The 71,064-nt window shown below is 50.1% G+C and overlaps 1 protein-coding gene across 1 annotated transcript; it reads left to right on the forward strand.

Moving 5' to 3' along the window:
• Positions 1-4,023: 4,023 nt before the first annotated feature.
• On the forward strand, positions 4,024-28,442 carry ADAMTS15 (ADAM metallopeptidase with thrombospondin type 1 motif 15). Its single transcript, XM_070399256.1, has 8 exons — positions 4,024-4,980; positions 16,085-16,217; positions 16,711-16,878; positions 17,115-17,398; positions 22,021-22,198; positions 23,367-23,548; positions 23,656-23,831; positions 25,768-28,442. Exons 1-8 carry the CDS (start codon positions 4,024-4,026, stop codon positions 26,540-26,542), a joined length of 2,853 nt encoding a protein of 950 aa, XP_070255357.1. The 3' UTR covers positions 26,543-28,442.
• Positions 28,443-71,064: the final 42,622 nt, after the last annotated feature.

Genomic DNA, 71,064 nt, shown 5'->3' on the forward strand with positions numbered 1-71,064 from the left:
TGTCACAGAGGTGAGGGAAGTTAATGATAATGGGGAGCAGTGCGTTAGGCATTCCAAACTCTCCTAGGGGATAGAGCCAATCCCCATTGTAGAGATGAAATGTCTGGCCCAAAGTTTCACAGCCTGTGAGTGACCAAGCCGAGAGTAGAACTGAGCCTAGGCAGTCAATCAGTATGAATGAAGAGCTCCAACTTGCCAAGCTCTGTGCCAGGCCCCGGGGGATGTAACAGTGAGACAGATAAGGCCCCTCTCTCATTCTAGCTGGGGCAGGAGGGAAGACAGGCAACAAAACAGTAAAGATTCAAGTGAACAAAACAGGTGTACATAGAAGTAAATGCTACTGAGGAAATACAACATGGAATCCCGATCATGATCTGGCTTCTTCCGTTGGGTGGCCTAGGAAGGCTGGCTGAGGAGGTGGCACTTGGCTGAGACCTGAAGGACAGGAAGTGATCAGCCCAGTTGTCAAAGGGCATAAAAGGCCCAGCGGAGGAGTTTAGATTTCATGGCATGAGCTGGGCCTCAATCTCTCCTTTGGGGAAGGAGTTGCTTTTTATTTTTCAAAGATCATGGAGGACAGGGAGAAACAGGAGGATGGCGATTATAGAGTCCAAATATGGACGAAGGGCTGCCAATGTATCATGGGAAGTCCATGAGCAAAGCGGGGAGAGGCCATTCCCATTAGCTTTTCTCCTTCCCATTAGGAATACCAGAGAACGTGGGAGGGCGATGATGGTGGCCATCTTGGGGGGCTGAGTAAGGCTTGGTGGTAATAAGAATAAAAAATGAAAATATTAACAGCACTCTTAGATAACATTTATGAAACTTTTAAAAATGTATTAAGAATATTATCATAAGTAAAATCCTTTTATTCTTAATGTTTATTGCATGTAATATTATTATATGTAAGATCATTTTTTTTGAATAGTTGGTGTTTATTGCATGTAAGATGATCATATTTAAAATAGTTTTTCTTGAAATATTAAGGTTTATTGCATGTAACATTATTATATTTAAAATCGTTTTTCTTGACATAAAAAAAAAACCTGAAAAAAAAATGTATTAAGCACTTCTGCCCTAGCCAGTTTGGCTCAGTGGATAGAGTGTCTGTCTGTGGACTGAAGGGTCCCGGATTCGATTCTAATTAAGGGCTGCAGGCCCAGTCAATGTGTCTCTCTCACATTGATGTTTCTCTCTCTCTCTCTCTCTCTCTCTCTCTCTCACCCTTCTTTCTATAGAGAGGAGTAGTATTATTATCCTAACTTTAACAATGAAAAAGCTGAGGCTTTGAAGAGTAGAGTAACTTATCTGAAATTGCACAACTGAAATCGATGGAGCCAGGATGCACATCGGGGTCCTCCGAGCCTGGGCTCTTAATCCTCATGCTATATTGCCTTCTGCAGCCTCCAACAGTCCTGTAGTGTTGGATCTGGAAGTGAGCTTAGATTTTACGTAGACCAGAATTCTAATGCAGTCTTGTGACTGACAGCCTCTGACCTCGGATGATCCCTCTTCTTTGGACAGGTGAGAAAATCAAGCCAGAGAGCCAGATCAGTGATGCAAATGGAGTACCGACGCTGAGTTCTCCTGACTTCTACTCTAGTGCTCTCCATACTGGACTTCAGCAGATGCCTAGATCCTCAGTTCCTGGTTAGGAAGCCCTGGCAAAGCGATTGAGTAGAAGGGCAGCTTCCCAAGAGGGAGAAGACAAGTGTTAAATAAGAGAGTGTGCATAAAACTCTTGGTGCAGTGCTGAGCACCGAGGAAGTGCTCAATGCACGCCAGTGCCGTTGAGAAAGTCCACTCATGGGGTTTCTGTGCTCAGGGTTGAGACAATCGGCTGTGATCAGGGAAGAGGAACCTTGACTGACATGCTGCAGCCCTCGCCAAACCCCGCTGATCACAGTGAAAGTCAAATGTCTTTGGAAACCTTGTAACCCACCTTATAACGGCTGGGTATAGGAAAACAATTGCTTGCCCTATACAAGTGGCTTACGACTGCCCTTGGTTGTCTGAGCGTCTCTGTAATTATAGTCCCTCTTTAAACACCCAAACACACAAGGCCTTTGTAGACTTGAACTCCCTCCCTCTCACACACAATCCTCCCGTAGGCGCACTCTCCCTTTCATTTACAGAGCATAATCACCCCGTCTTACTCATTCACATAATGAATTTCAGCCCCGTGAATCTCCATGGAAGAGGGGCCCCTGGAGACCAATGGGCATCTGGGCAGCTTCCTGTTCCGAGGCCCCAGGGAAATCTTGGAAGAGTGGGTCCTTTATGGGGAGAAGATAATGGGTAGAAAGTGCTCTTCACTGATGGACCAGTCCCAGCGCTCTCTTCCTTTCAGCATTAGAATTGTTTACTTGAACAGCCACTTCTCTAAGAAAATTTCAAAATTCTTCCGCACACCTCGTTGTTAGGCCTCAGAATCCTGTCTTCTCCTCTTCTAAACTCAACTCAGAGCCTTTTGGTTCTGTGATGATGTTCTAGGTATCAGGAGAGATATCTAGAAGAAAGAAGTTGCCAGAAGAAAGAAGTTGATGTTACTGAGAGACACGGAGGAGGTCAAGGACCAGCGCTTGATGCAGGGCTCTTAGGACCCCCCCCCCCCCCCCACTAGTCGGGAGCTCATGGCTTGATGGTCTGTCTTTCATGCCAGTGCCCTGCGTGGTACTTAGTCGAGGATCACATGAAATAAACTCCTGGGAGAAGTACCCCCTGGGTTTTCTACTGTATACTAGTCCCTCAGTCCCTCCTTGGCAGGAAGGCCACCTTTCTCCACATCCCCACCAGGCACTGGTGTGCTCGTCATTGCTGCACAAGGGCTCCACTCTCTTCCCTAAGCCCCGAGGGGATAGCATTCGCCTATTTCTGTGGTGTAAATACTTCCACCAGGATCTCCTCCAAGAGCAGCACACCGTTCAGCATTGCCACCCTCTTCCCGCCTCCTTCTGCTCTCTGGAAGCTGTGGGCTGTCCTGGAGGGTTGGTGGTTCAGAGCCCAATAGTCGATTAGGGAGTGACGAGGTTTGTTTTTAAACATAATTTATAATTGTAAGTTTATAGAATTTAACTTTTTAATAACGGCGGTGTTTAACAGCTGACTGGCAAACGGCCTGACAATTTAACGATCTGCACCAACCCAGCCAGCACACCACGGCCCCCTGGGCAGACGGTGGGCGTAGGTGGCCCTGGGTTCCAGAAGGGCTCTCCATGTTCCTGGGAAGTTGCCCTTCTGGCATTAGGACATTCACAGGGATCATTCTTGGTTCTGGTTCTTTCAGGGGACAGTGTCATGAAGAACCAGCAGGGATGTTGCAACAGGAGGGGCTGGGATGGGGGGGGGGGGCAGTGGTGGGTCTTCATCCCCAACTCGTCAACCCAACTGCCTTGAGAGTGGCAGTGGGCAGATGTCCGTTGGGTCCGCAGTAACCGATGTGTCGGGCGTGTCGGCCACCAGGGCATAACTTGAGGGCAAAAAACGCGAACTGAGATTCCTGTTTCTCGGCCAGCCCACGCCTCCTGCCTCAGCTCAACGCCACTCCCTCCCCGCCTAGTGGCTCTCGGCTCTGGAGGCGGGACCGAGTTCTTCGATGGCCCCCGGAGGCTCCCAGCTGCAAGCTTTGGGAGGCTGGGAGGCCAGAGAGGGAGGGGCGCCGACTGGGCAGTCCAAAGAGAAGGGAGCCTTTAATAGGCTCGCCCAGCGCTACGAGTGGCTGCAGTTGGGAGAAGCGGCGCGGCACCTCCCTCTAGTTCTCGGCTGCAAATCTTCGCCTTGCACTTGACAGCGGTTGCACTTAAGTTCTGCGGCGCGCTTTGCTAGGGAAGGCACAGGTAGGAGGCGCGGGCTGCAGGGCGCTCGCTCACCGCTCGCCGCTCGGGGAGCAGTCGCCCTCCCTTCGCTCTCCTTCCCGGGAGCTGCGGGCTGCCCGGAGCGTCGGCGGTGCCGGTGCGGGCTGCACCGAGATCGCGCCGGCGGCTGCTCCTGCTCCGAGAGCGGGGCTGTGCGCTGCCCGCCGCCATGCTTCTGCTGGGCATCCTCACCCTGGCTCTCGCCGGGGCACCCGCGGGCGGTGCAGAGCCGGAGCGGGAGGTGGTGGTGCCCATCCTACTGGACCCGGACATCAACGGCCGCCAGTACTACCGGCGGGGCCCCGAGGACCCCGGGGCTCAGGGGCTCATTTTTCAGATCACGGCGTTTCAGGAGGACTTTTACCTCCACCTGACACCGGATGCCCAGTTCCTGGCGCCCGCCTTCGCCACTGAGCATCTGGGGGTCCCGCTCCAGGGGCTCCCCGCGAACTCCCCGGACCTGCGACGTTGCTTTTACTCGGGGGACGTGAACGCCGAGCCGGATTCGTTCGCGGCCTTGAGCCTGTGCGGGGGGCTGCGCGGAGCCTTCGGTTACCGAGGCGTGGAGTATGTCATTAGCCCGCTGCCCAACGCCAGCGCGCCCGCGGCGCAGCGCAACCGCCAGGGCGCACACCTCCTCCAGCGCCGCGGCGCCCCTGGCGGGCCTCCCGGAGACCCCACCTCTCGCTGCGGGGTGGCTTCAGGCTGGAACCCCGCCATCCTGCGGGCTCTGGACCCTTACAAGCCTCGGCGGACCGGCTTAGGGGAGAGTCGCAGCAGGCGCAGGTCTGGGCGCGCCAAGCGCTTCGTGTCCATCCCGCGCTACGTGGAGACCCTGGTGGTGGCGGACGAGTCCATGGTCAAGTTCCACGGCGAGGACTTGGAGCACTACCTGCTGACGCTGCTGGCCACCGCGGCGCGCCTCTACCGCCATCCCAGCATCCTCAACCCCATCAGCATCGTGGTGGTCAAGGTGCTGCTCCTTGGAGACCGCGACGCGGGGCCCAAGGTCACAGGCAACGCGGCCTTGACGCTGCGCAACTTCTGTGCCTGGCAGAAGAAGCTGAACAAAGTGAGCGACAAGCACCCCGAGTATTGGGACACCGCCATCCTCTTCACCAGGCAGGTAAGTTCATCTGTCACCTCTCTGGACCCACGCGGCTTCATTTCCATCAGGTCACTGCCCTTAGCTCTCCAGATGCGCTTTGTGCTGTGCTATGCCCCTCCCCGCTCCCCCAAGTTCAAATTTCGTTGCTCTCCTCCAACTCCCACTTTGGATCTTACAGGGAGAGCCCGCTCCTAGGCTCAGCGAACTCTGGCTCACGGGCATCTGGGTGCACGTGGGTGGTCAGAAGGTGTCGGCCTGGCGTGGCCAATCAGCGCCTCCTGGATCAGGTGCCAAGGGGCCGGAGCCCAGGAAGTTGCCGCCCAGGAGCCGCAGTTTGTCTCCGAGGCAGATAGGAGGCATTGGAGAGGGCGGGTGGGGAAAAGTCCGCCCTATTCTATGAAGGCATCTAAGTTGCTTCAGACACCCAGGTTCCCTCCCTCTGCTGGTAGAACGAACTGGCAGGTGATCCAAATGGCCCGGTGAGGCACCTGGCTACATTCCTCACGGGTGACATGTTCAGTTTGTCCTCTCTGTTCTGGGCCTGGAAAACTTGGATGTGGAATATTTTGTAGGTTCCAGTGAAAGGACAGACTCAAGTACTGGGACCATTCCCTCCGTCACTGCTGCCTCCTCTATACCCTCTTGTGCTGGGCCTGCCCTCTGTTTGAGGGGCTTCCAGTATGTTCGGAGCAGGCCATCTATGTAGGGAACCCTGTTTGGAGCTTGAGGTTTCACTTGGAGCTGAGTTGGGAAGATCTCTTTCAATTTTCCCATGTCCTTGTTGATGGAGGGTGACCCTTGGCCCCGATGTATGCCGGGGAACAGAGCAGGCAAGGTTGCTCCTGACCTCGAATCATTGAAACCGCCTGCTACTGCCCGGGACCGCAGCGTTCTGGCTTCTGCCCCTGGCCTTGTGGCAGGGTGTGAGCTCAGGGAAGGGCACTGGGGACCTAGCTACAGGGTTGGAAAGAGACTGAATATTGGGATTACAAAGGAGATCAGAAAAGCAGCTGTGCCCTTGCTATGGGTCTGGGAAAGTGTAGATTTGTAGATGCTGGAGTGATTGGGTACTGTGAAGTTTCTGGACTCTTAAAATTTGATAGATGCTGGGAGGAAAAGGGGCATTCAGATGACCCGTTCCCTCTGCTTTTGGGGTCTGTGACTTGAATCGGTGCCATACCACAGCGTCCTGGGGAGGGCACAGAATGAATGGTTACCCGTGGGGCTCTGAATGTCCACGGTTTCCGAATGGCCCCTCGAAGCTGGACTGGCGCACTTGGGGCTGGAGGTGGAGTCCTCTACACTAACCCATTTGGCACAGCTAGTCCCTTCCCGCAGTTGAACTTCCTCCTTTCCCAGCCTTCTCCTCCCACCACCTGGTTTCTCTAGGGAGGTCTTTGGCCTGAGTCTGTTTCCTTGCGCTCATTCTTCCAATTGAGGTCTATGGAGCTGCCACTGCCCAGCCCTCACAAGCACCGCCTGAGTCATGGGGAAACGACAGAGGAGGTGGCTTTGACCTCTGCGCGCAGGCCAACTCGGCAGGCAGATTGCCGGGGAAGCAAGCAAAGGCCGAGAACAGGATAGCTTAATGGGCAAAGCAGCTGCGGCTCCTCTGCTGCCTGGGATGCCCTGTGGAGGGAGGTCCCTCGCTGGCTCGAAAGCACCAGACCTCGATCTCCGCTGCCCAGGGGCCAGGCGACTTTTGGAACCAGCCCTGGGAAGAGGACTTCTGCCGGGACCACGGGCCAGGCCGTCAGAAGGACCCCACTCGTGACGAAGAAGCCGGCTTCTTCAAGCAGCACGCCAGCTTCTGTGTGTCAGCGTGTGAGCTAGCCCCCCGGGGACTATGTTGACAACGCATAATGGGTCCAAGATGTATGACTGCTTGGGTCAGAGATGGTGACGAACAAGATGTGACTTTCAGAGGCTCTCTTCATCTCCCTTGTCCAGAGGGCAGAGCCAGGCCGTGGGGAGGCCGAGTGGGCAGGTCCGTCCTCCACGCATGTGCTCTGCGCCTTAGAGTAAACGCCGCTCCCTCACCGCCTGGCCAGCACAGGCTGCAGAGCCCGCTGCATTCCCGGAGCCTGAGGAACTGCTCATTCCTGAACTCCCCCGGGAAGGTACAGTATGCGATGAGAACATGCGCGCACAGCTGCGCTTTCCAGATGTGGTCTCCGGGAACCCGGGGGAGTCGCCTGCTACCCTCCGACACAGGAGGGACTTCTGTTTTGCTTCGTGAGGGTCAGCCGTGATCCTTTACGTCAGATGTCTGAGCTGCTCTGCCTAAACCTGGCTTGTAATGGCGGCGTAATCAATGCATTTCAAACTAAAATTCGAATGATAGATACTCTACGCATGTAGCTTGTTTGGATAGGAGTTTTTAGAAATGCACTTATTTTGTAAATCAGCTTTTGTTTATAAGGGCTCTGGAGAGGAGGGACACCTTTAGAGTCGCCTATTGCTTGATTCTCCCAGAGAAATGGGAAAACCGGCTGGTGACTTTCTCTAACTGATCGCACACTCTAGTTGTCATTTCCAGAGAGAGAGAGAGAGAGAGAGAGGTTAGGAAGGGGCTGGGCTTGGTCCCTTGGAGCTTCAGGTGCCAGGAGTACTTGCAAGGAGAGCAATTAGAATGACAGGACCTGCAGCACTGGAGCCCCCCCCCCCCCCCCCCCCCCCCCCCCCCCCCGCCCCCTTTGGACCGCCCATCGAGCGGCTGAGTATGACAACAAGCCTGGGCGGGGCTGTGGGAGATGCTGCCTCCTTGGCAGGCAGTGGGAGGGGCGTGGGGTGTTGAAATCAAAACACTGGGAAGACAAGACCCAGGGAGTCTCCTGTGCACAAAAGGAGAAAGGAATGGATCACCCGACAAGTATTTTGACAATCTGAGGAGTTTGCTTAATGATTCAGAGAAAGTTCATGTTCCTGGAGAAAGTGCACATCTGATTTTCTGAGGGGATCAGCTTGCAGCCTCATAACAGCAGGGTGAGGTCAGCGCAGGATCCGAACCAGGGCCGTGCGGAAGCCGAGCCAGGCTTTCTGGGTGGACGCTGACTTCCGAGGAGGGACGTTTCTGAGGCTTCCTGTTGCTCCGGCGGCCGGAGCCAGCTAGTCCATGCGAGACCCTCTTCTCTCTCCAAGCCCAGCGCTTCCGCTGTTTGGGTAACTGTGATAGACTCGCTTCTATTCATGTATTCCTACATTCTTCTAATACTCACCGAGCATCTGTTACTCCCAGGAACTATCCTGGGCCGTGGAGATAGAGATATTGGTAAGAGGTGGACTCTGGCCCCCAGGAATTGACTGCGAGTCAGGGATCCCAACAAGGAAACAGCTCATTACCATACGGTATGGTACAGTGTCCCACTGGGAGGCTTGGGGCTCCTCTGCTGGAAGTCAAGTCATTGGGGGGTCATTCTTCTTAAACTAGAGCCGGTGAAGCACTCAGAGGGACAGGCCTCAGGAAAGGCACTGAGCATTGGCTCACAGTCTGAAGGGTCCCTGGTTTGATTCCCATCAAGGGCACACACCTGGGTTGCAGGCTCGATCCCCAGCCCTGGTCAGGGCACATGCAGGAGGCAACCAATTGATGCTTCTCTCTCTCTCTCTCTCTCTCTCTCTCTTACCCCCCCTCCTTTCCATTCTCTCTAAAAATCAATAGAAAAATATCCTAGGATGAGGATAAAAAAAAAAAAAAGACATTGAGGCTGGGAGCTGGTGGTGATGGGGAAGGAAGCTTGTTGGACCTCATAAGTGACCTCCCCTCCATTCAACCATCTGTTTTGCAATTTGTGACATTTCTTCCTTTGGACTGACTATGTTTTTTTACTTTTTTTTTTTTTTTTTTAGGATTTATGATTTGTGGTTTCTCTGCCTTCTCAGCCCTTCATTTACTTTGCTTTTTCTGTTGTGCTTGGTACCACTTTATCCCATGCCCTGTCCTCTCCTCTCTGTGTTTTCTTCTATGCTCTTCTCTTCCACTTTTAGGATTATTGCGGTGGCTCTTTGTCATCATTCTCCCCTCCTTTATTCTCTTCATTCACACTCTCACCTTTCTGCCTCTCCCCAGCCACAGCTCAGCACTTATCTTCTTTCTTTTTTCTAATATTTTTATTGATATTTTACAGAGAGGAAGGGAGAGGGATAGAGAGTTAGAAACATCGATGAGAGAGAAACATCGACCAGCTGCCTCCTGCACACCTCCTACTGGGGATGTGCCTGCAACCAAGGTATATGCCCTTGACCGGTATCAAACCTGGGACCCTTCAGTCCGCAGGCCGACGCTCTATCCACTGAGCCAAACCGGTTTGGGCAGCACTTATCTTCTTATTTGGGCCTTGGGTACCTCCATGTCTTGTGGGGAGATCTATGCATCTCTAGACTATGCAGAGTGGAACAGCATTCTGGAACCTCATTTGAAATAGAAGCTGGTTATTTCTATAATAAACTAGTTGCGATATGGCAGTGAAATTTAGTGCTCAGATAAAAAAAATGAAATGTGGCTCAGTGGTTGCGTATCGCGACCCATGAATCAGGAGGAAAAGGTTCAATTCCCTGTCCGGCCACATATGCGGGTTTCAGCCTTGATCCCCAGTAGGGGGCATGCAGGAGGCAGCCGGTCAGTGATTCTCTCTTATCATTGATGTTTCTATCTCTCTCTCCCTCTCCCTTCCTCTCTCTGAAATCAGTAAAAAACATATTAAAAAAATAAAATGTTAAAAAACAAAACGATAATATGCATTTTACATGTATCTCCCAATACAATCAAAAGAATCGTAATTTTGTCAGGATCTTTTCCCAAGTCAGGACGTGGAAGATATTAACACAGAAGGGCACCTGCAGATTTGTTTTTTAATAACTTTGTAAATATCACTAAATGGAAACTTAACACCTTTCCTTCTGGGAGGGAGAAGGTGGGGGGAGGGAGGCATGGAATAGGATTGCTCCCTGTCTTTCGGGGTGATTCCCCTTCTCCCTCCTTTTCTCACTTACACCAAGTCAGTCGGCCAATGGTAGAGTGCACGGGAATCTTTTTTTGTTCTTTTAAAAAACAACACTAGTTTAGTCAGGAAAGCAAGTGAGGTTTTCTCCCTCCTTAGCTCTTGCTCTTCTCCTTCCTTTGAGCCTCCCTGTGGTGGTATCACTGTCAGCACTTACCCTCTCCTCACCTTGACACCTGCCTTCTGTTCTCGGCACGATGGGAAGAACATAGGCTTGAGCCAGGCAAGCTGCGTTGGAATCTTGACACTTTCTCTTTAAGCAACAGACATGGAATGAATCAACTCTTTGATCCATAGAATGGGGACCAGGATGACCATGAAGGGACCTAACGTAATGGCTGTTGCCAGGATAAGCTACCAAGTGTTCCTGAGTAGGCACCCAGGTACTGGCAGCTGTTGTCACCACTACCTCACTTAGGACAGTCCTCCCCCGTTGTCCACGGTTTCAGCTACTGGCTGTCAACGGAGGTCTGAAAATATTACACCAGAAATAAACATACTTCTTTGTCTTAATCCTCACCTGAGAATATTTTTCCCATTGATTTTTTTAGAAAGAGTGGAAGAGAGAGGGAAAGACAGAGAGAAATATCGATGTGAGAGGAACACGTCGATTGGTTGCCTCCTGCACATGCCCCGACCAGGGCCCGGGCTGGGAAGGAGCCTGCAACCCAATGAGGTACGTGCCCTTGACCGGAATCGAACCTGGGACCCTTCTATCCACAGTTCCGACGCTCGATCCACTGAGCCAAACCAGCTAGGGCAACATATGTTTTAAATTGAACGCTGTTAGTCGCTTAGCAGCCCTCTGGGTTATCATCAGATTGATTATTGTGGTATCGAAGTGCTTGTATTCAAGTCAGCATGATTGTACCGAATAATGGCTCCAAATGCCGGCAGTTCCGGTACACCAATGAGAAGCTTTAAAGTTCTTCCTTTAAGTGCAGAGATGAGTGCAAAATATCAAAATAAGATATTATGAGAGAGAGAGAGAGAGACCACAATTCACATAACTTTTATTACAGTATATTGTTAAAATTGTTCTATTTCATTGCTCATTTCTTACTGTGCCTAAGTGATAAATTAAACTCTATCATAGGTGTGTATGTCTAGGAAGAAACATCGCACAGATAGAGTTCAGTACTAGTCATGGTTCCAGGCATCCACTGGGGGTCTTGGAACGTATGCCCCGTGGATGGAGGGCGAACTGTATACGTTTGCCGTTGCTGAATGATCACCTACAGGTCCTTTGCCAGAACTTCCATCTGGGACAGGCCTGATGTAAAGCATTCTGTCCCGTGGCCCTTGCAGGTTTCCTTGACACCCGTCTGATGACATTCCTGTTCTGGTGTGGGAACGGCGGGCTCCAGCATTTGCCACTCCCCCGGATCTGTCAGCTCCTGTAAGGCGGGACCGCTCTACCTCTGCTGGGCCCCTGCACACGCCGTTGTTTAGTATGTGTCCACGGAAGGAAGGCGCCGACACAGTGTCAGGGCTGCGCGTGGCTACAGGGCTTGGTAGTTCACCTCCCTGCCTGGGGCTCATTAATCCAACGTTGTCTTAGGCTGTCAGGCTGCAGGCCTGGGAGAGGGAGTTTAGGCTCCTCTGGCATTTCATCTGGGCTCTTTGCCATCAGGCTTTTCCCTGGAGAAAGGAGGGGCCCCGGGAGGAGCCAGCAGGCAGGGTACACGGCAGGGATGGGGTCAGTGTGTCAGTGCAGGTGTGGGGCACGGAGCCAAGGCCTGCTCATCCAGGGGGATGGTGCAGACACCGCGCTATGAGCAGTCTCCAAAGCTAATCCTGCCGCTTTCCCCTCGGAGATAGGCCTCTCCCCACTCCCAGATCAGCTGCTCTGGGGCTGGGGTGGAGAGTCTTGCCCTCTTGAGGTTCCCCAGCACGTTCATGCTTGGGGTGCACGCGCACCGGAAGCAGTGCAGGTTCGTGGGAATTGCTCCGTTCTGAGGCTGCGCTGCCTGGATTTCAACCCTCCTCTGTCCCTCCCTCCCAGCCCAATCTTGGGCTCACTGACCCTGGCCTGGTTGTTTATCTTCTCTGGATCTCATTGTAAAATGGAACCTCATAGTGGCATCTCCCTTCTAAAGCTGTTGTGAGGATTCGATGAGCTACCACAGGTAAGACTCCTCACGCAGCGTCCCACACATAGTAGCGACTCAAGAAACGTTAGCCACTGTCATTGCATTTGGTGTGTGCCCCCACATGAACGGATGATTTCTAGAGAAAGTTCGGTCTTCTTGCAGGCTTTGGGTCTTCTTCTTCCTCACTGAGGGAGTTCTTGGGGTTTTGATGGCCTCAGTCTCTTTCTATAATACCATCTGTATATTCCAGTGATGCCCAATCTGCATATAGAAGTTATAGGGCAAGTTTTCTCTTTACCAGGCAGCCGTAGTCACATCGGCCTAGCATTGAATTGCTAGATGAAAAAAAATTTCTTTTTATTGATTTCAGAGTGTAAGGGAGAGATAGAAACATCAGTGATGAGAGAGAATCATTGATGGGCTGCCTCCTGCATGCCCTCCACTGGGGATCAAACCTCCAGCCTGGGCATGTGCCCCGACCGGGAATGGAACCGACAACCTTTCGGTGCACGGGACGACGCTCAACCAACTGAGCCACACCGGCCAGGGCCAAGGTGTTCTTCTTCTTTATTTATTTTCAAATCGTGGCTCCAATCTTGAATGATTTTTATAGAAGGGGACAGTTAGGCAAGAATAATCCAAGAGGACTAGGTTCTTGGCCAAGATGACTCTTGGATCACCTGGAACAAGCAGCTGCAGCTACGTGGAGAAATGACGGATGATCAGAAACAGTGAGGCAGGTAGGACCTGGGCTGAGCAGTGAGCACATTCTCGAGACGGGAAGAGCCAGAGCAGTTTTCATTTATGGAGACGAGAGCCTGCGCTGAAGAGGTTAACGCAGTCTGAGTGCATCTGAGTTCACTCCGGAGGGTGGAGGCATTCGATGCCACCAATGAGGCCCCACTGGCCCCGCACACTGCCTGCAGGCGCTCACGGCACTGTGGCCCAGCGAGTCACCGAGTCACCGGGGGAAGAGGGACAAGCAGAGCCTCTGACCCCAAACAGCTGCATCTTGCTGCAGTGAAGGAACTGGCTACCCTAGGACAGTTGCTCTCAGCTACACCCTGACCCTCAGGACATTTGCCGGCTCTCTCCTTGTTCCTCTTGTTTGATCCAGGGAAACTGGGATTTCTTAATGGAAAGAACAGGTTGCTCCTGGCCAGGAACGGCCTGCAGCTGCTTGTCTTTGCTCCACAGAGAGTCCACCCTCCCTGAGAGGAAGGAGGCTTCTGGCCGGGCCACTGAGCCCCAGGGGCTGCCTAGACTCAGGCTGAGCTCCCCACCTGCTCTAGTCATTTCTGTGAGCAGAGGGGGTCAGGACCCTGAACTTGCACCTGAGTGACCTTCACTTTCTGTGAGTTTGTTTTACTCTAACCCCGCATGGGTCAGTAGACAAGATGATCCTCCTTGTTTTCCATTCTGAAGGTAGACCAGTCTCTGTGTGCCTTTACAGCCCAGAAGGCCAGATGGGGCTGAGCATCTGGGATCGGGGAGGGAGCAGAGGTGCAAGGCCATGGTACAGTCTTGGTTCAAGGTGACAATGGGCCCCTCCCCAGCATTGTAAGCCGAGGCCCTGAGGAGAGCAGTGACTTGCCCAACACGTCACACATGTACTTGGGGCTGGGACCAGGACCAGAATCTAGGCCTCACAGTCCTGTGTCCTCTCTCTCACATTGGCCACCAGGGAGTGTTCGTGGTGCCCCAGGGCCAAGTAACATGCTTGTCCTACAGGCTCTGACCATCAGGTTAGACTTTTCCGGGGCTACCACCTTAGGGGATCCTGCACTCTAGTGTCCACGGACATATGGGCCCCATCGCCCAACCGCCTTCGTTGTGCCCCAGCATGAACCTTCGTTCCCCTCTCCTCACGGTGGGCCCTTAGCTGCATCACAAGCAGACCCATAGGACTCACTGCTATTCCCCAGCAGTCAGGTTCCCTAAACTGCTGCTCAGGTGCACTTCTCTCCTTCCCCCCAAGCTTTGGCAGCGGTTGTCTTTAGGTTTCAGAATCCTGGGGAAGGAGACCTTTCTGAGTTTTGGAGAGGGAAGGGTAGTTGGAAAAGAAGGGAGTTTGAAGTTCGTCCGTGGGGCTCCCCAAAGTGGAGGGAGGGCCACACATCAGCACAAGACAGCAGCTCGAGGGTGCCCAGGTGTTTCGCCTGTCCTTGACCGTGGGCTCAGTCTGATCACCCTGGCGGTTCTCTGGCCGGATAACCTCGCTCATGAGGAGGTGTGACTCTCACCTGACCATGGGAAGCCAAGTTCCACTGCTCAGGTGGTAAACTTCTGAGGGCTTCGGATTAAATTTTGCTGATCTTCTGAACTACGACCCCCTTTCTTCCTCTGCCCCCTGACCTCACTAACTGGGTTGCCCACCTTTTCCCCAAGTCAGCACGCACTTGCATATGCACGCACACAGCCCTTAAGAGAAGGAAGCCAACGTGTGTGTGTGTGTGTGTGTGTGTGTGTTTCTGTAAACACCTGGGCTCCCAGAGGAGAACATGCACAGCTCTTTCTCTGGAGGGTTCACACAGGAGGCACCAGGCAGTCGGCTGTGAAGTCTGGAAATAGGGCTGACTGTTACCGACCTCAAGGGCACATTTTTGCCCGAGATGCGAAACTCTCCAAGCTTCAGCTTCCTGTCTGCAGAAGGTGACAGTAGTATTTATTCCAGTGGGATGTGGTGACGATTCAGCAGGGTCACGTGTGAGAAGTGCACGCAGAGTGTCAGCATTTGATAAATCATCACCTCGATGATCTATGATCATGATTCTCAGCTTCCGCCTTTGACAAATAGTCATATCATATACCTGCCTCCTAAGACTGTTGTGGGGATGTAATAGTTTCCTGTCAGCTGTAAAGTGCCCTCCACAAGAAAGGCAAAGATGGAGAGAGGAGAAAGCCAGCATCACTGGTCAATAGTGTCTTCTCAAGAGGAGCAGAATGGCCTGGCCAGTGTGGGTTAGTGGTTGAGAGTCAACCTATGAACCAGGAGGTCAGGGTTCAATTCTTGGTCAGGGCACATGCCTGGGTTACGGACTTCATCCCCAGTAGGAGGCATGCAGGAGGCAGCCAATCAATGATTCTCTTTCATCATTGATGTTTCTTTCTCTCTCTCCCTCTTTCTCTGAAATCAATAAATATATATATAAAAGAGGAGTACAATGTGTGCAAGTGCCTTATTCTAGCTCCAGGTCCTGGGCTTTGCAGTATCTAGATGCATCGCTGGCCCATATTGTTTAATAGGTTCTTTGAGGTAGCCACCCAGGACTTCCATATCCCTGGAAGTGCCTCCTGTCAGGGGTGCTGCTAGAAGCCCTACTTCCGGTTGCAAGTTACCTTTCAGTACAAAAAGAGGGACCTTCCTGCTTAGGTCACAATCCACTTAATTCGTTTTCCTTCCTAGCAGCCATTGGGCCCACGGTCCCCCTGAGCTTCCATAGCAAGTGAGCTGTGTCTGGACAGAGGCTTGGGCCCACCTCACTCTGCCTCCTCCCAACCCAAGGAGGCCGGGTGGCAGGCATGGGTGGGCCCTTGGCCAGTGACCCTTTGGCTGAGAGTCTGAGCTTAATTCATGGTTGTCCAAAAGCAGCCACTCAGCCAAGACCAAGGCTGCACAGAGCTGACTGAATGGACACTGTGCTTGCCTTCCACCCACGCCTGCCTCCGTTAGGCACAAGCAGAGACTCGCCCAGCTGTGGGAGTCACCATTTTCTGGTCCGGAAGGCCGACTCTATATAAAGCAGTGGCCCTGTAGTTTAATTCGGTACCTCCTCATTTCCTCCCACAGGACCTCCCAGCAGAGGACTTATGAGCCACAGAGCTGTCTTCCGAGGCCTCCTCCCTCAGCCTGGGTCAATCCCATGAATAGCCAGCCCCACAGCCCCCTGGGAAAGGGCCTGGCTGAAAAGGTGCTACACCCGGTTAGGCTTGGAATGGGAGCGAGCTGGAATGCTCTTTCTCCTCTCAGGTCTGCCTGTTACTACTGTCTCTAACCTCTGGCTGGCTTCTGCTTCCCTTGCTCGGCAGGACCTGTGTGGAGCCACCACCTGTGACACGCTGGGCATGGCTGACGTGGGCACCATGTGCGACCCCAAGAGAAGCTGTTCTGTGATCGAGGACGATGGGCTCCCGTCAGCCTTCACCACTGCCCACGAGCTGGGTGAGGCTGGAGGGGGCTCTCGGGTGGGGTGGGAGAGCTCCCTTCAGGGGTCTCTCTGGGTTCCCTGGGTGCTTGGCAGGGAGACACATGGGCATATCTGTGTTTCCTCATGGCCCAAAGCCTTAGGGATCCTCTCTCAGGGCTGGCGTCTTCCCTAGCAATGGCTTTGTTTGATTGTCTCTGCTTGCCCCAGCTCAGTTGGCCAGTGATATTGTCCGAGAACATCAGCCATCAGCATGTCTCATCAACCAGGCACTAAGGGGAGAGTATGTTCAATACACTGCTGTCCTCACTGAGCCCGCAGCCTCCTGGATGGGACAGAGGACACAGAAACATGTTGTTGGGGACATCTGCTAAGCAATCCATCAATACATAAAAATGACCAGCCTGATTGACCCGGCTCTCTAGCTTCCCCAACTGGTCCTCCTCCCCCCGCCGCTCCCCATTGCCTCCTAACTACACAGCCACTGAGCCTTCTTGCCTCACCCCACAGGCCATGTGTTCAACATGCCCCATGACAACGTGAAAGTGTGTGAGGAGGTGTTCGGGAAACTCCGGGCCAACCACATGATGTCCCCAACGCTCATCCAGATCGACCGTGCCAACCCCTGGTCAGCCTGCAGCGCTGCCATCATCACCGACTTCCTGGACAGTGGGCACGGTAAGCCAGGGCGACCGAGCAGGAGTGTCCGTCTGCCACTGTTGGCGGTGCCCGCCACCTCTCTGGACCTGTCCTCTGTGATCCAACGTGTGCATGACCTTGAAGAGGTGGGCTCTGAAGAGGGTCTGCCCATTCCATTGCCCCTTGCTCCATTCTCTCCCTACCCTTCAGATACTGGTTAGCCAAGCCCCGCCTTCCCCAGCTCATCCCTCATGCATGCCCTTGGCTCTCTGCAGGGGACTGCCTCCTGGACCAGCCCAGCAAGCCCATCGCCCTGCCCGAGGACCTGCCAGGAGCCAGCTACACCCTGAGCCAGCAGTGCGAGCTGGCCTTCGGTGTGGGCTCCAAGCCCTGTCCCTACATGCAGTACTGCACCAAACTGTGGTGCACCGGCAAGGCCAAGGGGCAGATGGTGTGCCAGACCCGCCACTTCCCCTGGGCAGATGGCACCAGCTGCGGCGAGGGCAAGTTCTGCCTCAAGGGGACCTGCGTGGAGAGACACAACCTCAATAAGTACAGGGTGAGCGTGCTGGAGGGGAGTAGACCCTGGTGGTCTCATCCCAGCTTTGCTATGGGACCATAACTGTGTCGCCTTGCCGTGCTGTGCCTCGATTTCCCTGTCTGTGGTTCTGTTACCTTCTTGACTCTAAGACTGGAGAGAAAAGATATGGTAGGTCTTAGGCAGGTAGGCAAAGCCCTTCACCCGAAGCGAGGGGTCCCCGTGCCGAGCTCTTCACCTCATCTGACCTGGCAGCTCTGGACCAAAGCTGAACACTTGCTATTTGGGTTGCTCATTCTTTGGTTCCTTCCTTCCTTTCTTCCCTCATCAGCTCTCTCTGAGTGTGTTCCGTGTTCAGGGAGCTGTGGGCCAGAGGTGAGCAAGGCTCCGAGCTGAAAGGAAGCCGACCCCTGGGCAAGCCTCCATATTTGCTGCACCCTGAGCCAAGCATCAGTTTCTGCTGTGGTTGATGGTCTTTGAGGCCAAACCACAATGGGAGAAACTTTATTTTTCCTGATAAGCAGGAATAGCGATCAAACCAGAACACATTCAAAACCCCAGATATTCTCTGAATATAGTAAACACTTTCTCCAGGTCCTGGGTTGGGACAGTGAAGGGATTTGTACATTCCCAGGCAGGAATAAGAAATCCCTCTGCTCCCTCGATCCTGGGGAGGATCATCGCCTCCCCACCCTGGCCGGGCTGCAGGAGGGCTTGGCTTGGGGTTGTGTGTACACCGAAGCAATATAATGAAAAAGCACTCACCAAGCACGTTAGCAATTGCCCTGAGATGGGTGTGGTACGGAATTATGTAAAATCTTTTTCTGTGTTCTGGGAATATATACTTAATTAAACTTTAGCCATTTATTAGGCAACAACCCCTTATGTTCGGGGGACTGTGTGTAAGACACAGTGGTGGCCAGGAAAACAAATAAAAATGGGCCACGTCTCACAGGCCGGTGGGGAAGCTGGTAATGGAACTGTGACACAAGACACAGGGAGGTGTGAGTTACGTGTTAAGGCAGAAGCATGAAAGTGTGTCATGGGAGATCGGGATGAGGGTTTGATGATCATGAGAGGGGTCTGAAAAAACTTGGATGAGGGGGTCAGATTTGAAGAGAGCCTTGAGGGATGAGTAGGGCGAGAGAGAGCAGAGATGAGTGACGTCAGGGAGGCGGGGCCAACTGGAGCATTGGGTGGATGAGGGCTCTATCAGAATCAGCTTTGGGCAGATGGTTTGGGGCTGGATTGCATTTGTCTTGACCACGAGGCTGATGCTTTTAGACTAGAAGGTCCTGGCCAGCTCCTGCTCCTGAGGATGAGATGAGTCAGGAGGATAAGGAAGATAACTTCTTAAGGATATTAGATATAGGAAGTGTGATCTGAGAGGCACCATCTTTTCCCCATGCTTTCTGGAATTCTCAGCCCATCAGCCAAAAAATCCACTACATCAGTGGTTCTCAACCTTGGCTGCCCATTAGAATCACCTGGGAATCTTTTTAAAATCCTGATTTCTGGGCCTCATCCTCCGGAAATTCTGTTTCTTTGTTGCTAATGTTGTGGCCCCACCCCATAACAAAGAAACAGAATTTCCGGAGGATGAGGCCCAGACATCAGGATTTTAAAAAGATTCCCAGGAGATTCTAATGTGCAGCCGAGGTTGAGAACCACTGCACTACATCCTCAACCTCTTTTCTGAACAGTCTCTTCACCTGTTTCAACTGAAGCCTAGCCCTCCACCTGGGACACTGTTACTCCTTTTCTCCCAAGACCTCCTCACTCCTCCCGCTAACTTCTTAGGTGATTCATCTCAACCACTGGCTGGAAACACTATATTTCTGTGTCAGAGACTCCCACATTGATGCCTCCTGCACAGACCTGCCTCCTGAACTACAGACCTGAATGCCCCACCCAATCTTGACATCTCCGCGTGGGGAACTCATACACAGTATAGACATAACATCAGGGAAGCCGCGTTCCCCATCAGCTCCCCTAAACCTGCCTTGGGGACTCCATCTCCCCGTTGCTCACACCAACACCGTTTTCCTCTCACTTCACATCCAATACCTCAGCCGTTCCTGTGGACTCTATTTCCAAAATGGAGCCGGAGCCAGCCGTTGCTCAGCACCTCACCTGCTGTAACCCCGGTCCAAGCCTCCGTCACGTCTTCCTTAGGGTTATTGTGGTTGCTCCCTGACTGACCTTCTTACAGGTTGTTTCCACCAGAGCAGCCAGAGGGAGCCTTTAAGTGTGAGCCAGGTCATGCCCCTCCCGGCTTTACTCGCCTCTTAGAACGAATGAGCCCCGACTCTCTTCCTCTCCTGCTTCTCTCGCTCTTTGACCCTGGAGCACTCTGGGTACCTGCCTCCTCCAGGTCTTCGTATTTGCTCCCTCTGCGTGGAGTGGCCTTTCCCTAACCCCTGCACAGCTCATTCCTGTATTTCCCTTTAGGCCTCTGCAAAAATGTCACCTCAGTAGTGAGGCCTCTGAGACCCCTTATAATACAGAGCACCTCAAATCTCCGAGGCCCTTCCCATCTCTCTTTCTCCCACCTGCTTTGAACCCCATCTGACACTATGCGCAGACAGGCTTTTTATGTTCTGGTGTTTTGTTTTGTTTTTTTAATTGATTTCAGAGAGGAAGGGAGAGGGAGAGAGATAGAAACATCAATGATGAGAGAGAATCATGGATGGGCTGCCTCCTGCACACCCACACTGGGGATCGAGCCTGCAACCCGGGCATGTGATCTAACCACGAATGGAACCATGACCTCTTGGTTCCTAGATTGACACTCAACCACTGAGCCATGCTGGCCGGGCAGCACAGGCTTATTGTATTGTTCACCTTGCCCTGCTTGGATGCAGTCGCTTTGAGGGCAAGGATTTGGAGCCAGGCAGGTCGTAGGAACCCAATGGATATTTGGTGAATGAACGAATGATGGCACATGAGAGGAGCACGATGAATGTTTCCTGTAGAAACCAGTGGGAAGAAGTGGTGCCAGGTGAAAAACCGTAGCATCGTCTCAGAAGTCATGGAACCAATGCTAAATAACTGCAGAAAAACTAGAGACGGCCCTAGCCGGTTTGGCTCACTGGATAGAGCATTGCCCTGCAGACTGAAGGGTCCCAGATTCAATTCCGGTGAAGGGCACATGCCCAGGTTGTGGGCTTGATCCCCAGTAGGGGGCTTGCAGGAGGCAGCTGGTCAATTATTCGCTCTCATCATTGATATTTCTATCTCTCTCTCCCTCTCTGAAATCAATTAAAAAATATATATATATATGATGGCAAGGCCTAGCCACAGACTATTTCAGTCTTTATTTTTTTAAAAATATATTTTTAATGATTTCAGAGAGGAAGGAAGAGGGAGAGAGAGAGATAGAAACATCCATGATGAGAGAGAATCATGGTGGATCGGCTGCTTCCTACAAGTCCCCCACTGGGGATTGAGCCCACAACCTGAGCATGTGCCCATGACCGGAATCGAACCTGGGACCTTTCAGTTCACAGGCCGATGCTCTATCCACTGAGCCAAACCAGCTAGGGCTGTTTCAGTCTTTAGAGGTTGTTGTTGATTGGGAGCGGCTTCCCTGGTGCAATGAGACCCACATTGCCAGCTCAGAGCAGGGAGGAGGGAGAAAGAGTAGACGCAGAGGACTGTCTTAGAAATAAAAGGCTGGAATGAGGTGGGGCTCCCGCTTGAGGAGAAAGCAGGCCCCAGGGAAAGTGTTTTTTACAGGATGGAACCGCCACATTGACACAATGAAGCCAGAACTCTCTGACAGAAGGACAGATACGCTAAATCTATGAATATAAATTAAAGTTCTTCTGTTGCATGCGGCCAGTTCCCCATGAGCTCCATGTGGATTAGTGGTTTTAGGATGATGTGTGACAGCGTTTTAATCCCAGGCTTGTTTCTCAGGGCTGATTCCTTTATTGCCCAACTGATGTGCGCTTGGGGGATACAAACTCACTTTACTGTCATCATAAGGAAAACATCCCGAAGGCCATAAATTTTCTATCCCCTCTCCACCCTCTTAAAAAATAAGACAACACTGCATAATTCAGCCCAGAGCCAAGTCGAGTTGTAAGATTGCTTCATAGTCTCTTATGTGTATCTCCTCTTAACACAAACATCAGAGCTGCTAATAGTGAAACTTCAAATTCAGCCCCCAAGTGAGGTTAAGATCAGTCTGGTTTTGTGAAAAGTCCGCATTAGTAAACACGTACAGATAAAAAATATCCAGACATCTGTGGTTTACTGGCAACAGCTGCGGACTGGCCATACCTTAGATTTAGAGACATAAATACGCTAAGAATAGGTAAGGAAACACTCTGAACTCCTGCACGATGACAAGCACAGTGCCAGGAATATTCATACACGTTGCATCATTTAAATCTTCTGTGTGACCACACGCCTGCATATCATGGGCCCTGTTTTTGCTGATGAAGGACCTGAGAGTTGGAAGTTTTTCCGACTTGCTCTTGACCACCACTGTGGTGAGGGCAGAGGAGGCTGTAGAATTGGGCTTCATTCGGAGGGAGGGGATTGGGGAGGCTGTACCACTGTTGCTCTCTTGTGGGCTCAGGGTGTGGGTGTGGCACCCTGACACCTGCAGGGGCATAACAGACTCTTCCTCACAGGTGGACGGCTCCTGGGCCAAATGGGAGCCCTACGGCCCCTGTTCTCGCACCTGTGGCGGGGGAGTGCAGCTGGCCAGGAGGCAGTGCAGCAACCCCACCCCGGCCAATGGGGGCAAGTACTGCGAGGGAGTGAGGGTGAAGTACCGATCCTGCAACCTGGAGCCCTGCCCCAGCTCAGGTGAGGAGGGAGGGCAGCGGTGGCCTGGGTCTGGGGGAGGCAGGCCAGGCTGGAGGTCACAGTCCCCACTTGGGGTCATTCGTGGCCACAGAGTTACTGTGGTCAAGAGTGTCTGCCTTAGGCCAGAGCCTGGGAATGCACAGGTGCACATTCCTTTTGGGATAACTTCTCTGTCTACTCCCTTGGCAAGAGGCTTAGACTGGGAGGCTACATGGCCCAAGGGGCTGAGACGTCAGCAGAAATTCATTATCCAGGGAACCATGACCTTGGGTGGGAATAAAAATGACATCTTTATTTTTATTAACCTTTTTAATTTAAAATTTAGAACTTTCTTCTATTAGAAATTTAGTATTTTTACTAACCTTTCTATCCAATGTAGTGGTAGCAGTACCTATGACGTTGTCACCAATAGAAATCATGGCTATTTCACATTACCTTTTAGTTGTCATGGATTTCTCAAGATGCCATTTGTGCTTGTCACTACTTCAAAATTACAGGGGTTATAGACTCATTATGGAGTCTTGTTATTTACTGTGTAATAACAAAGAAGCACACAGATCACAATATGTTTCAAAGTATGTTGGTCATTGCATATCGATGTAATTAGTATTCCATGTAATTTATTTTATTAGTATTCTATGTAATTTAATAACATTCTGAAAATAGTTTCAGTAGCCTGCTGTAGGGCTGGTTCTATGGCACAGAGCAGGGGTCCTCAAACTTTTTAAACAGGGGGCCAGTTCACTGTCCCTCAGACTGTTGAAGGGCCAGACTATAGTTAAAAAAAAACTATGAACAAATTCCTATGCACACTGCACATACCTTATTTTGAAGTAAAAAAACAAAACGGGAACAAATACAATATTTGTATTTGCATGTGGCCCATGGGCCGTAGTTTGAGGACCCGAGGCACAGAGGGTTAGAATACCTGATACAATGGCTTTAAGGCCAGAGGAAGGTGGGAAGGTGGCCCAGAGCCTGGGAGATGCCTTATCATCAGTGTCCTGCATCCCTGGGCCCAGCCTCCTTTAGTCCTCTGAGATGGGGTGGCTTCACGGCTGGGGAATCACTCAGCTGAGGGTGGGGAAGAGCCCCAGGAGGGCTCTCTACTTCGCTCCCACCTTGGCCCCTCCCTTTAGCTTTCTGCACCTGCTTGCTCCCTCCCCAGCCTCTGGCAAGAGCTTCCGGGAGGAACAGTGCGAGGCCTTCAATGGCTACAACCACAGCACCAACCGGCTCACCCTCACCGTGTCGTGGGTGCCCAAGTACTCAGGGGTGTCTCCCCAGGACAAGTGCAAGCTCATCTGCCGAGCCAACGGCACCGGCTACTTCTACGTGCTGGCACCCAAGGTGAGCGCCCTGGAGGCCAAGAGGTCAGAGAAGGTTCAAGGCCTTCGGGGAAGCCTCCAGTTGACCTGTCCTTCTCTCCATTCCTCCCCCTCCTGGGGGCGCTGCAGGTGGTGGACGGTACGCTGTGTACCCCAGACTCGACCTCGGTCTGCGTCCAGGGCAAGTGCATCAAGGCTGGCTGCGACGGGAACCTGGGCTCCAAGAAGAAGTTTGACAAATGCGGGGTGTGCGGGGGAGACAATAAGAGCTGCAAGAAGGTGACAGGACTCTTCACCAAGCCCATGTGAGTGCTGGGCCCTGGAGGGCGTGGCCAGGGAGCAGGGGAGAGGAGGAGTGAGTGGCATAGCGCCCAGGCATGGGAAGCTTGAGTTCGATTGGGGGAAATGTTAGATCTGGCCAGTTTCCTTGCTGTGGAGACCACTCACACTCTTCTATGAGTATGACATTCATTCATTCATTCATTCATTCAGCAAGCAAGGATGACTGCAAAGATGCATGCTCAAGGAGGACCCCCCTCAGCAGGAGATGCTGCCCAGGGGGATGGCAGAGAGTTGTTAGGGTCTGTCTAGAGCCCTAGGGTAGGACTGACCTGGGTTCACATTTCAGTCCCCAGTATTCCGGATGACTTAGGGCAAGTGACACAGTCTCTAGAATAACATATCTCTTCCCTGATGAAGTGGGCATGTCCCGAATGTATTTCATGTAGTGCTGGTGGGAGAATGAAGGGAGTTCATCCAAGTCAGATGCTTAGCATAGTACTTGGTGCTTAATGTTCATGACGATGATAGCAAAACGCAACTATATTGGAGGCCAAATGGGACAGCCTCCTCATGCCCGAGGCCCTGGCCTTGGGGACTGGATGGAGGTGGGAATGGCAGTTAACTGTAGAGACAGGCAGTGTGAGAGGCTGGGACTCAGCCTCTTCTATCCCCAACTTCGGAGTCTGGGGCTCCCTGGCCTGAGCTTTCTGAGGTCCAGCACCTTCCCTTTTATTTTCCAGAGGAATGTGCTCCTTCAAAAGTCCTGACCCATGTTCTGGGAGCAGCTGGGGCAGGCAGAGCCACTGGGGCCTCATTTGTGGGGCAGGTATGGGTGGCCAGGAGCCTCGGCCTCCCCAGGACACACAGGGCCTCTGCTGAGCCGTAGGTGGGCAACTTCTCTGGCAACCTGGACACTGCAGGCTGAGGGTGTCCTAGGCTGCCTTTCAGAGGGATCTGCAGCAGGAGGCCCAGTGAGGAAGTACTGGTTACATGACAGGGGTTCCTTTCACAGACTGTGGGAGCTAGAAGGAACCGTTGCAGTCTTCTAGTTGGACCTACTCATTGTGTCGGAGAGGACACTGGAACCCAGAGAGACTGACTTTAAAGCCACCAGGGAGTTGGTGTCCCAGCCAAGGCTTAATCTGGGTCCCACACTCCAGGGCCAGTGTGTACCGCTGCACTGAGGCCCAGCCTGGGACTCAGGGACTTATCGCCTCTCCCTCCCTGCTCCCTCCTCACTGGGTGCTTCCTCTGCTGTGGGTGCAGTAGCTAATTTCATCCTCATTACAATGCCACATGCTATGTGTGACTATGGTCTGTGGGTGCGGAAACTGAGAAGCTAAGGAACTTATGTAAGGACAACTGTGAAGTGTGTGGTAGGGATCTCTCTGACCCCAACACTCCCGGTCTTACTCATATGCTGGAATTCACCAAAATATCATTGTATTGAAGAAGAAAGACCATCAGGCGATGCAGCCAGCATACTTAGTTTTAAATGACCTGAAGACAATCTCCCTTCCATCTTGCAGCTCGTGTGTGTCTCCAGGGTCCCTGAGCTGTGGCTGAGGCAGCCTGGTTGGTCTTGGTTCTTTGCCATCTTCATGACCTACCCCAGGCCTTGTTGTTGTTCTATAGAACTTACAAATAATATATATATTTTATTGATTTTAGAGAGGAAGGTAGAAGAAGAGAGAGAGTGAAACATCAATGATGAGAGAGAATCATTGATCACCTGCCTCCTTGCATGCCCCACACTGGGGATCGAGCCCACAACCTGGGCATGTGCCCTGACTGGGAATCGAACCGTGACCTCCTGGTTCATGTGTCTATGCTCAACCACTGAGCCACACCGGCTGGGCCCACCCCAGGTTTCGTGACAGGGGAATCTTTATGACGTTAGCGGGATCCAGGTCTTTACCCCCAGGCATCTGTCTAATGCGCAACCCTCTCCTGCCGCAGGCACGGCTATAATTTCGTGGTGGCCATTCCCGCCGGCGCCTCGAGCATTGACATCCGCCAGCGCGGCTACAGGGGGCTGATTGGCGATGAGAACTACCTGGCCCTGAAGAACAGCCAAGGCAAGTACCTGCTCAATGGGCACTTCGTGGTGTCACCCATGGAGCGGGACCTGGTGGTGAAGGGCAGCGTGCTGCGCTACAGTGGCACGGGCATGGCCGTGGAGAGCCTGCAGGCCTCCCGGCCCATCCTGGAGCCCCTGACCGTGGAGGTCCTCTCTGTGGGGAAGATGACGCCGCCCCGGGTCCGCTATTCCTTCTATCTGCCCAAAGAGCCCCGGGAGGACAAGTCCTCCCACTCCAAGGACCCCCGAGGTCCCCCCGTGCTCCACAACAGCGTCCTCAGCCTCTCCAATCAAGTGGAGCAGCCGGATGACAGGCCCGCTGCGCGCTGGGTGGCGGGCAGCTGGGGGCCGTGCTCCGTGACCTGTGGCGGGGGCCTGCAGAGGCGGGCGGTGGTCTGCCGGGGCGCCCCCGGGCAGCGCGCAGCATCTGCCTGCAACGCCAACCATCGGCCGGCGGAGACGCGAGCCTGTGGGGACCCCTGCCCGACCTGGGAGCTCGGGGCCTGGTCGCCCTGCTCCAAGAGCTGTGGCCGCGGCTTTAAGAGGCGTCCACTCAAGTGTGTGGGCCGCGGAGGGCGGCTGCTGGCCCGGGACCAGTGCAACCTGCGCCGGAAGCCCCAGGAACTGGACTTCTGCATCCTGAGGCCGTGCTGAGTGGGATCTACGGTGCTGCCGGTGTTCTGGCCAGCGGGAGCTGTGGGCAGGGGGCCCATGCCACGATGTCACCACATCCAGGGACAAGGATCATGGGTGGGAGCGAGCGGTTTCCTCCTACGCCCGGGCCTGGGCGGGGAGCTAAGTCACTAACACACAGTCTACCTCACACCTGGTTCCTCCAGGGCCCAGTCTCGGGAGAGGCTGAGAGGTGCGGGTGCTGGGCAAGAAGGTGCTGGGGCCCAGTTTCCAAGAGACCTGGGGGGTGGCCACTCCCAGGCAGACTTCAGGGACCTGGGCCCCCGTCGGGGAGGCCACAGGCTGCCGGAAGGGCCATGGCCCAGCAGCTGGCACCCTCAGGTGGCCCCGGGGGCACTGAGCCGGCTCTGAACAAGGTGCTTTTAGCCCACTTTCCTTTTCTGACCGACAGACTGAACCATGCACATGGGCTGGGGGTGAGCAGGCGTGGAGGGAGAGGGAGGTGAGGTGTGCCTGCACTCTTCTTGAGAAGGGCTGGATGGGGGAGTCCTGAGGTTCCTCATCTTCCTTCTACTCTGGGCCCCCCTTTAAAGAGACACCTCTTCTCCTGTGTCACCCAGGCCTCCAGCGGGAGGGCTGTCCCACCAGTGTCCTCCGAGGCTCGGCGGAAAGGGATAGAACGTTGATAGGGAGCCTGTCGTCTTCACGAGGGATCCGACCATTTAAAAAAAATGCTGGAACGTATAAGGGGAGATGGATTCTGTGGCTGAAACAGGGGGTTTGGGGAGAGATCTCGAGGGCTCTGCGGTCCCTGCGGCTGGGCTGAGCCTGGGGGAATGTCACCCTAGGGTGGGAGGAGGAGGCCCGGGTTCTGATGGCTTCCTCCTCCAGGGAGGCAGGTGTCAATCAGGCTGATGCCTTCGGCTCTGCGTCGCCTTCCCAGTGGTCAGGGTCCTGGGCCTACTAAGAGGGCGTGGGGTGTGCCCAGGAGGGCTGGTGCTGAAACTCCACATGCCTGCAGGTTGGTCCTCATCCGGACAGCTCCATGCAGTCTGGCTTGGGCATGTCACGTGGCATCCCGGGCTGTGGTTTCTGCAGTTGGAAAATGGGATTCACTAGTTGCTACCTCAGGCTGTACTCTCGGGGAACCCCGCCTTGGCCCTCCCCCGGGGCAGCAGTGATGTCCTGGTGCTTCCAGAAGACCTGGCCGCGTCCTCTGTAGACTGAGCTGTCCAGGCACAAAGATGCGCTCGGGTGCATGGTTCTCTGCTGTCCACAGCCTGGCCACTCACTGCGGCTCCAAATACACAGACAGGTGCCCTCTCTCAGGTGCCCTGGCCGCAGGGGACACCAAGAATCGATCACCTGACCCAGGGGCCTAGATAACCGCCAGTGGGAGCGGCTGGCGAGCTGTCTACCTTGGAGACATGTTAGGGGAGTGGAAAGCAGGGCGCTCCTACAGCTCCAAGTGGGGAGATGTTTTGGGGTCGGATCCTTTGGCCAAGTAGGGTCTTTATGAGGCCTCGGCTGCCCCAGGATGCACACGGAAGGTTCTATTTCTGAGCGTAGGTAAGAGTCCTGGACTTCAGCGAGGTGACATCAGGGCAGGTGTGTTCATTTCGTTTCTCCTCTTATTCAGAATCCGCAAACCAGCAGGGCAGCCAGGCGGGCCTCTGGGATGGTGTTCTCATCCCAGTCTAAGGCTGGCTGAGCCCTGGCGCAGAGCCCCCTGGAGCAGAGGGCGTGCTGAGCTTGGAGGCAGGGCTGCTGTCTCCCTGGGAGACCAAGGGAGGAGGGTTCCTTGTCCCGCAGGAGTGAGCACCAGCGGCTGCAGGGCTAAGAGGAGCCCAGGGTGCCAGGCTGGACACAGACCTGCCGACCGACAGCAGCACTGCGCCCTGTGCCTGGTGCACCCATCCTCGGCGAGGAGAGGGGGTCGTGGGGGCCGTGGGGGATGGGTAGGGGAAGGGGTGTCGGGGGAACGGAGCTGCCGTCGGTGGGGTACTTGGCCCTTCACAGAGCAGCTTTCTGAGTCATGCCAAGGAGGGATAACCAGTCTATTTCTGACACAGGCTGCGTCACGCTGTCCTTGTCTGCAGTGATGTTTTTCTCTTTCCTTTTTTTTTTCCTTTGCAAAAGAAGTATGACCAAGACAACTTGGGAGGTTGGTCCTGACTTTGACCATTTCACGAATCCAACCGTGCTCTCCAAGGCCAAGCACAGTTGAGCCTCAAGGCACGGGCATCTAGGGATGGGATAAAAAGCTAAGGTGGTGTCTCATGTCCAGTGGGAGGAGAGGAGCATTCTGGGGGCTCCAGCAACTTCTGTTGCGGGGTGTGGCCCAGGAAGGACCTGGGCTCAGGAGCCCTCTGCCCCCTCTGCCCACCGTGTGCACTGATTGGAGGAGTTTGAGCGCATGGCCTGGCCCTGCTGCGGGGTGGGGTGGGCACTGGTGCAGAGATGCGCGTGTTTCCGGCCTGGAAGGCACCGTCATCATGGAGCCCCCTCTGTGTCTGGTTCCTTTGCATTCCGTGTTCTGCAGGGAATGGGAGACCGGGTACCGCCGGGCTGTGTATACTGTGTATACAGGGGGCTGGCTGCTGCGGGGACAACAGCCTTCTCCTAATAAAGTTGTAAGTATTTAAACCTGTGTCCTGCCTCGGTGACTTCATCTCGTCTACAAACACGCTGCCCAAATCTACTGAGCACCCACCATGTGCAGCCACGGAGCTGGGGGCTGTGGTGTAGCGGTGAGTGGGCAGGCACAGTCCCATCCCATGCAGCTGGCTGAGGAGGCAGAGCAAACGAGGCAGCACAGTGGCGGGTGTGGTGGGTGCCAAGGAGAGAGGAACCGACGCACAGAAGAACTGAGGTCTGGGTGTGTGGGGTGTGTGGGGTGTGTGGGGTGTGACCCGGGAAAGCCTGGCTGGGACACAGCCCTGCTGAAGGGGCAGGAGCCGTCCACCATCCAGCAGAGGAGCAGCAGGCTGGCGCCTGGGACCAGCAGGAGCAGGAAGGCCGCTGGGGCCACCTGGACCCCTCGAGTGAGGGGCGAGGCACAGGAGGGGCCAGAGGGTCTACCGTGCAGGGGTTCTGGGTACCTGCCTTAGGAGGAAACCCCAAGTTTCATTCTGCTGGGAGAATGTTTCTCGCTTCCCAGTTCTGTTTTGGTTGGACAGTGTTAGCAACCAAAGGGGAGGGGTGGGATGCGTTTTGAATAACATCCAACTGCGAGTCCAGAGACTTGTGTTGGTGTCAGATCTGAGGTCCTCTCCGGGAATCCCGCTTCCTGTCTGCGAGGTGAGAGGGTAGGGTTACTATTTAATGTTCCTTCAGGGTGTTTTGGCCTCAGCAGTCTGGGTTTCTAGGCACAGTTGTGGCTGAATCTTTGGGAGACGATTGTCGGGTGTCCGCTGCGGGTCAGAGAGGAAAGGGCCCCTCCCCGGGCCTCTCCGGCGGGGCCTCAGGGAGAATGGCTTCTCGGAGCCCATTGTGCACGGAGAGGGGTCGGGGAAGGGTCCAGAGTGGGGCCTGGACACGCTTCAGCCCTTGATAAAGGTTCTGGAGAGGGAGGCCTGAGCCCGAGGAGCCCAGGTGACCCCATGGGCTGGGGGAAGCGCGGAAGGCTCTGCAGGGGCTCACGCGAGTGTCTAAGCTCCAAGTCAGCAATTGTAAGACCTTCATAAATTTACACAAAATGCTGCCACGTCCCCGGGCTTGTTATTTTTGTCACCCCTTCTGTTTCCCATGACAGCCATTGCCAATAATGGAAATGTCCCCATGGGCAGGGATAGGGGTAAAGGAAGACTTTCCCTACTTATAACATGAAATGTGTGCCCCCCCCCCCCCCGGCACCCCGCACCTACCCATCTCCCAGCTCTCTGATGCCAGCGGGTGTCCTAGAATTATTTCTGCCACTAACTAGCTGGAGTCAGCATCAGACGCCACAGGTTCAAGGGCACAGTCCCACCAGGCGCCTCACTGCAGACACCAGTCTCAAGTCGTGGTCCCCAGGACGCCCAGGCTTCGGATGCACTTAGCTACAGAGTGAGGGTTTCCACAGTCCCCCCTCGGGGCTGGTGAGTGGCTGGGATGGCTCACAGAACCCAGGGAAACACTCACTTATGTTTCGTGGTTTATGATAAAGGCTGTGATAAAGGGCACGGGTAAGCAGCCACGGGAAGAGGTCTGTGGGGCGAAGACCCGGGGGTTCTGAGTGCAGGAGCCCTGTCCCCGTGGGGCTGGGGCATCACCTCCCTGCACCCGTGTGTTCCCCAGGCCAAAGCTCTCCACACCTGTAGTTTAGGGATTCGCACGAGGTTTCCTCAGTCGGCACGGGGGATTGTTACCTCAATCTCCAGTCCCGTCACCGCCCTGGTGGGTGAAAATTCTAGGTTTGCAATCACGGCTTGGTCTTTCTGGTGATTGGCTCCCAGCCGGGGGCCACCCAGGAGGCCACCAAGAGTCACCTCAGGACAACAAAAGACACTTCTATCGCCCAGGAAATCCCAAGGGTTTGAAGAGTTCTGCATCAGGAAGGAGCAGGCAGAGATCAATATATATAATCTCTATCTCCATCTCCATCTCCATCTCCATCTCCATTTCCATCTCTATATCCATATCTATATAATCTATATCTATCTATATATTTCTTTTTTAAAAAATATTTTATTTATTTATTATTATTTTTTAAATTTATTGTCTAAAGTTTTACATATGTCTCCTTTTCCCTGATTGGACCCCCTCCTCCCCCAGCCATTCCCACCCTGGGCAAGCCCCCACCGGCCCAGTGTCTGTGTCCATTGGTTATGCCAATATGCATGCAACAAAAATAGATCCAGAGACAAATGGCAGGGGAGGTGGGAGTGGGGGGGAGGTTAGAGAGCAACCAAAGGACTTGTATGCATGCATATTAGCAAATAAGTATTTGTATTGATTTCAGCGATGAAGGGAGAGGGAGAAAGAGATAGAAACATCAATGATGAGAGAGAATCATTGATGGGCTGCCTCTTGCACGCCCCACACTGGGGATTGAGCCCACAACCCGGGCATGTGCCCCGACCGGGAATCGAACCGTGACCTCTTGGTTCATGGGTTGACGTTCAACCACTGAGCTACACCAGCCAGACTATATAGTATTTCTTTTCTTTTTTTTTTATAAATATATTTTATTGATTTTTTACAGAGAGGAAGGGAGAGGGATAGAGAGTTAGAAACATTGATAAGAGAGAAACATTGATCAGCTGCCTCTTGCACACCCCCTACTGGGGATGTGCCCGCAACCCAGGTACATGCCCTTGACCGGAATCGAACCTGGGACCTTTCAGTCTGCAGGCCGATGCTCTATCCACTGAGCCAAACCGGTTACGGCTATAGTATTTCTTATTATGTTGCAGCAAATAATGGAGAAAGGAGAGGAGGCTGGGTCCCGCCTCTAGAAGCTCCAGGTAGGGTAGGGGGGTAGCGACTGACACTGGAGCCGCCTGGAGCAGACAGCCTGGTTGTCCTTTGAAGCTTTCCGCACGGGGAAGGAGCCCTTTCCTAACCTCCTGGCCTTTGAAGAGAGGCAGCAACAGTTTGCTTTGTAATTCATCCTCCGGAGAGGAATGCGTTTTTGTCCCAGAAGAGAAAAAGCCTCAATAATGGTTAAAAGGTCTTGACCCTCTGGGCCCCGCTTCCCTGCCCAGCGAGCCCTGGCTGGCCCCCAGCAGGCTGAGCTGGCAGGGCCCATGGCAGCGTGTGTGACCCAGAAAGTCTTTCCGTGGCTCCCTGGCTTGCACCCAGCCTTGTTGGGTGAGTCAGCCCCGAGGCTTGCAATCCTAGCCACGAGTCCCAGGGGAGCCAAATGTCTCCCCCTTCAAACTCTCCCGATGCCACCACATTGCCCAGCCCGGGCAGCACCAGGGGACCACAATGACATCGCCCCTGCTCCCAAGCAGGGGTGCCAGGAGCGCAGTGTCCCGCTCCCTGGGGCTCACCGGGAAGCCCTGGCGTGTTTGTCCTGTGTTTGCTCAGTAACGTAAGTCACATTCCAAGCACTGGCCAGAATGTTGCTGAGGGAGATAAGAGTTCCTGGCTCCCAGAGCATTCCTGACAAGAAGCAGAACTCTTTGTTTCCAAAGGAGAGGGATTTGGGCAGAAAGGAAGGGCAGGATGGAGAGGAAGAGAGAAGGGAACCTCCTCGTGAAAAATCGGCTTTGGGAACGTGGGAAACAGAGGCCTGGGGAATGTTCGGAGGCTGATGAGATTCCAGCCACATCCTTACGTTGTTGCAGTCCGTCCTTCCGCCCCCTCTCCACTGCCCCTTCTTGGGGCCACGATCCCACCAGTATGAGCAGGGGTCCAGGCCACTGCTCTCTTGACTTTGACCACCTGTCCAGGTGGCCTCATGGGACTGGGCTTCTGGTCTCACCAGGGAGCACCCATCCCCATGGTAGCATGGGCGATCCAGCAGATATCTTGACCTGGTGGTGTTGGTCTTGGGGCTTTTGAGAAAAGAGGCTTTGGGGGTGTAAGGAATGTGTTCAGGAGACCAACGTGACCTCTGACCTCTGGAAGGGCCCTCTTTGGACTGTTTGCAGTGCCCCAGGCAGCAGGGACACCCAGCGCCTGGTCGGGGCCGAGGCGGGACACGGCCAACTGTCAGGGAGAATTTCCAAGGTGGAGGCTTCCTGGGAACGTGCGTGAGAGCAAGATAACTCGGCCCGTCGCCTCCGGAGCCGTGAGGATGCTGCCCTGTGCGGGCACTGTTCCGATGTACAAACATGGTCCGTCTGGTCTTCACAACCATCCTCTGAGGATTGACCAACCCAGAATGCAACCAGGGTTTCAAAATGTGAAGTAACTTGTGCAAAGTTACCCAGGCCAGTGGCGGGGCCGGGACTCAAGCTCCTTGCTTCCTTCCAGCACTGGGCTCCTCGCCACCCCGGCAGCTGAGGAGGTCTTGTCAGTCTCTTGGTAAGGTGGGGAGACAGTTACCTGGCCATTTCTTTTCCCTGAAAGACTCCTTAGAATGACCTAGGAGCATGTTCTGGAGGCAATGTTTTGTGATTTCCAAAGGACCTATCAACACAACCCACACTGGCCCTGACCCCTATCATCTCTCCTAGTAGGAAAGCTGTTCACTGGATTTTTTCTTTTTCTTTCTTTTCTTTTCTTCTTTCTTTCTTTCCTTCTTTCTTTCCTTCTTTCCTTTCTTCCTTCCTTTCTTTTTTTAAAATATATTTTTATTGATTTCAGAGAGGAAGGGAGGGAGGGAGGGAGAGAGAGAGAGAGAGAGAGAGAGAGAGAGAGAGAAACATTAATGATGAAAGAGAATCATTGATTGCCTTCTTTGATCCCTTCAGTGGGGACAGAGTCCACAATCCAGGCATGTGCCCTGACCGGGAATCAAACCGTGATCTCTTGGTTCATAGGTCGACGCTCAACCACTGAGCCACATTGGCCAGGCTCAATTGCTTTCTTGCCTGTTTCCCAGTGGAGCTTCCTCTGAGATTCTCAGGGCTGGCATTTGGCTTTGGAACGACCCTGCCACCTCATGAACCTGGAGTCCAGAGGCCCCTGAAACCTTGGATGGTTGGAGCTACTGTGAGTGTCAAAGGGCAGTGAAGAATGGTGAGAAGTGGAGTCCAGCAACCCCGGTGGCTCTTTCTTTTCCCTGGAAACCTCCAGAAGTTTTTTCCTTCCCTTTCCTCAAAATTATTAAGTATTTAAGACATACAGAAGGAACAAGGAATAATAAAATCAAGCTTAGGTGATTTATTTTATTAATCATGTTGCATGAGAAATAAAACATCACTAATGGAGTTGAAGGCCCCTGTGGGAGTCTCCCCGTCCATGCTCCTCCCTCTCCACCAAGGGTGCCCATCATCTTGAATTTGCTGTTTATCATCCCTAGACATCCTTTTATCCTTCCACTGCATAAATCTGGATCCCTAAACAATGCAGCGTTTGCTTGGCACGCATCCCACCTGTATCTGCAGGTAGCTCCTGCATATCCCTGCGTTTTCTGCAGCTTACTCTCTTTGCTTAAAGCTACATCTGGTGGACTCATTCCTGTGGATACATGGAGTTCTAGTTCACTTGTTTTTCCGTCTGGTGTATTGTTTCATTATTTGGATCGAATGATTGACATTTAGGTTGCCTCCAGAATTTTGCTAATACAAACAGTTCTTCTGTGAAAATTCCGTACATGTTCTCCGGGGCATGTATATAGAGAGAGCCGCCGGGGGTGAAATTTCTGGGCCATAGGGTGTGTGTACCTTCAACTTTATTGTGAGCTATTTCCAGATTGTTCTCCAAGTGGCTTTACCATGCCCAGAGTTTTGCCAATTTGCTTCCCCTTCTCCCCCCACCCCCCGCCCCTGCTCCCTTCCTCAGGGGCTGCCTTTTCCACCAACTGGGGTTGCTTCCTGACCCATCTTACTGTTAGGAGGATTCAAATTTCTCCAGTTTACCTCCTTCCCTCTTCCGCCCCCCCCCCGCCCCCCTCACTATCTGCCAGGATTCCAGCAGGAAGTAGATGGCACACTCAAAGTAGAATAATCTGAGGAGACAGTTGAATAAAGAACAGTTTACAAAGCTGTGGGCAGGGGGTAGGGGGACCCCAAGAGCTAGTGCAGCACCCCAGGCGGATAACTGTTGGGCTCCGTTTCTACATGAGTCTGAAAGGTGAGGGGAGAAGGTTTGTGAGGACCGGAGTTAGGCTGGTCTATGTAGATAGGGCGGTCGAACAGGTGCTGACCCTTTTGAGGGGGGACACACTTTTGGTTGCTTTATCTATAAAAGGGGAAATAATAGTACTTACCTCTCGCAGCGATTGTGTGTGTTCAATGTGCTGATGTGTTTAGCACAGAGCTAGCATGTAGAAAGTGGGCAATGAATGCCAGCTAGTCATTACTTCAACCCAGGAGTAAGTTACAGAGGCTCAAGAATGCTCAAAGAAATTCCATAGCCGTTGTTTCCCAATCTGTGTTGAAATATAAGTGGGTTAAGGTTATTCTTCCCGTAGTTGTTTCCCAACATTTTTTGCACTTTTCTGGGACGCTGGCCTTTTATATCACTCCTCAGAAGTCAATATGGCTCCTGCTTTCTGAATATTGCAGAACTGCTTTGGGGAGATGAGTGTCCAAGGTTTCTGGCTGATATTTCTCATTCTTTTTCCAAAATTTTATTATGAAACATATTAGACATACAATACTGAGAAGAATAATGGATGATCATACATCCATTACTTAGAGCAGGGGTCCTCAAACTATGGCCCGCGGGCCACATGCAAATACAAATATTGTATTTTTTCCCCTTTTTGTTTTTTTACTTCAAAATAAGATATGTGCAGTGTGCATAGGAATTTGTTCATAGTTTTTTTTAAAAACTATAGTCCGGCCCTCCAACGGTCTGAGGGACAGTGAACTGGCCCCCTGTTTAAAAAGTTTGAGGACCCCTGACTTAGAGTCTATAATTGTTATTTTACTGTATGTGCTTCATCTCTTTCATAGACTTTTTTTTTGTCAAACTGCTTCAAAGTGACACCCTGACACTTCACTCTTTTAAAAATATATATATATATTTTTATTGATTTCAAAAAGGAAGAGAGAGCGTAAGAGAGATAAAAACATCAATGATGAGAGAGAATCATAGATCAGCTGCCTCCTGCACGCCCCCTACTGGGGATGGAGCCTGAAACCCTGGCATGTGCTCTGACCGGGAATCAAACCGTGACCTCCTGGTTCATAGGTCGATGCTCAACCACTGAGCCACACCAGCTGGGCCTGATACTTCACTCTTAAATACTTTCATGTGCATTTCGTAAGAACAAGGACAGTTTCAATACCACGATCATATCCAAGAGAACTGTCCATTCCCTGGTAGCATCGATAGCTAGCCCATCTTGAAATTTCTCCACTTGTTCCAAGAAAATCACTGAAAGGATTCAATCAAGGGTCCCACACTGAATTTCAGTCTCTGGTTGTCCCTCATGGTGCCTCTGACTTGCCCCATTTCCCTTGTTTCCTGCGTGGCTCGTGCTGCATCAGATCTGTAGGCTGGGAAGGAGGTTTCCCACCAGTGGTGAGGCTGTTAGGGGCAGAAATAGAATACTGGGGGCCAGCAAACATTATAAGAAATATTAACCATGTTCTGTTCACCTTGATGGTTCTGTCCTGATTAGAGAAAGCACATTTTAAACCTGGCTGAGAGTTGTACGCCCCGGGACATGGGAGCTAACATTGGAATGCAGTCCATCCTCCTGTCCCGGGAACTGCCTACCATGATGGAAAGATCTATAACCTCGTGGCTGAAACAGTCTAGTCCAGGAGGCACCTACTTTTTATAACTTCCAGCCCCTATTACCTGTAATCTGGTCCCAGGGTGCCTGAAGGTGACCACCCTCTTTCAACTCCCCCCAGCCCGCATGACTTGCAACCTGTAATGATTATCCCATGTGTACTTTCCCATGCCTGTAATTCCTACTTCCCCAAGTCATTGTTGACCTTCTACCCAATATAAGCAGCTGGCTTATGGTGGGGGCAGAGCAGATTTTTGTGGATGACCTGCTGCTCTCCCATGCTGCTGGTAGTATTGGAATAAATGCTCATATATGATTGAACCCTGTCTCTGCTAAATTGGCTCACATAGTGACAGGCAGCCCGGACCCCTTGGTTGTCCGGTCACAAGGCTGGCGGGTGATTGGCTTCCCTGATGTTTTCAGCTGGCCGTGAGGAATGTGTCCTCCCTTCACTCATGGAACCGAGTTCAGTCACCTTTCCCCTCGGCTTTCCCTGCTCTCCACTGAACTGCAAGGGCCCTCTCTCCTTGGTCTTAAATACCCCGAAGATTCTGTTAGGGGAAGATAGTAGGTGCGCTCCTGTTCCTATGAAAGGCCTTTCCCATGTTTTCAGTTTTAAGTGGGTCATTTAAATACAGTGATTCATTGATTTGCTCCACAAATATCTGCATATCTACCAGGTACCACGCACTAAGCAGACCTCTACTTCCTGCTTCTGTGCTGGGCTCCTCTTCTCTCTCTGCTTGTTTCTGCTCAGTTTCCCTCATGAGCTCCTCCTTCCTTCCTCATTTCAAACTCTTTCCCTGGGGATCACATGCTCTCCCATTGCTTCGTTTAAAACTGACCATCAGTGGCTCATGAATCTGCATACCTAAACCTTTCCCAGACCTGTGCTCACCCAGACTCCTCCCTGGAGGGACCCTCACATTTCACGGGTCATCTGGTCACATGACTTGATCCCACCCTCCCCTACCCCCCATCCCAATGTCTTTAAATTTGGTCCCTACTGTGCCTTTTCTGGTGCTGCCTCCTTAGTGCAGAGTAGCGTCACGTCTCACCTGGAGTAAGTCAATAGCCTATCCCTAACCTTTCTGGTTCCAAATGCATCCCCTTCAGTCCTTTCCCAGGAATGGCTTCCAGTCTGACAGAAGATGCCCCATTTAGTGCTCTCCTGGCACCCTCTGTGTCCTTGAATAGAGATATGTATATAGATCTATGGGATTATAGGAGAGCAATGGCGCCAGTAGCTCTCAAAGGACCTGGGTCACAGAGGACTTGGGTCTTGAAGCATGAATGGAATTTGGTAGTAGATAAGGAGGGACAGCATTCCCCACTGTGGGGTGAGCATGCACTATGGCATAGGAGCTTTAAAAATGCAAAAGCTTGGTATGGCTGGACTGTAGAATGCATGGGACAGAGTGGTAGGACAGGTGAAGCTTGAAGGTTGGGCTGGGGCCTTATGATGCAGGGCTTTCTATGGGAATTTGTGCTTTGTTTGGTGGGCCACAGAGAGTCATAGAAGGATATGAAATCAGATTTTTAAATGGGGTTAGATGTTCATCAACTCACAACTCTAGTGAGCTTGTAGGAAGCGTGATTAGGAGGAAAAGACTATTGGCAGAAAGGCCCAGTAAGAGGCTCCTGCAATAATCCAGACTTCAGACCATGAAAGCTTGGATCAAGGCAGGGCAAGTGGATTGAAAGCGATGACAAATTCTACAAATGAATAGGATTAAGTGGGAGCTGGACTTGATAACTAACAGTGTACAGAGTATGACAATGAAGGGAGGATCAGAGGAATCTGCAGATTCGTTTTTTTCCTCTCCTGACTTCTTTGCTTTGCAAAGGAAATAAAAGAAAAAGTAGGCTATGCCTTGACACGCGGATATGAACACAGAGCACACGGAGAGGAAAACGGATATTCTTGATCTTCTCTCTGGATTAAGTTCTAAGATATAGCACAGCCAGGATTCACAGGGAGGGAATGACTGGGCTTCTTCTTTTCTCCTGTTCCTCACTTCTGACCACACCTCCTTACTAACTGCCTTGTTTTCTGGCATCACAACCCCCTACCTCTAATCTTACTATTCTGTGGTTAGCTTGGCACCAAGAAAGCATACAAGGAGACGTGGGAAATGGAAAGAAAAAAAAAATAGAGTGATTAGAGGAAAAGTCAGAGGGATAGTCCACATACGTTAGAATGCAAGCAACTGGATGGTGTTTCAAATGTATTTCAGCATAGGTCATATAAACAGATTTATTTTTTAATATACCCCCTGTATCTTTCAATTAACCATCCATTGTGTATAACATATTTTAATACACGTATCTGAGGATGAGAATAACAGAAACATATGTTAGCGGAGTTTTATTAACTCTAGGGATAATACCACTGGGTTACGAGACATTATAGCTCCATATGTTACCCATAAAGAATCCCGGGGCTTTAATGTGGAACACACTGTGTTTGGATTGGCAAAGGGGTTGGAGTCAGGGTGAGAAAATGAGGATCTTCTGAATGAGCAGGTTTATGTACTGTATCTGGGCAAGAAAATCTTCCTAAATCAACCTGGCTAAATCTCCTTGCTGCCCAATCTCTGTCTGAAGTGGAGAGTCCAGTGGTTTAGGCTACTGCGATTTTCTCCCTGCCTTTCTGGGAAGGTGTGACACATACAGATTGCTTTTGAGATGATTAGAAAAATACACAATTGCTTAATGAGAGTCTCCTGGTTGCCATGAGTTCAGGGCACTATGCCTTGGGAAGTCACTTTGCTTTTATTTCTTCAAGAGCCACCCATTGATACGTGGCTCTAGGGGCCTGGACAGCCATGGCCCTGGGAGACGGGAGACCCAACCTTCTGTCAAGGCTCTGCTACCCCTGGTCCAGTGACCTTCTGCAAATGACTTGTCTTCTCTCTGTGTCCACTCCTCATTTGTTAGATGGGACACGTGGTGTCTAGCTCCTCATTTGTTAGACGAGATATTAGATCACGTGGCCCCTTTCAAGCTCTAAGACTCCCTGATTCCATAAATTGAATATCTCAGCTCCAAGGGGACTTGCAAAAGCCTTTGCCTGTCCCTTCTTCTGAAAGAAAAGGAGATGCATTTTTAAAATAATTTTTAAAAAATATATTTTATTGATTTTTTTTACAGAGAGGAAGGGAGAGGGATAGAAAGTTAGAAACACTGATGAGAAACATCAATTCAGCTGCCTCCTGCACACTCCCTACTGGGGATGTGCCCACAACCAAGGTACATGCCCTTGATCGGAATCGAACCTGGGACCCTTCAGTCCGCAGGCCGACGCTCTATCCATTGAGCTAAACAGATTAGAGCAGGAGGTGCATTTTTTTTTTGCTTTATACTTTGTAATTTTCCATGCTTCCCCACTCATTTTGGAAATTTCCTACCCAAAGTACTTCTACCTGCTCTTCTACATGTAGACAGCCCTCAGAAGAAGAACAAATATTTGAGAAATCACAATACATAGGTTTTCTACTGCCTCTGGAGTTTCTTGAGTCCTTCTTGACTTTTAAAGTCATTTCGGATGTCAGGGAGCAGGAAAATGACCCTTAAATATTTCTATTTCTTCCCCGTACGTATCATGCTCATACCTAGACACCAAAATCCATTTTGAACTCTGCACTGCCGCCCAGTGGGTGGCTCTCATCACTGCATTCTCTTTGTCCTGGGCCTGGGGGAAAGAAACCTGGGTACATTTTGGACGATGGGATAATGAGGCCGCTGCTGCTAATAACAGAAGGTTTCTACATCCGGCCCAAGCACTGTTAAGTCTTCGTATGTTGTGTATGTTATACCATTTTATAGGTTATAAATATTTATATGTTACATGCTGTGCATCCTCATAGCAGTTCGATGAGGTAGGTTCTATAATTAGTCCCATTCTGCAGATTAGAAAGCTGCCCTTGGTAAGGGACAGCTAGCGTCGGAGGATTCCGGGACAGACACAGAATGGTTCCTCCTAGGCCTCTGATCTCACAGAAAATTTTCTCAGCCAAGTTTCTGTTCGACTGCAGTCTCAACATCAGAAGAAGATGGATGTTTTGTTGGGCAGTGTGTTCAGCTCAGTCTGTTGCAGTGTGTGTGTAGCTGTGGAGCATACGAAAGGAGCTCAAGAAATGGTCCTCACCCTTACAGGGCCTAGGCCTAGCTCGGAGGGTTGTTCATATACTTAAAAAATATAGTGAGGGAAGTCCAGAAAGTTTCATGGAGGAGGAGCAGGAGAAGGAGTTAGATGGATGAGAAAAGCACACATCACATGTGGAGGCTGGAGGAGATGGACGGGAAGTGAGCCGAGTATGGGTGGATTGGAAGGTAATTTCCCTATACTTTCTCTGACCCTTCCCCCTTTTCAGTGTTTCTCATTTCCTCCCTGGGCTCCAGGAATGTGGACTGTGCGACATAGGATCTGCACTCAGAGAGTTCATTGTCTAGTGGAGAAACAGTACAATGAACCTGAGTAGAAGCACCAGGCCGGGATCTCAGAGGCCTCTTTGCAGGGGGATGAAGAAGCTGGCTCAACGCAGAGTCCCTGTGCCGGAAGGTGTGGTGGGGGTGAGAACCAGACTGTGCAGGCCTTGAATCCCTGCCCAGGAGGTTGGGGCTTTATGCGGAGCCACAGCCATGGGGAGTGTGGTTTCTACACAGAGGACTAGCATTCTGAAATCACATAGGATTGACTTTTTAAAGTAAGAGAAATGAGGAGAAGAGTGAAGAATATAGACTGCTATGCCTTGTGCCAGAAGTAAGTCTTGGCATCCGTGCGTTGGACTCTGAGGCCAACTGTGGAGGTTTCCCCAATCCTGCTGGGCTGTTGCCTTTCTCCAGCCTCAGCCACGCCTGGAGGGACTTAGCGATGGCCACCGACCGCATCACTCCCTAGGCTGTTTGGTATGGTCTCTGTACGTTTAGGAAGTTGTGTAGGGAACTCAAGAGGTGAAGAGCCCAAACTGAAACTGGAGACAACAGGTTCCCAACTCCTATGAGACTGAGGGGTCCTGTCATTTTTTGGAGTGAAGCATGTGACAGGTTTACTCCCTCCCCCTTCTTTAGTTCCCTCCCTGTGGAAAAGGTCAAATGCAATCCAAAACTGAAACGGGCAACATAGAAGAGAGAGCTGTAGTAATGTAACACAGGAAAAGAACGGTGATGAATTATTTAGCCAACTATATGCATGCAGAACTCAAAGCTCCCAGGCAATATGTACTGACTTAGAAAACATGCTTCTTATTTGACATGAGAATTCTTCTTTGAGGAACCTAATCTATAGAAAGACTCACTCATGAATGTGCAAGATGACACCCAGGAATGTTGATTACAGCGTTCTTAAGGAAGAAAGAAAAGAAGTGAGGCAGGCCTTATGTTCCTGTTAAAAGGGGAACTACTTAAACATTTATGGAACACTCATAACCTGGAGTGTAGGTGGCCGTTAAGAAGAAATGTGGGAAAGCTATGTATTCGTTTTCTAGGGACTTGATAACTAGGACCACAGACTTGGTGCCTGGAGCAATTTTCTCACAGTTCTGGAGGCTGGACGGCCAAGATCAAGGTGCCAGCAGGCTTGGTTTCTCCTGAGGCTTCTCTTGGCTTGCAGCTGTCTTCTTCCTGGGCCTTCACAGGCCTTCCCTCTGTACATGTCTGTGTAAGGACACCAGTCATATTGGATTAGGGACCCTAATGACCCGGATTTAACTTAATTACCTCTTTAAAAATCCTATCCCTGAAGACAGTCACATTCTGAGGTGACTTGCATAGAAAGGTGCCTAGAATTGTTAAAAATAAAGGAATTGAAATCAGTATAATAAGTATGATTCCATTTTGAAAACAAATAGTATATATGTAACCTATATGTACATATGTATACCCAAAAGCATGTGGACAGATATATGTCAGACACTGAACAGTGGAAATTCATGAGAAAGAGGTGGGCATCATAGTGAAGGGGATGAGCTGTGTAGGGATGGGTTGTGGGGAATTTTCCCCCACTTTATTTATTGTATTTTTATTTTCCTATGGTTTATTTTTGGTTTTATCTTAGTGGCAAAGAGCACACACCCTAGCTTCAGGTTGTTTATTTTTTTTAGAATTTCAAAAAATCTGTGGTGTGGTTTTATTTTATTTATTTTTATTAATTAATTAATTGATTTTTAATTTTTCCATCACCATTTATCCCCTCTATGCCCTCTTCCACCTCCACCCCCATTCCCCACAATCTCCACATTGATTGTCCATGTCCATGAGTTCTCTCTCTCTTTTCCTTTTTCTTTGAGTCAGGCTGTTTAATTCATGATTTGAGGGTAGGCTCAAGCCTTGGGTTTGTCCCTCTGTAGCTGCTTCTCTAAACCTCTGGAATTTCATGGGAAAAATAACCAGATTTTTATGGCAGTCACATCAGATAATGAATGTGAAACATTAGGCATAGCGCTTGGCACCTCACTAAGACCAATGCATAGAAGCTATTTTTATTACTCTGGTAATAAAGATAAAAGCTCTGACTTGCAACTTGGGGTAAAGAGGTATGTTCTTAATTCCTGAGGGCTGCTGATTGAATCTGTTTCAACTGAACAAATAATTGAGAATCTCCCATGTATTCAAGGCACGGTGCTAAAATCTGCAGAGAAACAAGGGAGTCAGCTCAGGGCCTGCCTGTAAGTAACATAACAATAGGCAGATGGGGCTTCCTCTACAACAGCGGCTCTCAACCTGTGGGTCGCGACCCCTTTGGCAGTCGAATGACCTTTTCACAGGGGTTGCCTAAGACCATCCTGCATATCAGTTATTTACATGACGATTCATAGCAGTAGCAACATAACAGTTATGAAGTAGCAACGAAAATAATTTCATGGTTGGATCACAACATGAGGAACTGTATTTAAAGGGCCAGAAGGTTGAGAACCACTGCTCTATAACATAGCTCTACAAAACAACAGTCGCTATAGTGTCTACAGAGGAAATACCTACACAGCACTTAGTAAGAACTGATCCAGAGACATGGAAGCATGGAACAGACTGTCGAACCTCAAAGGAAAGGCAGGGGAGGGTGGGTGGGAAGAGATCAACCAATGAACTTGTATGCGTATGTGCATAACCTGTGGACACAGACAATGGGGTGGTGAGGGCCTGGCGGGGTGGGGGTGGGGGGGGGTGGGGGTGGAAGAGGTCAGTAGGGAGAAAAAGGGGACTTATGCAATACTTTCAACAATAAAGATTTAAAAAAATGAAACCTAAATACATCATTATTGTTATTTCTTTTCTTTCTTTTGTAACAAATTCTACTTGGGAAGTGAAATTTAGAAGGCAGATCAGGAAGGAGAGATTCAGGGAAAATTACTTAAGGGCATGTCACTCAGCCACGCACACTCCAGATCATTCTGGGATGGGAATACCTGTGATGGCTGGTCAGGGTGTCATCTCCTCAACACTGGGGGCTGGTTGCGGGGGAATCAGACACATGTCCTTTTCAATATTCTTTTTTGGTCACCAAGAGCTTCTTAAAATATAGCTGAACAACAGATATACGTTATAGCTTCTTAGATCTTTGCTCAAACCTAAGAGACTGGCTTCTTCTTGGGGCTTCTTCCTGTAGGATTGCTTTTGAAAGGTTCCTGCAGATTCCTGTCCTTTGCCCATGTGTCTTGAGAAAGAGTTTTGTTAGTGGTCCCTGTTAGCCAGTTCTCGGTCAAGTACACAGCGTCATCCTTGGTCAGTGGTGATGGTGATAGTCTGGTCTGGGGCTTTGCTCTTCTGGACTCGTTAACAGGCCCCAGGTTCTTCATCTTTGTGCCCAGGTATGTGTCCATCCTGACCCCATCTGCCCACTGTGTGCACACCAGAGCTGGCGGCCAAAGGACTCCTCCATTCAATCATAACAGACCGGCTTATCAAGGCTAACTTGACAAAAACTTGAAAGAGTAATCAGGCTAGAAAGAGGGGAACAGTCCATTTCTTCTTCTTTTCCAGCCTTTCCCTTGAGAGAAGTCGTGTAAAATTGGCTTTTTCAGTGAGAGAGAAAAATACAGTCCGTGCTGCTTAATGAGGGGATATGTTCTGAGAAACGCATCATTAGGCAACTTTGTTATTGTGTGAACATCACGGAGTGCAGTTACACAAGCCGAGATGGTATGGCCCACTGCGCACCTACGTTCAATGGTATAGCCTCCTGCAACCTAGGCCCAATGGTATAGTCTACTGCACACCTAGGCTACAAACACGCACAGCATGTTACTGTACTCAATACTGTAAGTACTTGTAACACAATGCTAAGTATTTTTTAAAAATATATTTTATTGATTTTTTAAGAGAGGAAGGGAGAGAGATAGAGAGTTAGAAACATCGATGAGAGAGAAACATTGATCAGCTGCCTCCTGCACATCCCCTACTGGGGATGTGCCCGAAACCCGGGTACATGCCCTTGACCGGAATCGAACCCGGGACCTTTCAGTCCACAGGCCGACGCTCTATCCACTGAGCCAAACCGGTTCTGGCGATGGTAAGTATTTTTGTATCTAAACAGAGGAAAGGTACAGTAGAAATAGGGCATAATAAAGATAAAAAATGGAACCCCTCTATAGGACATTCACCATGACTGGAGCTTGCAGACTGGATGTTGCTCTGGCTGAGTCAGTGAGTGAGTGGAGAGAGAACGGGAAGGCCTAGGACGTTGCTGTACAAAACCGTAGACCTTATAAACACCGCGCACTTAGGCTACATTACATTTGGAAAACAGCACGACATTAAATCAAGCACAAGAGAAAATGATGCAATGAAGAGAGATGACGTACTGTTTTATAGCAAACTTTAAAAAAAAAGTAGAAAGCATATCTATACCCTAATGATAAAAAGTATAATTAGGTAACCACATAAGCCAGTAACATAGGCATTTATATCCTTGCCCAGTATTATATACAGTGCATAGTTACATGTGCTATCCTTTTATACCCCTGCAACGCAGTGGTTTTGTTATGCCAGCATCACCGCAAACACGCAAGTCATACTTTATGTTCGCATAGTAGGATGGCTACGAAGTCACCAGGTGATAGGAGTTTTCCAGCTCCATTGTCGCCTTATGGGACCACCGTTGTGCCTGTACTGTAGTTTCTCTCTCGCCAAAATGTCGTTACGTGGGGGCGTGGCTGTACATACATACAGGCGTGGTGCCAGGGGTGTTGGGTTTGGGAGCAGGGCCAAAGGGCTGCAAGGAGAGGCCCAGGGAGTTGAGCTGAGCCAGCAGAGGGGTGGGGGCACGGCAGCATTGCCAGTGGGTGGGACACTAGTCTTCAATGGAAATAAGCTGCAGGGGAAGCTCAGGGGAGTGGCTTGAGGGCGGCACTCACACCCGGAGGCGGAGGGCAGAGGGCAGCAGGGCCTGTGGGAAGCCCAGCAGCCAGCAGGCTCCTGGAGCCAGGGCTCCAGGTTCTCCTGGGGCTGAACTGCCCGTGACCTTGCGGTTGCTGCTCTTCCGGGTGCTTTGGGGCCCTTATCTGTAAATGGAGGTGATATGGGTACCTGCCTGGTAGGTGTGCTGAGCGGACTGAGAGATAACACGCGAAAAGCACTTGGAACACCCAGGGCCTGGCTGTTCTTATCATCACCCCGAGTGTGCTGGGCTGGGAATACAGGGCAGTTAGGGGCACGCAGGCCTGTGAGGAAGGGGACTGGGGGGGGGCGTCCTCCTGCTGCCCCCCCTCCAGCCTCCCCCCCCCCCCCCCCCCCGCCCCGCCCTCCCCAGCTGCACACCAGCTTCCTGCTCACATCTTGTGTTACTCAGGCAGGTTCTCAGTGGAAACTTCCTTCTCCTGATCCGGTCACCTTTCCAATCCCCCAGGTGGCACCTCCTTGAGCCTCAGCCACCAAGGCCCCTTTTGGGGAGACCTGGGTCCTTGTAGCCTGTTGGTTCTGGAGGCTTAGGCCCAGCCGGCGGAGAAGCGTGCCTCAGCCACCACTGCCCCTGGGTCACCCAGGAGGCCCCTGTGCGGACAGGCCTGTCCCTGAAGGAGGCTGGGGCCGGCTGCCTCTCTGGCTTTAACTGCCGCTCCAGGCCCGGCCCTTGTCCGGCTTTCATGTTGGAAATATGAAGTGTGACTTCCCTTGCACAGGGCAGCCCGAGCCAACCCACGTTTGGGCTTATCTCTTGACTCAACGCAGTGTTTGTTTTAGGGAAATCAAAGCGCATTCTTCTTCTGCTTTCTTCACAGGGAGGAAGGGCCAGGCTGGCTGCTGCTGGGAGCAGGGGCTGCTGAGTCCAGAGGGGCCAGATCCGAGCTCCTCTCTCAGCCGCGTCCCTCTGGTCGCTGGAGCCCATCTCCAGGCCTGAGCTGGTGTCAGAGGCCCTGCACTCAGGGCCCTCACTGGCAGTCTCTCCGAATGTTGGCTCTGGGAGGGGAGGATGCCCCAAGTTCACCGGCCCCTACAGACCTTCTCACTCCATCCAGGTCCCAGCCCTTCACCTTTGCACTGCCGAGCCCCTCCCCACTCCGGGCTCCGCCCTGCTGGGCCACCCCTCGAGGTTCTGTGATTCCTGCAGCTGAGCTGAGGGGCTAACTCACATGTCTGCAGGCCTTGGCTCCACAAGAAAGTTAACCCTCCCCTCCTCAAGTGCCTGCCTCTTTCCTGTCCTTCTTCCCCCCGCAGGCCCACAATCCCTAGGGCCAGCACCCGCCCCGCCCCGCCCCCGCCCCCCGCCCCTCCACTGAGGTCAGAGGTTTGTTGCAGGTTCTGGGATGCGCTCAGCCAGGACTGGACCAGGCCTGTGCACAAACCCTGGAAAGTCACCTGGGCTGCCCGGGCCACTGAGTCCCAGCCCCAGGGAAGAGCTGCTCATCTTTGGCTGGGACTTTACAGGCTGTAATCACCTTTCATAGCCAGAATCTTGTAGTATAACTGGCAATGCTCTTAGGTACAAACAAACAAACAAATAAACACACAAAAGCAGAGAGAATAGAATAACGAAAGCTCAGGTACCTCATCACCAGCTTCAAAAGGCCCTGACTTTCTGCTGTGGAGTTTCCTCGGGGGTGAGGGTGGGGGTGGGGGGTCGGGGTGGGGGGTGGGAGGGCGCCCCACTTCTCACCTCTCTCTTTGCAACACTTTTTCTTTAATTTGCAAACAGTTGATGACTTTTTAGATAACCTTGGCCCATGCCCTTCTGCCACAGCAAACAGAAAACTAATGCTATTCTCGTGGCTTATTTTTTTTTACGCTCAGGGGACAGGGTCTGTTTTAGCAGAGCGCTTAATCCAATGGCAGATTATTGTCAGAAAGAACAGCCCAGCCTAATGCCAAGTGGAAAAATGTCATTTTAAGCATTTTTCTACACCCAATCAGACAACATGAATTAATGATGTGACTGGCCAAGTCATGCAGCTGCTGGGCGCGGGGGGTTGGCTGGGGGCTGGGTCTTTACTAAGAGCCCTTTCCAATCCCCGCCCCCCCCCCCCCCCCCCCCCCCCACCGCCAGAGCAGGCCTGTCTGGGTTCGAGGCTCTCCTGCAGCCTTGATGGTTCAGGGAGGGGGCAATTGAGGATGTTGCCCATGATGTTACTCATCCGTTTTTTTAAAGGAATGACTTGATAATTTCTGCAAAAGGCAGCTCCGGGAAAGGGTTTGTCTTTCCTGATTATCTGGCATGGTCTTTTTTTTTTCTTTTCTTTCTTTTCTGACAATGAGACCTAAGAACACTGAGGGTTTTGCTTTTTGCCTTGGCTACCAGGAAGCCTGGTACTTAATTTATAGCCCAATTACAGTGACTGTTTCACCTAGGGTCCAGGTAACTTACCTCCCCCCATTTCCGGTCTGTGATTTCCGGTTTCTCACTTTTATCTTTATATGCCTTGGGTACAGGGGTTTTATTGTACCCAACCTTCATTTTCATTTCTTTGAATTAGGAGTGGTAGGAATGAAAAATAAAAGCAAACAGAATGTAACTGCACCTTCCCTCTTCGTAGATCCTTTGGGAGAAATCCAGAGGTTAAAGCAGTAGTTCCCAATGTGGGGCAATTCAAGAATGAGTTATTAACAGTGAATTTTTTGCATTTCTTATGGTTCTACAGGTCTCAAATACAATATATAAATATATATAATAGAGAACTGAAATGCATAAATATATATTGTGACATATTTATGTATTTCAGTTCTCTATTATATGTTTTGAAACTTTACTTTCTATTTTTCATATCCCTTCATATTATTATTTTTTTTAACAATTTCTTAGTGATGTCTTCTTCAGTACTTCAACTGTCCTTTTGTTCTTTTATTTTTCTCTTTCATGGATGCTATGTTCTTTAGAAGCTTGGTTAGACCAAGTTAATGGCCTTTTAGCTTCCTCCACGTGAGTAGGAGTTCACTTTTTTAAAAAAAATATATTTTATTGATTTTTTACAGAGAGGAGGGAGAAGGATAGAGAGTTAGAAACATCGATGAGAGAGAAACATCGATCAGCTGCCTCCTGCACACCCCCTACTGGGGATGTGCCTGCAACCAAGGTACATGCCCTTGACCGGAATCGAACCTGGGACCCTTCAGTCCTCAGGCCGACGCTCTATCCACTGAGCCAAACCAGCCAGGGCAGGAGTTCACTTTTTGAATAATAAGAATTCTGTGTCATGGGTAGGGGGGGTGTCAGGATTTTAGAGATGCTTAGGGGGGCATGGCCAAAAAAAGGTTGGGAACCAGTGGGTTAAAGTATTGGCCAAGACTACACTATCAGTAGGTGATGATGAGGAGTCACCAGACCTAGTTATATGCAGTACATTTACACCTTGTAGTTTACAGTTTTCACTTTTTAAAGGGCTTCCTCAGGTCTTGGGCAAATCATCTCAATTTGTCCTTGATTTATTCTTTCAACAAATACTCTTTGCTCACTTTATCTATATCATAGTAGGCACCGTGAGTGGATACATAAAGATAAACCAGACACTGTCCTTAGGGAGTTTACAGCTTAATAAGGAATATCAGACATGTTCATCTTATTATAGCACAAGATAAAAATGGCGGGAGTGTTTTAGATAAAAATTTATTGGAGGCCTTTATTCCTGATTACTTTCCTTGCTCCATAGTCTGGTCTTTCTGAAATTAAGATAGCTACTCCCACTTGCTTCTGATTAGTGTTAGCATGCTACATGTTTCTTTACTCTTAACTTTTAATCTATATGTGTATATTTAAAGTTTTTTTTTTAACTAGACAATGTATAGTTGGGTTTTATTTTTTGATTTACTGTGACAATCAGTCTTTTAATGGACATATTTAGATCATTGACATTTAAAGTGATTATTAATATAGTTGGATTAATATCTACCTTATGTGTGACTGCTTTCTATGTGTTACCCTTCTCTTTGTTCCTATTTTTTGTCTTCCTTCTTTTCTCTCTGTTGTGGTTTTAACCGAGTATTTTATGATTCCATTTTCTCTCCTTTCTTAGCATATTCGTTATATTTATTTATTTACTTCTTTTAAAGTAAAAAAATAGAGTTTGCAACATACATTTACAACTAATCCATGTCCACTTTCAAATAACACTATGCTGCTTCACAGGTACTACAAGTCCTTTCTAATAGCAAAATAATCCAAATTCCTCCCTCATGTCCCTTGTATCATTGCTGCCATTAATTTCACTTATACGTAAACATACATACATATACACCAAGCATACATAATTTAATACATTGCTGCTATTATTACTTTGAAAAAACTATTATCAAGAATAAGGAAAGTAAAAGTTTTTATTTTACCTACCCTGATGCTCTTCCTTTTCTTTATGTAGAACTGAGTTTCTGAGCTTTATCACCTTCCTGCTCTCTGATGAACTTCTTTTAACCTTTCTTTCAAGACAGTCCTAGCAACAAATTCCCTCAATTTCTCTTTGTCTGAGGAAGCCTTTATTGTTTCCCTTTGAAGGATAATTTCACGGGGTAAAGAATTCTAGGTTGGTGATTTTTTTCTTTCAATACTTTACATATTTCACTCCATGCCCTTCTTGCTTGCATGGTTTCTGAGAAGTAAGATATAATTCTTTGCTTCTCTAAAAGAAAAGTAGCTTTGAACCCTGGCTTCTCTCAACATTAAAAAAATCTTTGATTTTCTGTAATTTGTATATGATATACTTATGTGTCATATTTGTTTTTGCATTTATCCTGTTTGATGTTTTTGAGATTTCTGGATCTGTGGTTTGGTTTCATTAATTTGGGGGGAAATTCTCAGTCATTATTGCCTTAAATGTTTTTTTCTGTTTCTTTGTCTTCTTTTCCCCTCCTTCTGGTAGCTCCATTGCACATGTTATATATCTTTTGTAGTTGTCCCACAGTTCTTGGATATTTAGTTCTGTTTTCTTTTCAGGCTTTTTTCTCTTTTCAGTTTTGGGAGTTTCTATCGAGATATCCTCAAGCTCAGAGACTTTTTTCTTTAGCCATGCCCAGTCTACTATTAAGCTCATCAAAGGCATTCTTTATTTCTGTTACAGTGTTTTTTACTTTTATCAAAACTTTGATTCCTTCTTAGAATTCCCATTTTTTTTTTTGCTTTCAATATCTGTATTTTTAGTATATTGAGATCATTTGCATTTAATGTCATATATTTGCATATATTTGCATTTGCATATATTTAGATGTAAATGATCTAAATATTAGTGTATTTAGATCATTTGCATTTAATGTCATAATTGATATATTTAGGCTTAAGTCTGTCATGGGAGGGGGTGTGTGTTGGTTTGATTATGGCTAGGAGACACTAAGTTCTGATTTTCCACTAGGTCTCCCCTGACACAAACTCTGCTGAGGGGGGCACCTCATTATTTCCACGTGGACTTGACATCCAGGTCTCCTTGGGCCTTCACCTATATCTCGAGGGAAGGTGACTTGTTACCTCCCAGTGGGGATAAAGCTCCCAGCTCCTTTCTTGACCTCCTGTGACACTGCCATGTGTATTATAGCCTCATGAGGGTGGTGAAGAGTTGCTCCCCACTCAACCTTCCTGGGCAGAGATGGAGTGGGGCCACAGCTCTTTTCCTGTGGCATCGGAGAGCAGTGACTGTCCACGAGTCTTCTGTCTTGCTAGCCTCCCCTTTCATGGTTCTTTCATCAAAGAGAGAAGGCTTTTGTTGGGGGTTTGTCTGTCTTCTGGTCTTTTTGCCACCTTCTTCTGCTCCAAGTCTGGTATATACGAGGCAAAAAAACACCAACCAACCAACCCCAAACCCATAACAAGGCCAGGGAATTCATCACTGTGTTGGCAGTACCGAAGTCCCTAGCCAGTCTGCCTTCTTCTCTCTGCCTTTCAGTCTATTACGTTGGTTTCTATATTCTGTCCAGGGCTTTTTGTTGTACATGCAGGAGGAATAGGGAAACGTATGTCTATTCCATTTTCCTGGAAATGGAACTCTAGCCCTCTTTTTGAACCCGCTCAAAAGTTATCACACGGATCTAAGTTGGGGACTGGGGTCCTGGGGAAGGGCAGCTTTTACACTTTTTTAAATTTTATTTTAACTACATTTAACATTCAGATTCTATGGCCAGGAACCGTGTGAGCTGCTTTACAAATATCCTCTCATTTCACCTTCACAATCCCCCTTTGTGTGAATTCTCATTACCTTGGATTCACAGATTAGGGAACTGGAGCTTGGTGAGCCGTTTCCCCAGGGTTGCTCAGAAGGTCAGTGCAGGGCTGGGCTCTGAACCGGCACCTGATTTGAAAGATTCGCCCGAGAGGCTCACTGCCGCATTCTTCTGTCTTGGAGGCCTGGCGGGCTGCTGGCTTGTTGATGGATTGTTGACTAAAAGAGTTATGTGGTTTGGCCAGAATCTTAACTTGCTGTGGTGGTTGGTGCCTTTCAGGACTGCCACTGACCCGGGAGGTTACTTGAGGACAATTCTTAGAAAGTCAGGGGTTGAACCCAGGCTCTCAGGGCCACTTCCCTCATTTCCAGTCTCCGAACCCAAACAAGTTCTTTCCTTCACCGGAGGTCCGTCCCATCTGCACACCTCACGGGAAAGGGAATTTGTTTGAAAGTCTGACCACATGATTGGCACTAGCACCTGACTTTGCTCGTGCCCCTGAGTCTCTCAATTAGGAAAGAAAACCTGCTTCAGTGTCAGGAGCCCTCTGGCCATGCCCACGAATGCCTGTAAAAGGAGGTTTTCCCTAGCAGAGCTTGCGGGGGTTTTTAGCTCAGGAGGCCTGGTTTAAAAACAAACATCTAACATTTGTCTTGGAGCTTAACCAGCTCCACCAATCTAGCATTCTCTTTAAAGTGCAGTTGTGATTCCAAAGTATGTGGTGAAGCAAAAAAGGAACACCCTTCATACTTCGCATCCCTGTCCCTGGCCGGACCGAGAGCCCACCGTCGTCGTGGGTGCCCGTGTGGGGCCTGCTTCTACCGGGGAAGCGGCTTGGGCTGCGGGGAAGGAGAGGGCTGAGTATCGAAGAGACAGGGTTCGGAAGTTATAGGTTCCTAGGATGGTTTGCCCTATGCAGACACACACATGGGATAGCTCTTATAGAAATGGATTATTTACTTGTTGTTGTTAATCCTCACCTGAGGATATTTTTCCATGGATTATTTATTGATTTATTTTTAATATATTTTATTGATTTTTTACAGAGAGGAAGGGAGAGGGATAGAGAGTTAGAAACATGGATGAGAGAGAAACATCCATCAGCTGCCTCCTGTATACCCCCTACTGGGGATGTGCCCACAACCAAGGTACATGCCCTTGACCAGAATCAAACCTGGGACCCTTCAGTCCGCAGGACCATGGATTATTTAGAGAGAGTGGAAGGGAAGGGGAGAGACAGAAAGATTGCCTCCTGCACCTGTCCAGACCAGGGCTGGGGATCGAGCCTGCAACTGAGATACGCACTCTTGACCAGAATTGAACTTGGGACCCTTCAGTCTACGGTTTGACACTCTATCCACTGAGTCAAACGGGCTAGGGCCAGAAATGGATTCTTATATGACGTGGGATGTACTGGGCAGAGACGTGGGGCTGCTGGAGCCCCCTACTTCCCACTCCCTGCCTCTCAGTCATGCTATGGTCACTAAGGGGTGAGCTGACTGGGCTGCAGTATGAAGACCTGTAGGCAGAACAGGGGAGAAAAACTAGACTGGGCTCCCCCTATCCCAGAGCCCCTCTGCTTCCCTGAAAAATTCAGGAAAATGCTTGCCATGTATCCTGTTCTTCCAACACCGCCCTGTCCCCCGGCCGGGTTTGGTGTTTGGTCACGTGGCTCAGTGCCTGCCAGCAACCTCAGCTTTGCCTTCTGCTCACAGACTGTGCTGCCCAAGGTCTTGATGCCGTACTTCTGACCTGGCCTTTTCTGTGTCCCCATGGGGGAGGGGGATGCCCAGAGAGGGTGGGGACTGAGGGGCGTGGTGTCTGGGACAACTTTCCCTTCCTCCCAGGATGATTAGAAATAAAGACATTATTGATATAATTCAATCAACGGGTGCCTGGCACTACGTCATCACTCAGAGCCACCCTGGGAGATGCCGGTGTTTTTCTCGTTCATTCTCCAAATGCGGCTCTGCTGCTCTACTCAGAACTTCCTGCTCATTTCCTCTCTAGTCTTCTCCAGGTTCCTTTTTGTCCCCTGAAATGCTCTCTGTCCAACGTTTTCTTCCCGTGTGAAGAGCTCTCTGCTGTCCTCTGAGAGCCCTCCTGCCTTGGCGTTGATGACACGCAGCTTGGGGTCAATGTGAGCCTCTCCAAGAGCAGATGCGGTCTTCCCTCTCCAGCGAGATGGTTCCATTCTTATTTGTTTATTTATTTTTTGGTTAATCCTCATTGGAGGATATTTTTCCATTGATTTTTAGAGAGAGTGGAAGAGAGAGGGAAAGACAGACAGAAACATCGATGTGAGAGAAACACATCGATTGGTGGCCTCCTGCACGAACCCTGACCAGGGCCCGGGCTGGGGAGGAGCTTGCAATCAAGGTACGTGCCCTTGACCGGAATCGAACCCAGGACCCTTTGGTCCGCAGGCCGACACTCTATCCACTGAGCCAAACCGACTAGGGCAGCCATGGGCAAACTACGGACCGCGGGCCGGATCCGGCCCGTTTGAAATGAATAAAACTAAAAAAAAAAAAAAAAAAAAAGACCGTACCCTTTAATGTAATGATGTTTACTTTGAATTTATATTAGTTCACACAAACACTCCATCCATGCTTTTGTTCCGGCCCTCCGGTCCAGTTTAAGAACCCATTGAGTCAAAAAGTTTGCCCACCCCTGGACTAGGGCGATGGTTCGACCCTTGCAGACAGGAAATCTTGCCTTTGTATCCCTTCCTGGTCCAAGTGCTGCGTCCTGCGTGCAGCGGCATCTGACCGCGCACAGAGAGCCACATGCCTCCTCACCTCTGGTACCGAGTTTTGTGGAAAGACAAACTCGAGAACAGCCTAGTGTTTACTCCACGGATTCCTCTATTTCCCAACAAGATTTCTTGCGTCCTACCCTCCACCCCCGATTCCCAGCGTGGAGTTCTGCAGTTGCAGGAACCCCCAAGATGCAGGGACCCCAGCGCCCAAGGAGGCTGCAGAAAGCTACATTTCAGCTCAGCGAGGAAGGTCTCAGCATCCTGCCCAGGCACAGCGTTGTCCCAAAGCAAAGACTGGTGGCCACCTTGGCCTTCTCCGCCTAAGCCTGGGAACTCAAAGTGGCTCTTTCCCAGCCAAGGACAAGCAGCCTGGTTCAGGAGGGTGAGAGGCACAGAGGCGGTGGAAGGGGAGGGGGAGGTGGGGCTAATTCTGCTTCCAGGTTGAACCCATATGTTTGGATACTCGGTAGAAGCGGGGACCTGGGAACTGCAGCCCATTATGTCATAGCTCCTCATTCTTTCTTCAAGTTAAAGTTTATCAGGGTGAATAGGACCTGACTTTTTAAAAAAATATATATATTTTTATTGATTTCAGAGAGGAAGGGGGAGAGAGAGAGAGAGAGAGAGAGAGCCATCAATGATGAAAGAGAATCATTGATCGGCTGCCTCCTGCAGGCCCCACACTGGGGATCGAGACCACAACCCGAACATGTGCCCTTGACTGAAATCGAACCTGGGATCCTTCAGTCCACAGGCCAATGCTCTATCCACTGAGCCACACCAGCTAGCGCCGGACCTGGCATTTTTCATGCCCATTTGAATTGCACATTTTCCTGTGAGGATACGCAACCTAGCGGTGAGGTTTTTGCTGAAGGCTCCTGCTCCCCTTTCAGCTGCACCACAAGCACTTGACCCTGGAGTGGGGTAGACAGGAGGTTCGGCACACGCAGCCAACGACAGCGTTCAGTGGGCTGTGTACACAGGAGCCAGGAGGGCTGTTTCTGTCTAGAGGCGGAGGCAGCAGGGTGCCCCCGAGAGGGGCTCCGCGTGCAGCACAGTGTGTGAGGTGGGTGTCTGTGTGAGGCCTGGGTGGGGAGCGAGGCCCGAGGGTGGGGGCGTGTGTGTCCTGCTGTGTGTGGTCCTCCCAGCCTTGGGGCCGAGGCTCTGTTTTGAATGTCACTCTCAGCGTCGGAGGGCCTGGGCCGCTGCCAGCGGAGCTGGTTGGTGTTGAAGGGCCCGGGGTGATGGCTGTGGGAATGGCACCAGCCCGCCCGGCCTCTGAGGTAGCTGGTTTCCTCCGTGTCCCCGAGCAGGAGAGGTGTCACAGGCTGTGTGGGAAAGCAGGGACGCCCAGGGTGGGGACTGGACAGCGCTGGGTGTAGCCTGGGAGGGGCCAGGGAAGAAGGCAGAAGGGGGAGTCCTGGGGGAATAAGGAGAACAGGGCTTGAAAACCGCGATGAGGCACTCCTCCAGCCCTTGGCTCTCTTTATCTCTTCAAATGAAAGCCAGGCCTCTGCGGAACGCTGCACTGGAGAGTCTGCTGGGAAACAAGAAAGGTCGGGGAGCAGTGGGAGAGGGAGTGACTTTTCTGCCTCAGGGGACAGCATATATGCTGGGTGGGCGGCACAGTAATTTAGTATTTATTCGTTCCTCAATTGGTTATTGAGCACCTACTCTGTTCCAAACCCTGGCCTGAGGGACAGATAAAATAGAAGCCCTGGGGTCTGCTCTAAAGCAGTGGTCACCAACCTTTTGGACCTCACGGATCCCCAGGGATGTATGGACCACCAGTTGGTGACCACTGCTCTAATGGGCTCAGAGTCCAGGGAAGAATGTAGACAAATAAATAGATGATGATGTGATATTATATTATTCATCCTGGAAAATATCAATAGTATATTATCTATACTATATTTATTAGTGTATAATATACTAGTAGTACTCATATTAATGAACTAATAACATAATTTTTAGTATATAGTAATGTAATTTATATGTGTAAATTATATGTCTGTACATAGCAAATCAATAGTATATACATACCGTATACATATATACACTTATACACATATATAGGGTGTTCCAAAAATGTATACACACACTTTGAATAATTATAAAGCCAGTGTTTATTAAAATACATTTCATTTTCAAAATTGAGCTATCAGCTATTAAAGTGTGAATCCATTTTTGGGGGACACCCTGTACATATATAGCCTATTAGATAGTATACACACACACACATACATACACTATTCATATTCTGAATTTGGATATCCTATATAATAAAACCCTAATATGCAAATCAACCAAACGGCAGAATGACCAGTCGCTATGACGCGTACTGATCACCAGGGGGCAGACACTCAACGCAAGAGTGTCAGCCAGAAGCTGGGCTCACAGTCAGCGAGTGCAGCAGTGGTGGTGGGAGCCTCTCCTGCCTCTGCAGCAGCGCTAAGAACTCCCAGAGGGTCCTGGACTGCAAGAGGGTGCAGGCTGGGCTGAGGGAGCCAACCCCCCTCCGTGCACGAATGTTGTGCACCAGGCCTCTAGTATATGTATATACACACATACAAGTACTCTTCCATGAACCTCTGCCTCTGTTAACTCAGATAATCTCTACAACGATTCTATGCTAGTAAGTGGCATGACTGGACTTGAACCCATGCAGTCTGCCCCAGGTCTACCTCTTAATTACTTCCCTATACAGCCTCTCTGTAGAGGTGGACACAGGCTGCAAGAGGAAATCCTATATAATAAAAGGGTAATATGCAAATTAACCCTAAAGGTGGAACAACTGGTCGCTATGACGTGCACTGACCACTCAATGCAGGAGCTGCCCCCGGGTGGTCAGTGTGCTCCCACAGGGGAAGCTCCACTCAGCCACAAGCTGGGCTGATGGCTGCAAGAGTAGCGGTGGTGGCAGGAGACTCTCCTGCCTCCTCGGGGAGCGGGCCTAAGCTGTCAGTTGGACATCCCCCGAGGGCTCCCGGGTTGCCAGAGGGATGTGTGAGTGCCAGCTTAGGCCTGATCCCCTGGGGAGCAGGCCTAAGTTGGCAGGTGGACATCCCCTGAGGGGTCCAGACTGCAAGAGGGTGCAGGCCAGGCTGAGGGACCCCCTCCGAGTGCACGAATTTTTGTGCACCAGGCCTCTAGTAAAAAATAAGAATGTTAAACTCTGCCCCAGGGAGCCAGAGGGGCTTCAGAGCACAGGTCGTGGAAAGACTGGTGTTCCAGGATTGGGTCTGCACCTGCATTGGGGATGGGGAGGGAGGGTGGAAGGTATTCCAAATAAGGAATCAGAACTTCCCAGGGCACAGAAGCAGGGGCGAGCCGGGTGCCTCACTGCAGGTCAGCCCAGGCCAGGGACAGAAAGCCAGCGCACAGCCTGGACTGTCCAGCCCAGGCCTCGGGTGCCACATCATAGAGGTCAGTGTCAAGGCTCTCTCCCTCCCCCCCCCCTCCCCGCCCCTCGCCCCCTCTACACGTGCAAGGTTCCTATCAGCTGACTGCCGTCCAGGCTCCAGGCAGTGCTGATGACAACAGTGCTGCCTCCTGCTAGTGTGGGGAGGGTGGGCGGGCACGTGGGGGAGGACTGGAGCCCATCTCCTTCCCAGCAGTGATGCCCATCCAGCTGTCAGCCTTTGCCAGAGGGGTCAGCACAGCGATGGTGAGGAGGCTGATTAAGGAGCTGTCCATGATATTGCTCAACCTCAGCACGTGGAGTCCACTTGCCTGGGTCAGCCGGCCATCTGCATCTTGTTTAGTGTCCCTACTCCTGTGAGTCCTGCTCTCTGGCCATCTGTCCAGCTGAGGGGGAGGTTTGCAGGCAGAGGAGGCTGGCCTCCTGGTTCTTGCTGTGTTTCTCCAACGAAACAGATGCTTGGAGCAAATAAACAGCCCAGGCAGCCTTGGAGGGGTCGTGTCAGGCGTAGCTGAGACGTGCTGTCCTTTTTGACGACTGCTGATGGGCTTGAAGGGATCCATGTCGAGGGCCAGATCCTAGCTGAGAGCGTATTAAGGCCAGGAATTTCCCATCATCTGTAATGACAGTACTTGCTATTTGTTTAATGCTTCACAGTTTCCAATGTCCCACAGTCACCAGCCAACAAGGAGTTAACAGGGACCTTGCATTCAAGTTCTTGGACTCCGAATTGTGAGCTCTCTTCTCTGCCTGTGCGATTCTCAGCCCTGGTAGCTTAGCCCAGAAAATATTACAAGTCCCTGTGGAAGCTGCAGGCTGTGCTTCGACGGATTGTATGAGTTTATGGGTTCCCGTCCCCTCCCTTCCTGTGGGAGAACGGACTGGGGGACACCCGTGGGACAGAGCTGTTCTTCAGTGGGGACTGTCCCTAGTCAGGCCTTCACCATCCTGGGGCAGAGAACGAGCCGGCTGGGCAATCCAGCAGACCTGGGCTTTGGACTCCTGCCTCCATTTGCAGGACCTTGGATGAATTCCTTCACGTTTCTTAGCCTCAGTTTCCCCTGCTCGTGACCTCCCTCCCCATTCTCTCCCCTGGCTCGTTCCTCGAGTCTCATCTGGCAGGAGAGCCACATGCAATTGCTTGCCCCTGTCTTCTCCCTTTACTTGGCTGCCTCCTTTTCAAGTCGCTCCATACTCTTATCCAGCAAACCAGTCACCTATGAGCCTCAGCTTAGTCACTGTCCAGCTGCAGCCCAAACATGGCAGGAAGGATTCCATAGGCTTGAAGGAGATAATCCTGTATCGTGCTAAGCAGAGGGTGGCTCACTAACCTGTTTGGTAAGTGTTAGCTATGACTAGTATTGTTGTTAAGTGGGATTTATGAAGGAAAGCGTAATGATTCATAAATCTCGGGGCTGGAGGTGACATTTGTGAATATTCCTGTTTTGACAGATAAGGCCTAAGCGGCAAAGTAAGTTCAGATATGGGAGTAGATCCCAGTATTAACTCATTCATTCATTCATTCATTCATCCATCCATTCATTCATTCAACAAACACTTATCGAACCCTTACTATGTGCCAAGAACTACACCAAGTATTGATATAAGAAGATGTGTGAGGCACAGTGCCAGCCGCCAAGGAGCTCATGATCTAGCTGGGGAGACAGACACATAAATACTAATAGGGTATGATAATGTGGCACGTGCAACAATGGGAGCTCACATGGGCACTGCCTAGCTATCGACAGGGTTTCCTCTTCCTCTGAGAGATTTACGCCGCAGCCTCTTCTTGTCTTATCCCGTGTTCCTCAGGTGGGCAGGAGGGAAAGGGCCACATGGTCAGCCTCTCCAACTTTTTTAGCTTTTGCCTGCTTTGACAAATGACAGAAATCTTACTCTCATTGGTTAGGCCCAAGTTAAAATACTCTGAGACTTCACCCATCCTCCACTGTCCCCCTCTTTCTTTCTTAATCCTGGATCTAATTTGGGTTGCTTCAGAAATCATCCTAGAACCAGAAGGAATGGTTGGGGAAACTGCATGGAGATGTAGGCTTTGAGCCTCTTTGGGATTCCAGCTAGCTATACTTGTACTTCAAGCATGTCAAACTCAAAGGCTAACACAAGCCAAATAAACAAGGTTTAAGTTTCTGTGGGCCGCAAAAAAACAAAAGCTTCAATTTTTATAGAAACGTAGGTTTATTTTGATAGAGACATGCTGAATACAAAGGGCTGAAATAAATGAGCACCCGCTAACATAAAACAATAGAACATTTTAATAAAAATTAATATTTTTCTTGAACATTAACTTACCACTGGATAACTGCACAAATTAATAAGCATAATGCAAATAAACCTATTTTTCTTGTTCTCCAAAAGTGAAATATTTCCTGTTGCGCACACCAAACAAGTCAGTCCAAGACTAATGACGCGGCCATTGGCTGCTAAAATATTCGCTGCCACTATCAGTGGAGAGAAATGGTGCGCCTGTGCTTAAGGTGCGTAAGGGAAATGAATGCAACACGATTATAGTCATCAGTCATTAGCGAACGTGTAGTTCATTGTTAATAATTATGTATAACAGGATATTGTAAAAATTAAGCTACAAAATTTTTATTAACACGTTTCTTACATACTGTTATATTGGCTGGGCTGCAAAAATATTCGTTGTGGGCCGCATGTGGCCCGAGGACTGCGAGTTTGACATGCTTGTTGTACTTGTTTACTATAATGAGAACATTTGGGAAGACCATACCTATCATCTAGCATTTAGCCCAAGGCTTTGTAGGTTACGGAAAGCCCAGAGTTCAAAGCCCCATCACCGCATGCAATTTCAATGGCACAAGCAGATGGCATTACCAAGTGGTACTTATTCATGGCCTTTAACTCTGCTTTTCCTCTTTTCTCTTCCTCTCTCCCTGCCCTAGGGGGGCGGGGGGCGGGGGGCGGGGGGCGGGAGAGGGGGGAGAGACAGTGACCCCAGCCACATTCCTTCATTATCACACTTCCTTCTGTAGACGGAGCAGGCATTCCAGGACTCTGATCTGTGTGAAAGCTCTGGAGGCCTGGTGGGAACGCTGCTCCCAGAACACGACTCACACGACTCGTTTCAGAAGCTTATCTGGTACATGCACTTCCAAAGAAAAGACTTAGGCGGGGGGATACAAGAGGCAATCCACGTGTGTGTGAAGCGGATGGAGTGTGATGCGTAGACGCCCAGCCCATGCCAGGGATTAGAGAGAGAACAAAATGAACGCTGCCTAAGCCCCTCATCGACGATTTGTAAGAAATAAACTAATAACATGTCCAACTTACCTCTCACCCAGCCCCACTCACCGTCACTTGTCAGAGCCCTTTCATGTCCTACTTTGGGTCCAATCAGCTATGGCTCAGGTGGGGTTACCAGGTGGAAAAACCATCACCTACGGCTACCCCTCCAACAGAAGCTGTGCACAGGGCAGTTTCATTGGAGGAGGGTGGCGGGCAACCTGGGGATCATCACTGATGTCTCTGTTAGATGTTGGAGCTTTAGTGAGGGGTGCAGGTAGCTGTATATGTGTGTAAACACACACACATACACACACACACACACGAATACATGAAAGAAGGAGCGTGTATTTGCTGGGTTCTCATGTCTGATTCAGATGGATGCTTGGGTTTGAGGCCCAGGGGATGGCGAAGGAGAGGTAGTGCTGGGGGAGGGGGAGGGAGGGTGGGAGCTGAGGGAGCCAAAGGCTGCAGTAGGAAAGGGGGTGGCGTGGGAAACGTGGGTGCTTGAGAACCGATTTTACAGCTGAAGGGAATTTGCAAATTCTTTGTGTGGAGACATTAAAAGGATAAAAACCTTTTTTTATGCTGAAGAAATGATTTTATTTGCTCTCTCCTCTTGTTTGGTTCTTTTCATACAATACTTTGCCAAACTCACTAAAAAAAAAAAAGGAAAAAGTCCCTCAAATGGGTTCAAGGTGTAGAAAGCACAGCTGAGCTCCGTGGGAAGGAGCTGTGTGTGGCTGAGGAGAGTGGGCTCGGCTGGTTTGGGGACGTGTTCCCGGGCTGCTGGCCTCCTCCCCTGGCAGGGACCAGATCCCTGCCCACCCATTTGGCAAAGCTGCTCTTTATCTTTTGTTTTATTTTTTTTTTCTTATTGGCATTTTCTTTCTTCCCTTTTAACTGTGTCCAATCAAACTGGCACAGACGAGGCTTCGGAAGACCAGTTGGAGCCATCCCATTATTCCTGCCTATCAAATTCTGGGGTTTCTGTTTCCTGTCCCATCCTGTCTCCTGACCCCAGCTCACCCTGTCTCCACCGACGTGGCCTTTACCATCCTCTACTGCGTGTCTGGAGCTCTGCCCATCCACTTTGGTATTAGGGGTGAGGGTCGGGACTGTGTGTGAGGCCTAACAAAACCATCAAGAGAAAGGAACATACGTTTCCCCGCATCATTAGCTATTCGCATCTTCATTTGCTTCATACTTGCTCGTTTTGTAGATGTAGGACACAGGGGTGGGGAGATATTGTATGAGTATTAGATATATATTAGATAAAAAGGAAATATACTGCGTGGTTGCTTTAACGAACGATTGAAAAGTGTAGCTTTTTGGTTCTTTGAATACTTATTTCCTTTTCTTGCTCCATTTTAGATACTGAGGGGACAGCTGAATCACAGAATTTTATAGTTGGGAGGGATCCTTAAAGGACAGTAGCAGAAGTGCACACCGTGCTCTGGGAAGCCCCCTCAGACGTCACCCCCTCTTCTTCAGTCAGAACAGTTCCAGGTTTACTGATTTCATGTCTTGAGTTTTGGCAAGTTGGAAACTCCTTGGGTGTATTTTCATGCACCTTCCCTATTTAATGGATGAGTAAAGTGAGCCAGACAACAATGAGAAAAGAAAACAAACATCTTCAACCAAGAGCTCTACTTACTGGCGATCTTTCCATCGGAGGTTCATTTTCTACCTCTACGCCCAGTGACTTGCTTGTCTTACTACTGACTCCCACTCTGGCTCCTTCAGTGACCTCCACCCCCTGAAGGAGGCAGTGGCGTCCTTCAAGTCCATAAGTTGCTGGGGCTCCCCAGGTCACCTGACCTCCTTGCCCTTGCTCCATCAATCAATTTGTAGGTGGAAATTAGGATTTCCTGGATGCCCTTGGGGTAAAGCATCGGGAAAAGACTCACAAGGAAGTGGTGGGATTATACACAGCAGAGGTTGAAGAAAACATTTGGTTCTAGGTGGGGACCAGTGAGTAATGAGATTTTCACTTTTTGAATCCAACTATGAGATTTTCTTATTGAAAACCACCCAAGGAGACTTTTGGCCAGTCTCATTGTTGCTTTTTGCTCTAGGGAAGTCTTTGAACACCTTGGGTTGTGATGTCTGTACGGTAGGCTGTTGGAACCGGGTTAACTTTCAGGAGGTACTATTTCAAACGCAACCTCCATGATTTGGATGGTTGGGTTGTTTGCCCCAAGGCATCTGCTTTATAGCAAAGCCCATTTCATAACTCATAGGTGACTCATAGGCCAACTCTGCTGTTTGGTTGGGGGTGAGGGTAAAGATTGTGGTTTAAGAAGAGACATTTTCTCTGTGGGAAACTAAGGGATTTGTGGTGGAATGATTCTGGCCCAGGGCCCCTTTAGCACAGTTAATTAATTCTAACAACAAGTATTTAGTGTGTGTTGAGCATACGAGGCAATGCTCTAATCCAGCGGTCGCCAACATTTTGGACCTCACGGACCACCAGTGGTCCATGGACCGCCGGTTGGTGACCGCTGCTTAATCGACTGAGATGATCTGATATGGTAATGGAGAGTGGGTGTGAAAAACACATGATTTTAAAATATAGTCCCCAACCTATGGTTCAGGAGGCACAGTGCCAGGCATTATTCTTGCATAAAATCCATTCTTGACTGCGGGGGACTTATCCGTGAAGTCCAGGTTGGTGATTTTGTTTCCTTCGCTGTTGCGGGGAAGGGAAGCAGTTCCTGGCCCCGGTCCAGCATTTGTGATCCTCCCAGCAGGCTGCCATATCTTCTGGGTGGGCCTGCGTCTTTTGTTTCACAGCTGTTCCCAAACCTAGACCTCTGCGGAACTCTCATCAAAGAAGCGCCCAGGAGCGGCTCAGTGCCGGGGGCAGGCCGGAGGAAGTCCTCAGGCCTAATTTGTCCCCCCGTACCTTTAGCCCTCAGCACTAATTGATTTGTTTTTATTTGGAATAAAGACCCTCTCATTATTGGCTCTCCTTCCTTTCCTGGAATTTGACATGAAAATTACCATTGTTTTAGTTACGGGCCTCCGAAGGAATAAACCATTTGAGCAATAACAATGGCAAAAATGGGTTTCAAACGGCTCACTTTTTAGTCTGGGTGTCTGTGCTGTTCGAATTGAACGTGGACTGAATTTGGGGTGAGTACAAGGGGGCTGTATTTATTTTTAAACTCCTCTTGGATGTAATGAGAACCAGCTGCCGGGCCAACAAGTGCATCTCTTTTCCCCACAGAAAGCCTAGCAGCCGAGCTACAGCCACTGGGGTTTCCTGGGTTCTGACTTTTCCTAAGTCACAACCTACTTGCGTTTTACCCTTTATCTTCCAGTCCTCCAGCCTTTGATCATGGATTTTCAATGCCTCCTGAGAAGGGTGGCCTCATTCAGTGTCAGCCAACTTCTCTGCATATGGCTCCAACTCCAGGTCCAAACTGGGCATGCTCTTTTGGGGGCCAGAAGAACATTCCTTCCCGTGTGCTGTTCCATGAGGCATCCCCAGGCACCTTTTCTCCAGAAGGGTAGCACTGAGTTAAAATTCTTACTTGAGTTTATAGGCTGATGAATAGGAGCGGTGGTGGGGGGTTGCGGGGAGCAGGCATGCACCGGAGCGGAGAGCAGGACGCAGAGAGCGAGGCGCTGGCCACCTCAGCTCATTTGGCCACATGAGAAAGCGGAAGAATGATTTACTAGGTGCTGCCTTCATCTCGCACGGATGATGCAGGCAGATGATGGAATGCATTTTTTTTTTTTTCTGTAACAGAATGCTTTTGGCGGGGACACTTCCCAGTTATTAAAAATGGGGCAATGAGGTGAGCTATAAATGCAAACCTCCAGGTAGGAAAATCCAGAAGAAATAAGTAAGAAAAAGAAGACGGGGTGGAGACTTCCTGGAAGAAAAATATGAAAAAGTAAGTGAAGAAGAAAGGTAGGTTGTTGAGATTGACTAGGAGAGATGAAGAGTTCGCAAAGGCTAGTAAAACCTCAGGAATGGAGTTTGAGAAAGCATAAAAGTGACTTTACTCCCTGCCCCCTAACCCCACCCCCCCCAAACGAGAGAGGGTTGGGGGAGGGGTTGCCTGGGAGATTGAATTTACAGGTCTGTGGAAGAAACAGCAAGAATGAGAATAAGTAACTCAGGGATTTTAAAGTAATTGAACACCCCCGAAGCTGTGGGTAAATGTGCATTTCAGACAGATTTGGGCAAATTTCCGCAGAACCCATTCAGAGAACATGATCTAGTGCGTCTCGGCTCCTGACGGAGGGACGGAGGGACGTGCTTTGCAGGACCAGAGAACTCTCCACAGCTGAGCCTTAGATCCAGTTTCCACGTGTTCCTCCTTCTCTGGTTCCCATAACACTCATCTGTGGTCAGATATATTTAGCTCTTCAATCTATTCAGAATAGGGAATTGTTTCTATTCTTTGCTCAGTTTGTTTTAGTATTTTTTTCTCATCCCTCACAAGGCTGTGAGATTCTTAGGGACAAGGCAAGTGCTTTATTTTTCTTTTGTATTATTCCCGGCCTTGTAGAGCGGTGGGTCAATGGTAGATATAGGATGACAGTAAGTAAATGGTCACTTCATAGGAGAAAACCAGCTTCCCTCCCTCCCCTTTTCCCCTCCCTCTTTCCCTTTTTCCCTCCCTTCTTCTCTTTTTCCCTCCCTCCCTCTGATATTTATAAAGCTTCCTATGTGCCATGCACTGTTCTAAGCTGTGGTGAGCTGGCACGGCCATGGCATACTCAGCCCCAGGGTGCCTTATGTGCCGCGACAGCTCAGCCAGTTTCGGTGAGCCTGAGAGGAGGCCGTGAAGGATTGAGAAAAGACAGATAAGAGAATGAAAGCTGGGTCTGGGTGGGACGCTGTTCTCTCTGATGGCGAGCTAGCGACAGCGCCACGGACTACAAGCCGTGTCTTTCTTTTATAGCCAGATTCCACGAGGCAAAGTAAGGGCGTGGTCAAGATGTTTACAACATTCTCGTGGGTTTCGATCCTACTCAACTACATTCACCTGAACTCTATCAAGCCCACATCACTCAGGCACGTGGGGCCACGTGTTCAGACCACAGGCTCAAGCTTACAGCTATAGCTGTTGGCTATAATTGTGCTGGGAGGGCTCTGCCCTCCAAGCTGGGTCTTGCACGTGGCCATGAGAGGACTGTGCCCTCTCATTAGTCCAAGGCTTGAACCTGTCCAAACACTGTAGCCGCTCTCCACAAACAGCAAACACACAGACCAGATCTAGTGAAGGAGGTTTGCATCCCAGGAGGGGAGAAAGATGACACAGCAAAGTGATTACACATGTAACACGCCACGTGGTGGTCGGTGCCATGAAGGGCATTGGAGAGGGAGAGCGTAAGTGGCAGGAGCAGAAGGAAGATAAGGGCAGGTTCTAGTTTATACACGGTGCAGGGAGTGTCCTGTTTTTGTACAGTATTAGCGTCCCTCCCAGTTCCACGTTTTGGCAATTATCGATAAAGCTGCTTTGGACATTCATGCTTGGGTTTTGGTGTGGACTTGTTTTCATCTTTTTTGGTAAATAAATGTGATGGCTGGATCCTATGTATGGTAAGAATATGTTTAGTTTTGTAAGACCCTGCCAGGGATGGGGAGTGGGGGGAATTGGATGAAGCTGGTGAAAGGTACATATTTCCAGTTGTAAGATAAGTCCTGGGGATGTGATATACACTGTGATGACTACAGTACCACTCCTGTGTGGCATATTAGAAAATTGCCAGCAGAGTCAAGCCTAAAAGTTCTCATCGCAAGAGGAAAAAATGAAAAACAATTTTTAATTTTTACCTTTTTTAAAAAATATATATATTTAATTAACTTTTTTACAGAGTGGAAGGAAGAGGGATAGAGAATTAGAAACATCAAAGAGAGAGAAACCTCAATCAGCTGCCTCCTGCACACCCCCTACTGGGGATGTGCCCACAACCAAGGTATATGCTCTTGACCGGAATCGAACCCGGGACCCTTCAGTCCGCAGGCTGATGCTCTATCCACTGAGCCAAACCAGTTAGGGCAATTTTTACCTTTTATGGATATTAATAAAATTTACTATGGTAATCATCTCATAATATATGAAAGTCAAATCTTTATGCTGTACCCCTAAACTCATGGTGCTGCTATATGTCAACGATATCGCAATAAAACTGCAAGAAAAACAATCATCAAACTGCCCTCCAAAGTGGCTGGCCCATTTTGCATTCCCACCAACAATGAAGGAGAGTTCCTGTCGCTCCACATACTCCCCAGTATGTGGTGTTGTCCGTGTTTTGGATTCTGGTTATGCTAATAGGTGTGTAGTGGCTTCTCTTTGTTTTAATTTGCATCTCCCTAATCACATCTCTTCATATGCTTATTTGCCATCTGTCTATCTTCTTTTAAAAAAAATACATTTTTATTGATTTCAGAGACGGTGAGAGAGAGATAGAAAAGTCAATGGTGAGAGAGAATCACCGATCGGCTGCCTCCTGTATGCCCCCTACTGGAAATGGAGCCTGCCATCTGGGCATGTGCCCTGACAGGGAATCAAACCATGACCTCCTGGTTCATAGGTCGACACCCAGCCATTGAGCCATGCCAGCTGAGCTGTCTATCTTCTCAGGTGTCTGTTCAGGTCTTTTGCCCACTTCTTAAACTGAGTTGTTTATTTATTTGTGGTTAAGGTTTAAGAGTTTGTTGTATAATTTGGGTAGCAGTCCTTTATGCAATATATCTTTTGCAAACATTTTTCTCTGCGTCTATGGTATGTCTTGTCGGTGTCTTTTGCAAGCAGAAGTTTTAAATGGTAATGAAGTCCAGCTTATCAATTCTTTCTTCCATGGCTTGTGTCTTTGATGCCGTATCTAGAAAGTCATTGCCAAACCCAAGGTCATCTGGATATTCTCCTATGTTACCTCCTAGGAGTGATATTGTTTTGCATCTGTTCGGTGCTTTTTAAAAACTTCATGTAGCTTCTGAAACTTTCCACTCCCTTTCCCCCATGTTCCCGCCTTTTCACCTCTTCTTTACTATGCCATGTCACTCAAGTTAAAAACACAGATTATCTCACAACTCCCAACAGACTCAAATTCTTATGTACAACAGATGTGAAGGGAGAGTATTTACCTTCTAATTAGCCTGCTGGAAGAAGCCGAGAGACCCAGGCCAACAGGCCAGTCTTTATTTTCCTGATTATTTTATTCAGAGATTCATGTCTTGGATGGCCTCAGCCTTCTTACAGTGTTGTGCCTGCCTGCCATCCTGCCCCCTCCTCTTCCAATTTTGCTCTCGGCTTTGCTCCCACTCTGACTGAGTCAGGAATAAACTGAGAGAGAACTGGCTTTTGAACCTTTTTGGTTGACAAAGTTCTGGAAATAATGGTTGTTGAGCTGACTGGTATATGCTGTCCCAGTGAAAAATTGTGATGATGCTGAGAGCAACAGTTCCATGGAAATCTTTTTTTAAAAATATATTTTTGTTGATTTCAGAACGGAAGGGAGAGGGAGAGAGAGAGAGAAACATTAGTGATGAGAATCATTGATTGGCTGCCTCCTGCACCCCCCACACTGGGAACTGAGCCCGCAATCTGGGCATGAGACCTGACCGGGAATTGAACCGTGACCTTCTGGTTCATAGGTCGACGCTCAACCACTGAGCCATGCTGGCTGGGCTACGGAAATCTTCAATCCACCTGCACATACACTAGGGTATGGCTTCTGGCCAGGTGACCTCAGTGTCATTTTGATCCAGTTTGCATCTAGGACTGATGGCTAGTTCCTTTCAAAATTCAGTGCTGACTTTATAAACCCAAGAATATCTGGCCTCCATTCCCAGGCGCCTTTATTTTTGGCTTTGCTTTTCTATAGGCTGTGCATAAACCGCTTTATTTTTAAAATTACTTCTTTTTTTTTTAGGAATCCAGTGGTTTAACATTCGCTCTTTAGGGTAAGTTGCCTGTTTACATGCCTTGACCCCGAGGAACCAGAAACCAGGACGTGAAAACCAGGGAAAAGTTCCAAAGAACTAGATACTCATCCCCCTGAAGTGAAGTTCAAGGCTGGCTCAGAGACCTGACACCTGCTGCAGCCTTCAACCCAGGGAGCTGGGGCATGCTCAGCTGCAAGGATGGGATTGGGAAGGAATTGTGGTGCCAAACAAGATGGGGTGAAGGCAGCACTTTGAGGGAACACTGTCCTGCCAGCAAGCTTTCGAGGGAAAGGGCTACCAATAAAATTGTCAAGTATTATTAGAAAGGATTATTAAAAAAATAAGTGGAGGTGGTTAATTTGGAAGCAGACAGACAGGGATACAAGGAGAGATGGAGGACAGAGCATGGTGGAAGTTGCTCAACCATAACCTCAGAGCAGGGAGAAGAGTCGTGGGGCAGGAGGAGCCGAGGCTGGGCAGGAGTGAATGAGTCCATGGTCTCCCAGCCAGCCCTGGGGTCGCCAGTGCTCTCATCATAACCACCTGGGAGCTTAAACATTTACCTCACAGACTGCTTTAGTGGGTTTGAGGTAGGACCTAGGAGTCTGTTTTCAAAAAATGGCTTCCCTACCCCACTCCCCAGTGAGGCTGTTGAATGGCTGGGGCTCTGGGTTCTGAAAGCCCACAATGGGTGGTGGTCCCATTCAGGTCAGTGTTCAGATGGAGTCCTTATCCAAGTGTCCAGCCTTGTGCTTTTGGGTGTTCTGTTCCTGTTAGACCCCATTACTCCAGTCTTAACATAGCACTTGACGTAACTCCTAACTGTCATGGCTGACGGACTTCATACAAAACTGTCAAAAGTGTTCAACAGTCCGCTCTGCTCCTGCTCTATACAAATAGGCGTGTGTGGTCATAAAGGAAGATGTGACTGTACTTTTTTGAAAAAAATGGCTTTGCAAATGCTGTCTTACTTCTTCGTATCCTAACCTGGCTGAGCGGGAGAGGGAGAGAAAGGGGAGGGATGTGGAGAAAGTGGCTATGTTTGGGAGGTGATCTAACCCCAGAGATTAGTGAAAAGGAAGGGCCAAGCCCTCAATAGACCAGTCACCCAAACTCAAGACAAAGGCCGAGGCGTGTGGCCCAGGGCTGTTTTCTGGGTGGTGTGCGCCCCTGGCACCTAGCACTCCTGCCCAGGGTTTGCAAATTGGGGAGTGAAGGCTGAGGATGGAGTGTGAATAAAGGCTTGTAACTTTGGTGCCTGGGTGGTGCTCTCCAGGTAATGTTGACAGAGAAATCCTCTTGACTCCGGGGCAAGCACTGACTGTTGACCTGTACA

Source organism: Myotis yumanensis, unplaced genomic scaffold (assembly GCF_028538775.1).
Source record: "Myotis yumanensis isolate MYYU_CA2020_CCGP unplaced genomic scaffold, mMyoYum1.0.hap1 SCAF_19, whole genome shotgun sequence".
NCBI classification, from domain to species: domain Eukaryota; kingdom Metazoa; phylum Chordata; class Mammalia; order Chiroptera; family Vespertilionidae; genus Myotis; species Myotis yumanensis.

Bases quoted from the DNA above. Each gene is read 5' to 3' on its own strand.
- ADAMTS15 (XM_070399256.1), top strand. From the start codon at position 4,024: ATGCTTCTGCTGGGCATCCTCACCCTGGCTCTCGCCGGGGCACCCGCG. The intron at 4,981-16,084 runs GTAAGTTCATCT...CTTGCTCGGCAG, and splicing joins CCATCCTCTTCACCAGGCAG to GACCTGTGTGGAGCCACCAC. The intron at 22,199-23,366 runs GTGAGGAGGGAG...CTCCCTCCCCAG, and splicing joins GGAGCCCTGCCCCAGCTCAG to CCTCTGGCAAGAGCTTCCGG.